The following is a 72,089-nucleotide window of genomic DNA, read 5'->3' as shown; positions in this document are numbered from 1 at the left end:
TAAGCATGTTTTCCCATGAGTACGTACACAACTTAAGTAATTCTCCTGTGCCCTTTTTTGTCAGACCCATACAGAATTTGTTAATAGTGCCTGATTTCCTTTTAGGCATTTCTGTTATATGATTCTTTACATCTTTTTTTATATGTAGCTTCCATTCCAACTAACTGACACTGCTGTGATGTCTTATAGGCTTTTATTGTGAAATCAAAATTAAACGCTAAAAAAAAGGAATGCTAACTTCTGACAGTTCAGATGCTTAAGAGCCTTTCGGCACATGCCCATGTCAAAATATTTCTCTAATAATGTGTTATGATTTATCTTTTCTGACATAGTGTTTCTTCTGCATGCCATTGAACATATTGGTTTTCAACTACTTACTAAGAGACAGATTATCAAGAGGATTCAGCACCCCCTTGCAAAAAGGTAATGGTTTTCAAGACCTTACAAACTTACCTTTGCAGTGCTTTAGTCCAGATTTTCAAATAAATCTGCCACCCAATTCCAAGTGAGTAAAAATCTGGGTACCTTATCTGTTGCCCAAGTGGGAGATGGGTATTTCTGAAAGTCTAATAATGTGCACCTTTTTCCTTGACATCAGGCTCCTAAAATACGATGTGTAGTCCTGAATGAAAGTTAACTTACAATGTTCAATTAAACTCAGTCAAAATAATCCTGGATTCCATAAAAAAGATTTGTTCCCATACATGGATGGACTAAGCCTGTATTACATCTGAGTGATTTCTGATACAGAAGTTAATAGTGCTAACCTTTCACCAGACATGGCAAATGAGTCTATTGTGTAAACTCCAACTCTGGCAACACACCTGAGCCTGACCTTTAAAACTCCTACCCTTTCAGCTGTGGCTCCTTCTCAGTGTTACCATCAATCTCACTATTTGCCTTTCTAAATTTCATCATCTGTCCTCACTGCAAATGTTTTTGGTTGGGGCGGGGAGGGGGATGGGAATTGAAAGTTGAGCTGGTTGGGGATTAAAGAGTATCTCAACTAGAGATACTCCTGATCATTGTAGGGAACAATAGCACCAACAGCATCAAGCTACATTCCTTTCTTTGCCTACAAAGAAAACTACTTGCTGCATCTGATATCTAAGGACTTCGCTGTACTGTTTTTAGGTCATATACCTTGGATAATCTTTCAAGGCATGAGATATGCGTAGACAATTCAGCATATTAAGATTTTTTCTTTCTAATGTTTTAGAATCTCAAAGCAGATTCTAGATGGTCTAAATGTGGGAACTGTGACCTTTTCATTTGTAAAGCACATGGAGGAAAATATCGATATGCTCAATTCTGATGTTAAAGTGAAAATTTTGCAATTCTGCTTGCTTAGCTGTTTTCTCTTCCCCTCTCTATCTTCTGTCAGTGATGACATTAAATGCAAATTAAAGAACATGTCTGAGTTTTGAAGCACACTGATATAAAGGAAAACCTTTTAAACGAGAATGTACTGCGCTGTCAACCCTTCCTCCTCTTCCATCATGTTTAAGGACAGCTAATTTCAAACTGTCTCAATCTGTAGTCTCTAAACAATAATTTTCTCAGGAGAACAGTGGTATAATGATATTCATTATTGTGGTGGTATTGGTTAAATAGATTTCTGTCTTATTCATCAGAAATTTGCAAATTGGAGGACAGCACCAGATATTTATAGCTTCATAAACATTATTTCACTTCCTGATCTCTCTCACTGCTGAGTCTGATCTTTTATTTTGCTTATCACCTTCCACCTGTGCTCTGGGTACCTATAAAAAAGGACATTCAGCTCCCAAACTTAGTTTCATATGTCAATTAACCACACTTTTTGATTTGGCCAAAACACCATGCACTGCCATTCTGAAGTGAACCATGAGGAGCTGAATAAATGCAATTTGGAACAGGATTTTAGTTGTGCTGAGTTCATCCACCTGTACTTACACAGCCACCTCTAAAGTCTCCAAAAGCAAATGATCAATTGGCAGAAAAATGTCAAGCTTTTATGACAGCGTAAACAGGAATATTGAGAAGGAATCATTGATGCTGTCATTCATGTATCTGCAAATGCATTCCCTTCCTAATTTTACTCATACACAGCTGCATGTTCTCCCTAATTAATGAATTGCCCTCAGGTTACTCACTCAGACACATCTAATCTATCTCTGTCCAAAATGACTAAACTCTGTCCTGCATTAAAGATGTAATAGGCCACAAATTACTTTCTTGGTCTTTCCAACTAGAAAATCACTGCTTACTGAATGGCATTCTCTCCGTGTGGCATTCAGGGTGATTTCATCACCTCAGGGCTGAAGCTTTCAGTAGAAGTGAAGAAGATCTACTGCTAAAAAGTTTCTCAGTTCAGATTCCAGTTCAACATAAGAAATGTTCACTTCAGGTTTAAGCTTATAGTAATGCCATGAATGCAATAAAACGTGTAAGTATGCAGTTCTTTCATCTTTAAAGCATTTTAACCTGAGAACAGTTTCCAACGTAAGTTATGTGACTAGGATGAAGGTTCAACACATTGTTACAGAAGGGTATTTTTTGCCAGACTGCAGTAGTGTGTGTAATTAGAATATAAAGTGAGATATGGATCAGTATATGTCATCTTTAATACCAGCTGACCTTCACTGCAGTTGTAAAAATAAGGATATATGCAATTTTCATGTGAACTATTCCATTTTTTCTTACATAGCTTGATATTGTTTCTTCCTTAAGGCCTCTGAGAAGATTTACCAGCTCTGAGGTAAAAAAATCACTTCATGCTCTTCTGTCAGCTATGAAATAAAACGTCAACAGTACTCTATAGGCTGAGGAACTGGAAATTATAATGCTGAATGTGAATTCCCCACAGGAGTGCAAGCAGCAGGAATGCTTGTTTATCAAAATTGAAGGGGAAAAAATGTCTATACAATCCAACCTCTGTTGCAGGTGTGAACACCTCAAGCACAGTAGTTAGCACCACAGAAATATCCCTGGTTAGCTGGCAGGCACAAATTTGGCCAGAGACATTGGACTTGCATTTAACAGACAACATTCCCTGCGATCTCCAGCTGGAATTTGCCAATGATCCCAAGCCTTAGTAAACCCCCAAATTATAAAAAATAAAAGAGAAAGAAAAATCCCAGCCCAGTTGTATACCGCAAAGTAGCATGCTGAAAGAGACAGAACAGCAGACTGGGAAACGTGGAGTTTATCTCCTACTTTAAGACCAATTTTGTGCTATAATCACAGGAAAAGCAATCCCTCCTGTGCCTACAGTTTCTCGTTTGTGCCTGTCTTCTCTGTTTCATTGTGAAGCCTGTGGATGAGAGCTGTTTCCAACAGGTGCGTACAGTGCCCAGCATAATACACTGCCTGTACTAGCTGGTACATTGTGATTTGATGATAATAAGAATAAAAAGTGAGGGGAACATTGGGAAACTCTCTGTCAGTGTAATAAGCCAATATTGGAAGAACATTTCTTGTTCTTCATTTATTTTAGAGTAATGCAAGGTAGAAATGTGAATGAAACAAACCCATCACCTATTTAGAATGCTTAAAGGCTTTTGCTGATTTCAGAAGATAACTTTCAAGCATTCTTTGATCAAATCCTGTGTGCAAGATAAAACTAGAACTTCTTAAAAAATAGATTAGAAGATAATGTGTTCTGGTGAACGGTACTTCAAGAATATGTGGATTTTTTGCATTGGAAATAATGCTGAAAATCGCCTATTTGAGAGAAACAGATGTGATACTGCAGTGGTTTTCTGAGTTCTGAACTACTTTCCTGCTCCTTTTGTAAAAGGTGCCTTGAAAATCATAAACTCCACAGCTGGCATGCTGGTAGCCTTGTTTTGTCACCCCTCCTGATTGGCAGTTCTGAACAGTTGGTTCTGTAGGCCTTACTGTATACTGTCTACCACCATATATTTCTGCTTTTCTAATCATGTTTGGATTTCTGAGGAATAACTACAGTGTAAAGGATTTTGGACCTCAAGCAGTCACCCACAATAAGGACAGTGCAATCAACCCCCTGGGAAGATAATACAGGAAAGCTTGACTGCTGGTGCGGCTGGGTTTGTTTTCCAGGGCTCTGCACAGGGTGGGGCCTGGAAGGTGGATATTTTCCGTTTTGTTTCTTTTTCTAGTGATTAAAGAGGCCAGCTTAGTCATGTCCTTATTTTAGACTTTTCCACACAATCCGCAGTTAATGTTCTTCAAATACAGAATGTTCCATATGGCTCCTCTTCAAAGGTTAGTATGTTGCAGTCCTTGTATAGTTCTTTAGTATGGCACCAGTTGAAGGGGTTTTGCTTATTTCTTGGACGCATTGTTTTAATCCTAAAAAAAAAAAAACACCTAACCCAAACCTAATCAAAACCAAACCCCCCAAAACCCCAACCCAAACCCCACCAGAGTTGAACTTTATATTAAGCATTTTGCATTTTTCATAGCTATGTCTTAATGAAAGGATATTCCCCAGGGATTGCCTCTAAATTCATGATACTAGGTCAAAACAATAAAGCCATTTTGGGATCCATTACTGCGTAATATTGCAAAGTAACTGTTACTGACAAGTGTCAGTGGTGGCTGTCAACCTGAGCTCCAGTGTTTTTACAGGATTAGTTCTGAACATCCGAAGTGTCATTTTAACTCTCTGTTCAGCCAGGCTGGCTACTCTCTGCTTGCCAAGGTATTGATGAGAGCTGTGGATTGCCCTCTTGGTAAAGATTAAAATCTCTTTGCAAAGCAACAGCTGACCCATGGTTTTATCACTTTCATGATTATTTCTGGAAGCAGGATATTTTGGAGCAGGATGATTAATTTTTAGCTATTAACATCTTTGATGCTTCCTATTGAATGAACAAATAAAAACCTTTTAAAACACAAAATAAGCTGGTTGTTGGTACTATTCCAAAACAGTGGGTTCTTCCTACTGTAATACCACATGATTCTTTCTCAGCAGTACCAGCACTAAGAACTTCTAGTTTATTCTTTCTTACCTGCATGCTGCAGTAACCAGAGCTGTAAGTAATCTCCAAAATATGGAAAACTGGTAATTTATAAACTAATTGGTTTGACTTGCAAATTTCTGTGATGAAATTGCTTGATAGGAAGCATTTATACAAGTTTTACAGTAATGAGATTATCAGAATGCGAGCCAAGGGAGAACTTTCAGGAGACAGAGCTCTGACTGCCTACCCCTTTTCAAGAAAAATTACTTCTCTAACTGCCAAGAAAGAGGTGAAAGTAGTGGCCCATCCATATGTTTTCCCAGAGACAGCAATGGTAGCACTGTACTTGAAGTATATGAGACAGGCACATTGCTCTCTGTGAGGCAACTTGCCTCTTAATATCATCAGAAGTGGAGGAAAATCTGTTACACAAATCAGCTTTGTATCTCTTATCATCCAGTGCCAGGATGCTGACACATGGGGATGAAGGCTAAAGAAGAGGAGGAAGAAAATACAGCAGAGAACACTAACCACTTGGAGATGTGACCTGGGCCATGGGCATCATGCATTAATGGGACTCATATTCCTCTCAGTATCTCTGTTAATTTTTCCCTACAGCAAATTTAGATTATTACTGAGGCAAAGATCCACACATTTGAATATCCATTTTGTGAAGAATATGTTTACAGATTGTTTTAAAAATTGTTATGGGAATTAATCTCATGATATATTAAATAAAACATTTCTCTGAAGCCTCAGAGAAGTCTGGAAAACTAGAAAAAAAAGGGGGAAAAAAAGGAGTGTCTTCAGGAGTTTGAAGGCTCAAGTAATTTTAAAGGCAATTGTTGTCAATGTTGCTTTTGTGTTGACAGAATCCTTTTAAAAGGTTTTGTGGTGCGAAAAGTTCCTTTTAGTGGGTTTTCATAATGCACTGGGAGAGAACACGAAAATGTTTTTCTCGCCATGGCCAGCCATGGAGCTCACTTAGAACACCATGTACCAAACCCGAGAGGCGATTTTCCATGCGGCTTGCGGGTAGAACCGGCGGGATCGGCACTTGTGCCTGCCCCCGCTCACCTTGGAGACCGCTTACTTCTTCCTAGCGCTCCTCAGGATGACTCAGGCCCCTTAATGTGCCTGAAGGAGATACTCCGAGCGAGGGGTCACACCCGCCCGATAGTGATAGATTGACGTCCCCGCGGCTTGCGGGAGGCAAAGTGGTTTTATTCGAAGAGCCTGCCTGTGGAGGAGGAGGAGGGGGATGGCATCCCCTGTGCCAGCTGCAGCGCAGCAGCCACAAGGTGGCATGGTGGCTTTGTGCTCTCTCTGCAGAACGAAGCAGCATCTGGCAGCGTTCTCGTCCCTCCTCTGCTCATCTCTCCCGGCTCACAGAGCTGTTCAGGGTGTCTCTGAGGATTGTTATGTGCAAAAGCCAGGGCTGCTATGTCCCTGGGGCTGCTATTCCTCAGTTTGGTTACATAAAGACTGGCCAGGGTGTATGCCTACTCCTGCACAAATGCTTCCTTCCTGTTGTCATTCAGTCAGTGGTGTCTGAAGATGCCTCACAACCTCTGTAAAACATCAAGCCCTTGGCTATGTTAGGCAGAGCCTGGTGTCTGCTAGGGTGAGCATACCCTTTGTGCCCACAGCACTCATGTAGCTGCATCAGGTCTCACAGAATGGGGACATGAGAGCCCAAGTGAGCAGCAGATGTTCCCAGATCAGCTCTTCTACTATTGCTGCTCTCCACCTAGTCTGTAACATATCTAACAGACGGCAAAATGAGAAAATCACTGACACAGAAGGTTGCAACAGTCTTCTGCACTGACACCTTGGTGATGCTACGGTGGGAGTAAAACTGTTTTTGCCTCTCACAGATAAACCCCTCCTTGGTTTATACCTCAGTTGTATATGATGCATCTGTGACGTTTAGCAGGTTATGGCTGGTTGGGGGTGGACAAGACAGGATGGGATGGGATAGGACAGATAGATGCATCTTGTACTGCTGTAGCTTTTGCCAAAGCAAAAACAAGTGTTGAAGATATGACGGAAAGAGAGGGAATCTGGGTTACAAAAGGCTTTTTGTCGCAAGGCCTCTTTGAAATACATCTGTATGAATTTTACTGTTTCCTGTGCAGTACTGCTTCATTCACAGTCAGTGTTTTCCTAAAAAACCTACTTTCAGGTGCTTTGTAGAAATGATGATTAGGAGGTTTTGTTGGAGGTACAGTTTCTGCTGGTCGCCTTGAAAGAGTAGTTCAAAGCTCTTACCCCTAGAAAGTTTTCCTTGTACCCCTGCCTGAACATTTCACTTAGAAAACAACCTGAAGGTATAAGATAATGTGAAATAAAGAGTTCCTACACCTGGTACTATGCAGCTGCCATTAACAGCCCAGTCCCAAGGAAGGCAAACATTTAACACTCTCGTTCCTTGTATTTACATATTTAAAAGTTGCTGCATTTCTAAACAGGACTTGAGGCCATGTAAGGATATTAGTGACATCTAGTAGTTCATTGGGAGTTACAGGTATACAGCACTCTGCAAAAGTAAGACAGTAGCTGTGAGTTAAAGCAACAGTAAGTGCTTTGTTCACAGATCTGTGGAATTAGAGCCATACCTGGCTTTACTCCACTGCTCCTTCCACAAAAACATCTGAAAAGAGAAACCTGCAACCCCCTTGCCTTTTCTCCATTTCTTACTCGTTCAAAAAAATTGAGTTTAATATCTCTGTGACCTTTCAGTTTTATATCACCTAACTGGAGCACAGAAGCTATTTTCTTCTTCAATATGAGCTTTCCTTTCATTGCAGGCTCATTTAGGCTTAGGACTAACAGAGCGCAGTGCAGAATACTACAAGGATTAGTAGTATATATATATATATACACATATGCAGCTCTGTTTCCATATATATATATGCAGCTCTGTTTCCAGTTAACCATTCCTAAATTTTATGACCATGAATCATGCATTCTGGGGTGTTTTGTCTCCTGTCATGTGGTGTCTATAGAAATGGGGAGGAATGATCCTGAGAAAGTATTTAATATAAAAGTATTTAATATAGGTTCAACAATGTTAACTATATGTATAACCTTTACTATAGGTTTAACTAACTACCAAATGAAGACTTTGAAAACAGGAGGAATCTTTGGGCATTATGCTCCACATCCTAAGAGCAAATTTATGCTTTTAGCCTGTGGATCAACGCTTTGGAACTTCTGTCATCTTTCTAATACTCTCCAGTGACTGTGCTGACACTACCTGATGTTGTGTTCCAGAACAGCAGTGCACACTATTGTTCATTAAGAAAAAAATGTGAAGAAAACTCGTGATTCAGCTCTCCTTACTGCCTCTTCTTCCCCCACAAAAATCAAGGAAGGACACCAATTATACTGAGTGTAATGACTAGCAGTATTGTTAACTAATCAACACTGGAAGATGGGGAAAGATTTCTTTTGAAGGACAGCTTTTCCTTGGTTGCAAAGTCCCCTTTGATTACCTTGCTCTCTGAGGATGAGTAATGTGCTTTTAATTATTTTTAGTTTAGTTCAAGGTTGTTAATCATCTTCAAACTAACAACAACTGCAGGAATTCACTAGAGTTTCATGTCATTCACTGTACATTTTCTTCTTTGGAGGCATAGTTTTCTTTGCAATTTATGTGATGCTGATTTCTACAGGCACTGTTGGAGGCCGTCACCCAACAATTACTGTTTTGGGGAGAATGACACTGGAATTTCTTCAACTAAAATCACTTTTCATAGGGACTAAATACTACAGTCCCCTGAATCCATGACAGAGCGCATCAGCAGGTATTTACTTTATAGCTTAACGGCATTAAGTGTTTGGAGACGCGTGAGGTGTTACTCCTGAGAAGTAAACCTTCACCACTGGCAAAAAAAATGGAGTCGGATTAACAAAAGTGATTGTCTGACCCCACTAAAGTCATTAGGATCTTTGCCTTTGACATCAGTAGGGTGAGATATTTATTTTAGAGCTATTCTGGTTCTTACCTATGTGCTCCCGAGGGACTCACCGGATTTGCTGTGTTTCATACTGTAAATGTAATACATTAACAAGTACATGACTTATAAGAGAATTGTGAGATTAGTAGTAATGCTTTTGGATGAAAATTATTATGTAATTGAAGCATATTTTATAGATATGAAGAACCTACAATAAGTACAGGCATATCATCATCAGACCACATGCAGCTCATCTTTCATCTAGAAAAAAAGGTAACTTTTGTTTTCTAGATCTATGGCATGGGTTTTTTAGCATAATTTTCTCAGTACTGAACAAATATTTGCCCCTTTCACAAACAGAATTCTATGCCCATATACCCAGTATCTACCTTGTAGTTCAGGCTCTGGGATAATTACATAAAGATATTCTACATTAGGAGTTGGAGGAATGAAACAGGATATGTGGACGTGAACAGTACATCAGAAGCAATCCCTGGCTCAGAACAGATCTTGTAGAATTGATCTGAGGAGATAAGGTCAGGAGATATATTCAAACCAGAGTTTTTCACTTTCCATAGAAGTTTGAATAAATAATGCTCTTGACAATAGCTTTCTTTTGCATGTGATTAAATTACTTTTTCCCCCACGGGGTAAGTGACAGATAAAAAGGTATCTCACTTTGGCATCCTTATTAAAAATAAAAAAACCCAAACCCAAAAGACAAACCATCTTTAATTGCTAGCATTAGATAATAAGATGTTACTTCTGTAATTTCTTGCTCATACTTCTTGCCTATTGTGTTTCAGAGCAAATTCCTGTCACCCTCCGATTTTAAATCAGAGAAGCTAAATAAGTTCATTATCCAGTGGTAAAACATTAATTTCAGATAGTTAAATAAAAGGAATATATACATTCTGAAACAATCTCAACTGTTGCTGAGACTTAGAATATTTTGTTGCAGAGTAAAATATGTGCTCACCAACAGGGAAGGGCTTGTTGAGAATGTGGTACTCCAGGGCAGCCTTGGATGCAGCGATCACGAGATGGTTGAATTTGAGATCCCCAGGACAGTGAGAAGAGCGTGCAGCAAGCTCACTGCCCTGGGCTTCAAAAGAGCAGACTTTGGCCTCTTCAGGAGCCTGCTTAGTAAGGTTCCATGGGATATAGCCCTGGAGGGCCGGGGGGCCCAAGGCTGTTGGTTGATATTCAAGGATCACCTGCTACAAGCTCAGGAGCGTTACATCCCAACTAGAAGGAAGTGCAGCAGGAGGGCCAGGAGACCTCCTTGGATGGATAAGGAGCTGCTGAGGAAAATTCAAAGGAAAAAAGAGGCTTATATAAAATGGAAGCAAGAACAGGTGGCCTGGGTAGAGTACAGATATGTTGTCCGGGAAGCTAGGGACCAGGTTAGGAAGGCTAAGGCCCAGCTAGAATTAAACCTAGCCAGGGATGTTAATGATAATAGGAAGGGATTCTACAGGTACGTAGCAAACAAAAAACAGACTAGGGTAAAAATAGGCCCCGTGAGGAAGCTTTCGGGAGAACTGGCTACACAGGATTTGGAGAAGGCTGAGGTTCTGAATGACTTCTTTGCCTCGGTCTTCACTGGCAAAGGCTGTGACTGCACCACCCAGGTCTTAGAAGGTAGACACAGGGACTGTGAGAATGAAGACCTTGGGCCCACTGTAGGAGAGGATCTGGTTCGAGACTGTCTTCAAAATCTGAACGTGCACAAGTCCATGGGACCTGATGGAATCCATCCGCGGGTCCTGAAGGAGCTGGCAAATGAAGTTGCTGAGCCACTGGCCATCATACTTGAAAAATCATGGCAGTCAGGTTAAGTTCCCGGCGACTGGAAAAAGGGAAATATAACCCCCATTTTCAAGAAGGGGAAAATGGGAGACCCGGGGAATTACAGACCAGTCAGTCTCACCTCTGTGCCTGGCAAAATCTTGGAGCACATTCTCCTGGAAGGCATGCTAAGGCACATGAAAAACAACAAGGTGCTTGGAGACAGCCAGCATGGCTTCACTAAGGGGAAATCCTGCCTGACCAATTTGGTGGCCTTCTATGATGGGGCTACAGAATTGATGGACAAGGGTAAAGCAGTTGATGTCATCTACCTGGACTTGTGCAAAGCGTTTGACACTGTCCCACACGACATCCTTGTCTCTAAATTGGAGAGATATCAATTTGATGGATGGACCACTCGGTGGATAAAGAACTGGCTGGATGGCCGCACACAAAGAGTTGTGGTCAATGGCTCGATGTCTGGCTGGAGACCAGTAACGAGTGGTGTCCCTCAGGGATCGGTGTTGGGACCGGTCTTGTTTAACATCTTCGTCGCTGACATGGACAGTGGGATTGAGTGCGCCCTCAGCAAGTTTGCCGATGACACCAAGCTGTGTGGTTTGGTTGATATGCTGGAGGGAAGGGATGCCATCCAGAGGGACCTTGACACGCTTGTGAGGTGGGCTGATGCCAACCTTATGAAGTTCAACCACGACAAGTGCAAGGTCCTACACCTGGGTCGGAGCAATCCCAGGCACGGCTACAGGTTGGGCAGAGAAGAGATTCAGAGCGGCCCTGCGGAGAAGGACTTGGGGGTGCTGGTCGATGAGAAAATGAACATGAGCCAGCTTCAGTGTGCGCTCGCAGCCCAGAAAGCCAACCATATCCTGGGCTGCATCAAAAGGAGCGTGACCAGCAGGTCGAAGGAGGTGATCCTGCCCCTCTACTCTGCTCTTGTGAGACCTCACCTGGAGTATTGTGTGCAGTTCTGGTGTCCTCAACATAAAAAGGACATGGAACTGCTGGAACAAGTCCAGAGGAGGGCCACGAGGATGATCTGGGGACTGGAGCACCTCCCGTATGAAGATAGGCTGAGGAAGTTGGTGTTGTTCAGCCTGGAGAAGAGAAGGCTGCGTGGAGACCTCATAGCAGCCTTCCAGTATCTGAAGGGGGCCTATAGGGATGCTGGGGAGGGACTCTTCGTCAGGGACTGTAGTGACGGGACAAGGGGTAACGGGTTAAAACTTAAACAGGGGAAGTTTAAACTGGATATAAGGAGGAAATTCTTTCCTGTTAGGGTGGTGAGGCACTGGAATGGGTTGCCCAGGGAGGTTGTGAGTGCTCCATCCCTGGCAGTGTTCAAGGCCAGGTTGGATGAAGCCTTGTGTGAGATGGTTTAGTGTGAGGTGTCCCTGTCCATGGCAGGGGGGTTGGAACTAGATGATCTTGAGGTCCTTTCCAACCCTAACTATTCTATTCTATGTCAGACAACCACCCCAACTTATATGCAATTAACTACTTTTTCTGCAACTTTACTTTTAACTACAAAATCAATAATATATTTGCATCAGGAAGGGGAATTTCATTACAGTGAAAAATATCATATTGAAGTTTCAGGATTTTAAACATTTCTACAGACTATCATAGCTATATTATTTTGCTGTCCTGTTGACAAAGACAGGTACCTCTGGGGATTCAACACAGACTGGGGGGTGAAAAGAGAAGGTTCAGTCTTGCAATGTCCTAGTAACTTCTGGTTGTTTTGAGCTCTGTAAATTCCTATGAAATTCAAAGAGGACCAAAGACAGCAGTATTTACATAATGAGCTTAATAGACACGTACCTGGAGTTAGGAAATCACATAGGAGTTTCTGCAGACAATCTTCATTCTTAATGAGAAAGGTCAAAAAATCTAGTGCAGTTCTGTCTGAAATCAGTGAGAGTCTTTCCTGTGGCATTACAAGGGTCAGAGACCAATTTTTGACATTACAAGAGGCCATTACCAACATCCAGCCTGACCTTTGAATAAAGGAGGGCAAAGAATGGCTCGATAGCTTGGAATCTTTTAGAAAGACAGCAAGCCTGACTTTAAAGATGTTTAAGTAATGGAGATTGTAATCCAATTGTATTTAAGTGATTAATTGCCTCAGCTGTTGCAGAAATACATTTTATTAGAGGATAGAGGTGGATCAGGCCATAAGGCCACACACAAAAAATTCTTTGTGCCATCTTTAAACGTAAAAACTAAGAATTGCCCATTTCTTTTAGGCTAAGTATGCCCAAGTACTTTATTGAAGTTAAATGGATAAAAAAATGTTTAAAAACAGTGATGCTGCCTTATGATTGGAGACTTTGGCCCTTAAACATCCTCCAGTGTGTCATGTATGCAGTTAGATATTAATTTCATGCTGCTTGTGGCATGTTTCAGAGCCCGGGAAGCCCAGAAACTGACAGTTAAAGGCAATCAGGTGCTAAAATAGCCCCTGGTCTCACAAAGCCAGAGAAGTGGCTGTCAGTGCGCGCTGCTGATGCAGCTGATGCAACCCGTGACCTCTCTGGGGACAGCCACTGTCCAAATGTCCCCGTGCTTTCTGCGAGCCCAGTTATGGCCGCAGCCAAAAAAGAGTGTGCTGGTTCCTGGCTCTGGTGTCTGGCTCACAGCCCTCATGTCTGCTGTCCAGTCAACTCCTGGCACAGAGGCCAGCAAACTCAGAACCCTGGTCTCATCCCACATGCTTTGTGTTTCTGGAGCTATGCCTCTGGCCAAGCAGGGCCGCTCCTGCCCTGCAGAGGGATGTGGGAGCTCTCACCGTTGCTCACTGTGCACAAAATGAGGAACTAAGCTGTACGAAGGGCTCCCACGCTCAGTGCCATTTTGGCTGTGGCCAGCATGGACTACAGCCCCACAAGGCAGACACTGCACTGCAGGGTGCACGAGCCACTGAGGACAGGCTTATGTCTTTTTTCCTGAATGAGACAGAATTCGTTATTCTCTCATCACAATATGCGGACCTGATTGATGTTTACTGTGCTCTGTGTAACCTGTCTCTGTTGTCTTTAGCGTGGCTAATTGGAACTATTGAGCTCCGGCAGGCTGGGATTCACCCCTGTTGGGATGGTCCTCACCTGCCCACCCTGGCCTGCTTCTGCACAGCCTTGCCCCCGTCAGACTGAATTAAGCAGCGCTGTCAGGAGCCAGGGACCCTTCAACAGTTTTCCAGCACAAGCGACACAAAATTAGTGTTTGGTAATAGGCTGCACACTGTTTTGTAATAAGAAAATATGGATGATTCTATTTATTCCCTCTTGCTCCTGTGATGATAAGAAATGTTCTAATTCATTATTAATTTGTTCCAACTATTTCTGGTAAATCTAAACTATGAATAACTTTAGCTCTGCCATTAGTGATACCTCAGAACTACAGATGGATTTTAGTTTTGGAGACAGGCATGTGGCAGCCCCACTGTTTCTAAAAGTGTACCCCAAATCCTTTTACATTTGGGTACAAAACCAGTACTTGCCATTCATACTGGGTTACAGCTGTGTCTAAAGCCACCTGGAACACAAAGATATTGTGGTCATTTTGTGTCCAGTATTAATTACTATAGCTTGGCAGCACTCTGTGAAACTTTGCATGTTCAATCTGCTTAAGGATTTACCCTTCCCTGAGCACAAGACCAAATGGAAGTGAGAGTGGGAATAGACCTAGATCTGCTGCCAGTGCTAAAGTCTTTTATTCTCCCCTGTGGACTAGCAAGATCTTTAGTGGCATTTTGTAGCTTGCTGGCTTTAGTGTAGAAAAGGCCTTTGTAATATTAAATCTTCAAAAGGTGATTTTTTTTGTTGTTGTTTGCCTTTCATAATTTAGGAAACTTATAATTTTCATATAAATGATCAATCGAAGAGCCATTGTCATAAAACATCAAGGATTTTCTTTTGTTTTCTTGCAGAATATGAATTTGCGTTGGTGAAAGACGGGAGATTATTAATGTATCTATTGATCAGCCAAGGAAATTATCTGTCACATGCATAGCGTGGTGGTACCTCCTTGTGGAACTGAGTTCACTGTTTCGTCTTTCATTCCTCTAGAAGTGCTTTTCTTGCCTTTGTGTTCGGATGTGAATGACTCTTCCTTTGCTTTTGTGTTGTCGTAGTCATCTGGCTTCATTTACTGAAGAGGAGGAGGAGGACGCCCACCATGTAAGACTGAATACCAAGCTTCCATGTTGGCAATCCACTGACCTTGTCTCTCACCGTGAGCGCTAAGCTGGATGACTGCACTCCTCGTGCTCCTACACTGCTGTCTTGGGAAACACTGTCCTGCCTCCTCACTTCAGAACATAAAAGAAACAAAAAATCCCAGCCCTTTTCCTCAGAGTGCATATACTTGAGAATGTTTTCTAGTTGTTTGCATGGAAATATAATTGAGGCGATAAAAGGAAGCAAAGAATTATCTGTGATATCCTTTGAGACTTTACTAACATCTGGTGGTCACCTGTGAAGACACTGGCAAGGGCCCCATCCACCAGGCAAGGCTTGTCTCTCTCATGTCTTGAGAGAGCTGTCCCTGGCTGTTGCTCTCTATTTTTCCCATGGTTTGTACCTGCTGCACAGAAGGTCCCTGGGTAAGCAGCCTGTCTGCATTACAGCTTTGCTGCTTTGGTCTGTGATAGACGTGAGGAAGCACACAGATGTATGTGCTTTCCAGAGCGTGCCTAAACATTTTGCTGCTTTTACTTAGAGAAGGCTCAAGAGGGGATGGTTTAATAAAATTAAAACCAACTCTGAATGAAATGCTTCAGCGCTCTCTCTCCCTCAGTTGATTGCTGCCTAGCCTCGGTGAGGAAAGCGGGGCTTTCCCACCTCTGTCACGGCTGCCACGTATCAGCTGGAAGTGCTGAGATGTCCGCCAAGCCCTGGCTTCGCCTGCTTGAGCTTTAATAACTTCTGTTCTTCTGCCAGGCAATCCTTTAATTATCCATTATCAGATGACCATAACTACACCAGTGACTTCATGGATGAGTACATCTCTGCTCTGACAAGTCCATCCTTCCCAGGAGCTAGTTTTCAGGGAGGAGGAAGCTGGAAAGCCAAGAAAAGATGAAGCCTGGTATTATGCTCATAAAGCTGATGCAGGCATGTACTCATCGGCAGACTGGTCTGCGGTGGGTTTCCCAAGGCAATGCAGCAAGAAAGGAGGCTTGGGGAGAGACAGTAATAAGACACGATAAACCCATAGTGTGTGTGTTAGAGAGACAGTTGGGTTGGCAGGATTGTCTGCTTTTGAGAAAGAACAATTCATCCTTTTCTATGTTGGCAGAAAAATACGTGTCTTTTCATGATAAAGTTATGTATTCTTTGTCCAACAATTTTCCAGGTTCCTTTTAAAATACATGGCTAAAGTGGGACATACTGAGAAAATAGGAATATAGTGGCTGGGCATCCAACAAGTGTGCAGGAGGGTATCATCTGGCTTTATGGACCAATAGAGTTCCTGACAGTTTGATAGATTACTCGGGGTATTTTTTTTATTAAATAGACATAAATAGGGAAAAAAGAAAAAAAGAGGAAAAGAAAAGAGAAAAAGGAGTTTTCTGAGGCGTGGTAAAGAAAAGATACCCATCATGGGACATGATGAAATATGTTCCTTGAAATTAAGCTGATGGCAATATGTTTTAGAGCAGTCAGTCCTGATCAGGTTTAAAAAGTCTTAGTGGACGTAAGCTCCTCTAGAAATGCCCATAGAATTGCAATGTTCTAGTTAATAAAATAGATATTTAAAATATCATAGTCAGGTAAATTAAAAAGTCTAACTTAAGCCGGTAGGAGAAAGATGAAGGAAATTCTGCCAGTGAAAAAAAACTACTTTTCTTTAGGTGCCACCTTAGGAGTTTGCCTTAGAGGGAAATATTATAAACCTTAAATCCCTCTCAGCCTTGAAATGACAGAGTTATCTGGAAATTTACTTGTACACCGCAACCAGATTTAAACCTTCACTTATTCAGCCTAAATCACAATCGAGTCACATGTACATTCGCATTGTGCACGCACACCTGTGAAGTAGATGGAGATGCCCTGAGAATTTTGTTGGTATGAATCATGTGTGTGTTACTCACCCTACATGAGAGCGTAGAAGCTGTGCTTTTTGCAAACCATCCTAAACATTGCTCCTGCGTCCGCAGCAGTACATGGGTGGCACTGGAGGTCTGGCTTATGGCAGCTGTATCGGTGTGCTGCTGCTGATGCACAGTATTTCAGGCATGCTGGTACTTTCGTATGTGGGGGATCTGGGGAGGGAGGAGAGGAAATGAAGCGATGTAAACAAAAAGTAGCTGAAAGGACCTTTACGAAAGTGGAAACAGCCACAGGCTTAAAACGTATTGCCCCTGATTCCAGTCTCTTTGGCTTTCATAGCCGGGGCCGGGAGACCTAAGGGGACCCGCGGGGGCTGTCCCGTGCTACCTCCACCCTCACAACCCGAGGGACCGGGGCACCCCCGGCCCTCCCGACGGCCGCAGGCGCGCTGCTGCCCGCGCGGTGGCGCCCTCCGCTCACGGACCGTCCGCGCCGGCTCAGCCCCGCAGCTCCCCGCTCTCCGCGACCAGGTTCTGAGCGGGGAGTGCGCCAGCGCCCGTCGATGGGGAAGCCCACGGTTCGGGTGTCCCCTTCCCCAGTCCATTCTCCTCCCGGGGACCCCTCCCGTTCCTGTATGGGACAGCGGAGTCCCTATTGCTGCGTGCCCCCTCCCGCCCCGGCATTTCGTCGATGGCCATTTCACCGGACCAAATTCATTCACGTTAAATTTCCTTTATGTCCGGAAAAAAGATTTTGAAACCTTAAATGACCATAATAGGAATGTAATTGTATGGTGTGTTTTTTGTTGTTGTTGTTTTTGAGAAATCGATTCGGGCTCGAATAACTCATCCAAGCGTGTAACACCGAATGCATTCAAATAGGAAACAGGAGAACTATATTATTGCTGCTTCCTGAACTCTCTGCTTATGATCCCAATAATTAAAATGTGCAGCAATGGCAGCCTGTGTTTCTTTGGGTAATTCTCGGAAATGAAGGGCTGATTTTCGGCCGCTGAGGGAGGAGAGCGCGGAGACGAGCGCAATCCCAGCGGATGGCAGCCCGCCGGTGGTCCGCGCCCGGCGCTCCGTGCCAGCAGCATCACTTGGGGGAAAATAATCACGGCGGCGGGGAAGTCCCCAGAGAAGGGATTTCCCTCACAGTCCCTCCTGCAAATCAACTTTTTTTTTTCCTTTTCCTTTTCTTTTTTACCACCCCCCGCCACATCCGTCCCCGTCCCCTCCCGCTCTTCCAAGCGCTGTGATGGGCACCTCTATCTCATTACAAGGAGGGTCAGGGCAAGGGAAAGGGGGGAAACCTCCCCCATCGCCATAGAGAGCCGCAACGGCCCCGCGTGGGACCCTCCCATGGGGCGACCTTGGGGACCGTCCCCCACGCCCCTTTGCTGCACCGGCACACGCGGAGCGGTTACGGCGCTGCTGGTTTGCCCCGCGGGAGGGGGGGCCTTGCGTAATGAGAACAATACCAAGATTCCTTCAAAAGAAAGAAAACCAAAAGGCAATAAAAAGAAGTAAGAAGAGGGGGTTCGAGCAAAAAAAAAAGGCACTCCTATTCCCAAATCTCAGCGGCAGTAGGGGTTCCGCGCCGGGGCCGCTCCGCCTGCGCGCTCACAGCGGCGGGCAGCTCCGCGGGGGCCTGAGCCCAGCAGCTGGGCCCCGGGAGGAGTGAGCCGGCTCCTCGTCTCCCCGCGGAGGTAAGCCGCGGGGGAAGCCCACCAGGTCCGGGGACCCCCAGCCCACCCCAAACGGCCCTCCTCCGCCTCCCTGGTCCCTTCCCACGTCAGGTAAAAGTTGACAGTGGCGATCATCCATTTAGGTTTGTGGGATAGGCAGTGGGGTTTTGCAGGTGTTGCTGTTTGCGTGTTAGGTTTGGGTTTCTTTTTTCCTTTTCCTATTTGTTTTTTTTTTTTTGTTCTTGGGGGGGGGGGGGGAGTGGGGGGTGGGGTATGAGTTGGTGTTTATGAGAAGCTTTATGACTCCTGATAAGCTCATCTTTGAGGACGACACAGAACTGTGTTCCTTGAGGAATTGGGGTGGTGACGTCTTTTCTGATACCCGATTATTACGTGACTGGGGGAGAAAAAAAAAAAAAGGCATTTGATTCATGAATAAAAATCCGGACACCACCACGGGGGCAACAAACAATATTGCCCGTCCTCTAAGGTAACAAGCAGGCGAATGTTTACGAAGAGGGCTCTTGCTGAAGCGGGGTGTTTGCAAAGATTTTGTTGCTAATTGCGTATCAGACGGAAGGCTGCGGAAGGCTGGTCAAGTTTGGAGCCACCGAGCAGGAAGAGAAGAAGAGGAGAAGGCTGAAGGCGCTCAGTGAGGAGAGAGAGCCGGGGAAGAGCGCACCGCCCGCAGCCAGCCCGCCGCTCCCGGCTCCGTTCCCTCTTTTCCCTGCGCTCCCTTCGCAGGCGACATCTCCCTCCATCCCTCTCTCCCCTTCCCTTGCAGGCTCCACTCCAGATCTGTGCTGCTACCTGCAAACTTTTTCCCATTTCTATATTTTTCTCTCTCTTTTTTTTTTTTTTTCCCCTCTCTTTTTCTTTTCGGAGTGGATTCCCCTAAAACCAGCAAACAACTCACTGCTGCCTTCGCATCTTCTTCATCCCGCGGGTCCTTCGCCCATCGGAAAGGCGATGCCACGAGGGTTTTAACTCTTTTTTTGGCCGCAACTTGGGAGACACCTGAATTTTCCCCCACCCCCATTTGGGGTCTTTTTTCTTTTTTTAAAAGCCTTCCCCCCCCCTCCCCCCCCCCCTTAAAGACCTGCCCTTTTTGTTTTCGCAGCCAAACGCTCTTAGTGCCGGGTGTTTAGAGTTTCATGGTAAGGACACAAGGCGGCTTGCCGGGCCTTCCAACAGTGGTCCCGGGGCGGGCGGGCTTGCGGGCATCGACGGGGCAGGCATCGGCAGCAGCGCTCTGCGCCGGGCACCGCGCTGCCCAGGGCTCCTTCCCCCACAGGCTGCGCTGCCCCTCTTCCCCGCACGCTGGCCGGGGGCTCGGTGGATCGTGGGGTGGTGTTTTTTCCTCCTTTTTCCTTTTTTTTTTCTTTTTTTTTTTTTTTTGACGGCGGTTTTCCTTTCCCTCCCGCACAGAGTGGCAATGTGTAGCAAAGCGCTCCTAGCACTCCTGATCTATGGCATAATAATGCACTGCAGCGTCTACTGCTCACCTGCAGCCGGACTTCAGTACCCAGCTCTCAGGTAGGTCTGTCCCCCGCCCGGGATCTCAGCCAGGACACCTTCACCCACCCCCCACTGCCCTGGCTTTGCTACGGGCTTTGCTGTGGGCAGAGGGTTCTTAGCGGGGAGGAAAGTGTAAGGGGATGAGGAGTCACCAAACGGACCCCCCTCCACGTCGGCCGTGTGCCCACCCCCTGCTCCCCGGGATAGAAACCGCTGCGAGGGTAGGTCATGGAGGAGGGTCCCCTCCGGCTGCAGCGCCGGCTTTCCCCGCCCGCCCCCTGTCCCGCACAGGCCCCGGACGCTTTCGGCTGCCGGGGGTGAAGGGCGAGCACCGCAGGCCCGGACGGGGGGAGCGGGGCAGGAGGGGTGGGTGCGCCGTTGGCTGTGAGCTTGTGAAAGCTGCCCTGGTTCGTGTGGGAGCTGACAGGGATTCAGCCTGTTCCCGTGTTTACCTGTCTGTGTACGACCTCCTTACTCAAAAAGTGAGGGAAGGCGCCTGGCGCAAGGTTGTTCTGTTTTCTGTGTCGGTTCGGAGCTGTCTTGCTGGGCTCCTGCGCTGGCCCTTTCCACCCTGCAGCCGGGGGGGGGGGAGGGTTGGCCCCCAGTGTGTTTGAGGCAGAAGTAGGGAACCCCTTGGGCCGTCGGCAAGGGCGCGTTTCCAGTGCCGGGCCGTGGCTGAGGGCAAGGGCAGCCCGTCCGGGGCGGCCGCTGGCAGCCTGCTCCCGAGCTGCTTGCCGCTTGTTCGAGAGACCGGTGCTGCTTGACGTGGGGAGTTTGGGACTGGGTGCTGTTGTCCCGCCCCACGGACGCGGGCTCAATTCCGGGGTGCCCAGGGGGGTCACCGCTGTGCGGCTCAGCTGTGAGCGGGGGGCGCTGCTGGGAGCGCCAAGCTGTCAGAGGATGCTGTGCTTTTGGGGGCTTCGAGGTGTCCTTGTACGAACCGGCAGCCCGTCGGGGCTGGCTGAGAGCAGCCCCTTTCCTTTCTCCGGCAGAGGGGCTGGGGGGAATGGGCTCCGTGGTCTGCGGGGCCATTAGCCGGCAGCAACCCGGCTCTCTTCATTCAAGCGCCTGAATTAGCAGGAGCGAAACACTTTAGCGGCATCTATTATTAATACCTCCGCTAAAGCTCACAGACAAAAATAGCTGCCTGTAACATACAATGACCTACATCGTACTGCAGAGAGGGAGGCAGAGAGCGGGGGGTGGGGATAGGGAGGTGGGGGGAGAACAAAACTGGAGAGATCTCAAAGGGCAGAGGCACCATTCAACGAAAGACAACGACAAGTGAATCCTCCCCCCTGGCCCGGCGGGCGCTTGCGGGGAGGAGCGGGGCCCGGCCCCCGGCCCCAGCCCCGGGGGCTGCCGCTCACCGCCCCGGCTCCGCGGGGAGGCTGCTCGGCTCCCGCCCAGCCCCTGGCACACAGACGCGTGTGTGTATGGGTGCGGCAGGGTGCGTGCGCGACGCTCGGGAAGCACCAGCCGCAGCTGCGGTGGAAAGAGGCTGATTCTCGGCCCGGGGGGGGTCGGGGATGGGGGGGATGTTTGGGGCTTTTCTCGGAGCGCGGCTGACGGCGGTGTGTTCCCTCCCCAGTGGTCCTGCCCCGCAGAGGCGGCGGAGGGCGGGGATGGGGGCCGGGCGGGCGCAGGGAGGGGTCGGGGCAGTCGGACGGGGCTCCCGGGGCGCCCGGGTAGGTTCCGCGGAAGGGTGGCCACCGAGGCACCGGGAGCGGAGCGCCCCGCGGAGCCCGGCTGACTCCTTCCCCTTGGTGCTCTCGTTGCCAGGCTGGAGGATGAAGTCTACGACGAGGATGGGAACACCCTGCAGGACTTCGCGTATGATCACGAGCCCCTCGGTATAGCGAATCCGTCCTCCATGATCGGCGAGATGTACACCTTGTATTACCCACCGGAAAAGAGGTGACTGCAACTCGCGGGGTGCCAGGCGTGAATTTTGAGGCGGGAGTAAAACGGGTCTGACCGATCGGGGAGGCGGAAATTATACTCAAATAGCCAACAGCAATAGCACCCTCCCTAACACTCACAAAAAAATATCCTGAACCCAATCCACCCTGCCTAGGTCCCGATGCCCAGTTTAAAGCCTGAAAAAGGAAAAGCCGCCTTACCTCCAGCAGCCCGGGGGAGGGAGCGGGGCGGCAGCCGCGCCGGAGACGGCTAGCGATGCTCCAGCAGAAGGAGCAGAAATCCCCGGCCGGGCCAGAGTCGACCAAGTGCAGTGAAAAGGGCTCTGGGTGGGGAAGAGGGTCCCCAAGAAAACGCGGAGCTGCCACCCGCCCTCCCCTCGCCGGTTGGGAGAGACGGTCACAGCCACCGCCCCGGCTTCTGCACCCCGCAGCGGCCACTCCCGGGCCTCGCCGCTCATCCGCGGGCTCTTTCCTCCGCACAGGCACGCCGATGGGATCTTCAACAAAGCCTACAGGAAACTCCTGGGGCAGCTCTCCGCCAGGAAATATCTGCACTCCCTGATGGCTAAGCGGGTCGGGTAAGGGCTTCTGCTCGTTCTTTCCCGCGGTGGGCGGTGGTGCTGCTGCCGCGGAGGCGCGGAAAAGGCCGCGGCTGGAGGGAACAAAGCTGTCGGGCTGGGGCTGGGAATGTGCTGCGGCGGCTGCGGGGCTGGGGGACTCAGGCTTCCCAAACCTCAGCATCCCCCGGACCCGCGGCGGGCGCAGCGGGAGCCTGGCTGTCAGCGCAGGCGTTCGCGGATGTTGCTTTGGTTTAGCACGCTCGAGCATATATATATGTCTGCATGCATTTATATATATGTCTCTGTAGTTCTTTGCAACCATCTGATTTAAGATTATAAATTGGGCAGCTTCCCCGGTTTGCTGGGGGGGACAGTCTGTCGGAAGCGATGCCCGAGGGCTCGGCAGACGCGGGGGGGGCCCGGGCCGGGCTGCAGACCCGCGCAGCCCCCGGAGGCGGGCGGGGCTCCCCGGGGCCGACAGGGCAGGGGCGAGCCCGGTGCCACCCGCCGCCCTTTGGCAGAAGGTAACATGTTCATAAAGCCCCGGGGGAAAGCCCAGCTTTCCCTGCCTTCATGAATAATTCATGGCAGGGGGATATTGTCTTGCCACTTGTGCGCACGGCATCGGGAGATGGGTTTCGGCGCGGCCTTTGTCTCCCAGCGCATCTTCCGCGCAGCGTGTTGCGGCGGGGCCGCGCAGGGCCGGGGGGAGGCGCGGAGAGGTGCGGAGCGGCCCCGGCTGATGCAGCTGTGCTTCTCGGTGCTTGCAGCGGTGCCAGCGGCGGCCCGGGGGACGAGACGGAACCGCTGACCAAGCGACACATAGACGGCATCTTCACGGACAGCTACAGCCGCTACCGGAAACAAATGGCTGTCAAGAAATACTTAGCAGCCGTCCTGGGGAAAAGGTATAAACAAAGAGTTAAAAACAAAGGACGCCGAGTAGCGTATTTGTAGCGATGAGTAACCAGCCACTCCTGTGTATACAAAGTCCTAAGAGAGAGAGAGAGAGAGAGAGAGAGAGAGAAAGAGAGAGAGACCCAACAACAACAAAAAAATCTAAACAAAAACAAAAGTAATTTCCAAACTGACTGAACAATCACCGCTCCTGTGTTACCTAAACATGTATTTATGTATGAAGTAAAGCCATTAAATGAATATTTTGATAATAATATTGTTTTTCTTTTGTACAAAAGCACTAGAGAAACGCACAGTTCTACTTTGTGGACCAATCATTAAGTTATATATAATATATAAATATATATATATAAATACTACTAAGAATACTAAAGAACAATTCTTCATATAAAGCCTGCACAAAAACAAAAATTCGCCTGAGCTGTTTATGTTTTTATAGAAAATAAATAGGAAAAAAAAAAAAGGACAATCATTGTTTTGAATATTACTCCTATTTTTGTAACGGAAATTAAAAGGATAGTATTTTTATCCACGACAGGGTCGAAGACATTAATTTTCACCATTTGCTACTGTACATAGAGAAGGATGCCCTGCTCCCAGGGGATTATGAGGAAAATGATTTGGGAAAATTGGCGAAGCAGATTCTTCCCCCGGTGAGTCCCAAGGCAGGCTCCTTTGCCACTAGCCTCTCTAGAGAGGCAGCTTCCCCTTTCCTCTAGATTTCGATATTTATTTTTTCTCCTCCCGCTATCTTTGATTACAGTTTGATTCTGTATTAGTGTCTCCTCAAACTGAGCTTAGAAGATAATTCTCTTGTGAAAAACAACAGCTCGATCCAAATTGTTCATTTTAGTTGCCTATTGGAGGGAGAAATAGTTAAAAACGAAAACAAAACCAAAATAGCAAAAAATATATTCAAAACAAAACAAAAAGTAAGCCAAAGCCAACCCCCACCCCCTAGATCCCGAACCAGCAGCAAAGATAGTTAAGTACTAAGCCCCGTGCACTGCTCTTCTGGCTGGCTGGGCAGAGTTGCAGAATAAAGCGAAAGCGGAGATAGGACCCGTGTGGAAAGAGCGGGGAAGTGAGCGGCGGCGGCCCCCGGCGTCCCCCGAGGCACCCGGGGCCGGCTCTGGTACCGACGTCAGTACCAGAGCCGGTGCCGCAGGGTGTAGGGAAGACGAGGCAACCCCACCTCCGATCCGCTACCCAACTGCCCCGAGCAGCTCGGTACTGGACCTGGATGCAAAGTACAGTGTGTTACTCTCCAGTGCTGTCCATGCTTTTCATCATGTATAACAAGCAGGGTTCTTGCCTTTGCAGTTTTTTTTCTGTCGGACTTGCTCTTTTCTTTGACTGTTTTATCTTGTAGACCCTCCTGCCTCTCATCCTCTCTTCGTACTTTTCCGAGCTCTGTTTAACCCACCCGAGTAACCTTTCGGGTTATGTTCATTTGGGGAACAAAAAGAAAAAAAAAAAAGATAAAAAAAAAAAAAAAAGATTGTGAACGCTCTCTCACTCCTTTGTTCTGTTTTATGCAAGCTCTTGTTGTACAAGTTTAGGAACCCCTGTTGTAGCTACCACTAAAGACTTATGCACTACTATGAAAGTTTTTGTTCCTTGTTTATTGAGTTTGGAGGTAAAATGTATTTTTCTACATTCTGGCTTATTGCTTAGTAAAATTTATTTCATAAAACAAACTTTTGTCATAAAAGAATGTGTAGTGTTCACCTGTGGTCGGTTTCTAACGAGATAAACCATTTCCACCTCATCTCTCTATGTACGGACTCCTATCTTACCTTCCGCCGGGGGCTGGCCCCATCCCTCAGCTCGGGCAGGGGTCGAAGGAGGACGCGGAGGCTCTCGCCTCCCCCCGGCTCACCACACCAACCTTTCAGGAGTCTTTCCAAAGACACAAAGCGAGCCCCGCATTCAAGACGCCGGAAAGCAGTCCCTCACCCCCCCAAACCAAATAAGTCGCGGGTAAAAACCCTCCTTCCCCGGCCGGGGAGGAGGGAAGCGGGCAGACCCCGGCGGGGCGGCCAGGCGCTGCCGGCACTGTTTATCCGCACTGCCCGCAGTGCCGACACCGTTTACCCGGGCTGCCCGGCCCTCCGAGGCTCGCCCGCGTTGCCCGCAGTGCCGGCAGCGCCTGCCCGTGCTGCCCCGGCAGCTCCCCTGCCCGCCCTGCCCGCACCGGCGCGGGCTCCCGAGGCGGAGGAACGCGGGGGGGGAGGGAACAGTTTGCAGCTTTCGTGCCTTCTCTTCACCTTGTAAATCGCCACGAGTTCACAGATGGCTATTTAGTGGCCCTACGATGCTGCAACACATCGGCTTGCGTTTTAGTCGTACTTCTCTGTTCTGTGGCAATGGGCAGAGTTCGCTGTGTTTGTGTCGGCTGTGGTATAATTGACATAGGGCTCTCTTGACGTTTTATTTATGACCTTATCAGTTAGAGTTCAGTGGCTAGTCGCAAGCATTATGAAATGATCACTTAGGTTATTATCCTTTGTATGACTTGTCTATTTTCAGAAACGCCAACAGCCTTACCAAAATCTGAGCAGATTTCAGATACAGTCATAGTAGGTAGATGTTAGTCTTGGAGAACTTATTTTGTGTGCAAATGAATATAAAAAGAACTTAAACAAAGTATTATTACACACATGATATCTATAACTAGGACTTTGATAACTGTTATACGAAGTGTGTAAAGTTTGTATTAATAAATTTTTGTAAACAATGCAATTTCGTCTAATGTTTGGGGGAGAGAAATCTAGAACCTAACAGTGAAAGCTGCATTTCATTCAATATTTTTTTTCCAATTAGTTCATGTTCAACTTCTCATGCTTTTCATATATTTTTATTAAGTCTCCACATTTTATCATCAGATAACCTCTGACACTTTGGCTGGTGGTTACTGCTCTGTTCGAGTAAACTAAACAGAAGTAAAAAGCCTGGTTACACACTCACCAGCTCAATAATACTCTCTAAAATATGCGAGCTGAACCAGTCTGTGCCTATCGCCCATCCCTCTAACAATTCCTGTGCTTAGAAGCCGTTTATTTTAAGCGGAATCGGCATGTTTGATCAGATCTTCACCTAATCCTCTTTTAATGAACATTCTGCATGTGATAATGTACTTCCCATAGTCACCCGGCTTGGGCATCTTTCTTTGGATTAAAAAAGATCTTGGGCTGTCCTACAACATGGTCCTGAAGCACCAGAAAAAGTTACTTAAGCTTTGTAGGGTGATATGTGGCTACAACGAAAAAGCACAGACAGGATGGTTTGTTGGCACCATCAAAGCAGAGGTTGGGATATCCGAACTTTAATCTTCACTATAGTTTAGCAATAGCTGTTTATGCTTATTATTTTTATTGTAGCTCAGGGACTTTACCCAAGCATATTGGAAAGTTACAGCAATTTATTTTAAACTAAACCCTATTTCCTTCTAAGATCATAAAATTCAAAACCAAAGCACAGGAATTAAATGACCATTTCCTAGCAATTTATTTTTCAAAACTCTTAAGTCCAGGATTTAAGACAGACTGGCCATATCCCCTCTGCCAAGAACTCACCTCCTCGTCTAGTTTCAATGACAGTGTTTTACTGACTAATTGGAAAACACTGAGAGAACTTAAAAGGCTGGTGATATCAGAAGTATGGGTCAGGAGTTGGTGGAAAGCAAGATTAAATTTCTGATTAAGTGCAGATTGGGTCAGAGAACAATGTAAAAGAGGTAACTATTGAGGGAGGGGGAGAGGGCAGTGATTTCTAAGACTTTCATAAGAAAATCAAGTCACTGCTTCTCAAAGGCAGCATACAGTGAAAAACTGCTGTTGGGTTTACTTAGTAATTATGCAGTGCTCATACATATAATCACACTGCATTTCCTTCTCATCTAAACTGAAAATGTGCTTAGAAGATCCAAGCTGAAGACCTTCATGGTATTGGTATCTAGGGACTGAAACTTGGGACTGGTCCACCTGAAAAATAAGGTCCTCTCCATCAAATCCTAGCACTTGTTGAAAATGTGCAGGAGATGGAAATTCTGCTGGAAATGATGTAGAGATGGTCCTAGCCTTACACTACTGAAATTCCTCTTTACTGAATCAAGTATGATTTAATGAAGAAACTCAGTTCTATTCCTAGTGATTTAAACAGCCATCTGAAATGATACACTTGGAAAATGTGCGATGTTGAGTCTTATAGCATGAGTTTTGTGGGGATTGCTGATATTCCGTATCCTGCTATCCAACTAGCAGCAGAAATGGAGAAAGCCAGCTGAGGAAATGAGAACGACTAAACAAGACATGATTTTTGGAACCTTGCATTGTAAGAACATCCTGACATTCAGCCAAAGTGACAAACTCCCTTTAGTTAGTAAAGGAGGCTGAACAGAGCAGGACATACTGCTCCAGATTCCAGCCCTCAGGAACATAGTGCGACACCACATCTGTCACAGAGGTCATCAAAACCCAAAGTGCTTGAAAAAAACCTGTTTCTGCAGAGCCCTGGTGTAAACCTGGCTACGGGCAGCATCTGCCTCTCACAGGATTTGCTTCTGAGGGTGCTGACCTCCTCTCCATTTGCTTCCAGAGCCTTTCAGCCTTCGTCTTCTTCAAAAAATAACAATTAAAACACTGTATATGTTTCACCTAGAGTTAAGAAAATAGAAAATCAGGAGGAAGTTTGATCTTTGGGGGGCTTGTTACTTGGTACTTTCGCAGCTTGGTTTCAAATTCTAGGATAAATCACTTAGTCTTTCTCCAGGAAAAACCTTCAGGGAGAGCACATCCCTGAGAATTTTAAGGACCTCATGCTTAGCCTCTAGAAGTACATGTCCTCTTAACTGCACTCATAGATTTTTAAGACCCAAGGGTACTCTTATGATTGTCTATGCTATCTTGTATAATGCAGGGCATAGGATTTCATGGAGTCCTTCATTTAGCATTTAATATCTGAGTGAGCTATTCTGTATGACAGCAGTATTGATTGCAAGACTTGCAGGAATGGCAAATTTGCTGGATAAGTCATTCCAAATGTAGCAGTTTAGCATTCTGTTCCTTGTTTCAGTTTGTCTCATTTTTGAGTCCCACAGATTTGTAGTCTGCTGAAGAATCTCTAATGCCTGTAGATTTTTCTCTCCATGTAGGTAGTCTTAGGCAGAGATTTACTCTCCTCTCTACCTTGTCTTTGAGGTAGCAAGTTTGATCTTCAGGTGCTTACCGTGAGGGAGGTTTTCCACAGATGGTATTATTTCTGAAACATTTGTATTTATTAACACCTCGCTGAAGTGTTGAAACTCGACATGGTTACAGGACCTGGCAGTGACCACCTCAAGCATGCGGCAAAAAGTAGTAACTTTCCTCTTCTTCCCCAGGTGCTGCTCATTGCTAGCAAGGATTGCATTTGCTCTCCTGGCCATTTCCTTATGCTGGGAGATCACGATCTGTTCACAATCCTCTCCCACACCTAGCTTCTTTTCCAGATGGTTACTTTGCATGCACAGAAGCCATGGCCCTTAAGTGACACTATTGCTGTTGATTCGTATTTTGTACTACTTTGTGTTAAGTTGTATTAAAGCACTTCTTTGAGAGACTTTACCTTACTATCTTCTGTTCTAGGAGGCATTCAATTTTTTCTCATAACCACCATGCTTTGTCATCTCAGCTGTCTCCTGGCACCCATTACTGCCACCTTTAGAAAGTGTAGACACATTCCACCAATGCCAACTGTGTATCTGTGTATTGTGTGTGATACATGAGCCCAGTCCAGCTCTGGTGCAGATCTGTTTATTTATGTCAGAGAAGGACTGAGCCCAGTCCAAGTGCAAATCCTGGGACAAGAGCAAGTCAGAGTGACTTGTAGCAAGCTGCTGTCAGATCTCCTTCTTTTGCACTTGTGTTCCTAGAGGTAATCCCCTCCTGGCATAGCTGAGGTCCCATTCGCTGTAAACCCATGTGGCACATCTGGAAGCGCTTCTGCTAAAAGAGACCATGGCTCAGTTACTTACCTGGAATACACAGATAAGTAGTACATGATGCATCTATGGTAATGTGGTTGAACTGCTGAGGCAGAGTAAGTGCAAAACAACGCATCTTTTGCAATAATTGGTTAATTGGCTGTCAGTGGGATTTATCCAAGCCTAAAAATGTGATTTAGTTTTGAACATGGATAATTGAGGACCAGAAATATGCCCGTTTACAAACAGTGGAGTTTTATACAAGAGCGTTTGTTTTACAATTTCAGTAATGAAATATCTAAGATAGATAGATATACTGATCTCTGAAACAGTATTATTTCTTTATGCGGATCACAGAGAGAAGATCTCTTTCTCTTCAGGCTCTGAGATGAGTTTCAGCTATTCCATTTCAAAAAGAACCTCATGGTGATTTATGGTAGTATGAAGTAGAGAAGTTGGACAGAACAATGACAGTCCCTTCTGGTTCTTCTGTAGTGCTCCCCAGCACCTCAGTATCAGAAGATGAGGACCTGCACAGGCATAACTGCATGGGAAAGCATACAGCATGAACAAATGCCTCCAAGCTGACATCCCCGGTATGGAAATGTGAACTGGAGAAAGGAGAGTAACATTGAGAATTAACAGTTTTATGAGAAAGGGAATTTTCATTGCCATCTTCCACAGATCATTCAAAACAGTCATCCAGGTTGGGGCCTGTGTTTCTCATTTGCTGGGTCAAGCACTTGAGAATGAAGGGCCCGCCGATTTCAGACAGGACTCAAAGGAGAGAGACACTTACACAAAAATTATCTTTTTCTTCTCTGTTACACATTTCTGAAAGTCTTGTGTTCTGTCCTCTAACGGCTCATATCAGAAAGGTTGGTCAGCCTCATAACCTGACCAGTTTCTGCAGGGTTAATATGCTTCTCTGGTACTGTATACCCAATGTGGTATGTATATTTATAGGTGGAGAGGGCAGACTGGGAAAACAGTTGCCCAGGCTAAAGGGTTTAGCATTCAAGATCTGACAACAGATCTAAATATATATTCATTTTGGACAGATTAGATTAGACTCAGCCTATGGCTGATCTCTGTTTTGACATATACCTCCATGGTGAGAAGAATGGTTACTTTTGAGTGGTAGAGTTATGAATAAATGACTGTCTTTCCCTCAGGAATGAAGATTAGTGCCACAAGAAATCAGCTATTATGTATGTTATCTGCCGAACGTGTACTCTCTCAGCTCCCACCGCTTGGATGGGATTGAAACTTCCCTGACAGTTCAACAGAATGAAGAGTGTTTGGGCGGTGTGGGAATCAGGCTGCTCTGAAAATGGTTAAACTTTTAATCAGTTGTGAGCTCTTATGTCACCAGCAAAATAACAATATATGTAAATTAAATCGTAAAAATAGCACAAAGAGATCTTTCTCTCCATTGCTATGTATATATATGCATATGTGTATGTATACACACATATTTCAAAATCAGACAAAAACGATAGCACATTACAGTTCCAATATTTATGTATCAGCCATAGCTAAACTTAGACACAACATCTAATTTACACTGACGTCTTTCTTTAACAAGTTTTGTGAAAGGAATGATTTAAGTTCAAGGAAGTGCACTGAGTCATCTGCTCGGTGGGCCAGTGGCTGAGCTAAGTTTAGAATCAAGGGGAAGTTTAGATCTTCTGGCTCCGAGTTTCTCCCTTTACATCTCTGCTTTTCTCAGACATTCTCAGTGCTCCAAAAAAACCCCAACTTTCTTCATGATTTCTTTTCTTTTCATTTTTACGTACCCCTAGTTCTCTGGTCTTGTACGGTAAATCAGCAAATTTATAATGAGCTGATCCAAGTTTACCTGATGACCTTGCAAATACCACCTGGTGACACCTCTGTTTAAAGATTAAAAAGGATGAATGAAAAATGTGAGGCCTGTTCAGGTGATGCATGAGCAAACAGGTGGTCCCCAGTTGCAAGGAAACAAACCGGACAAAGCTGAGCAAGGCCTGTCCAACCCAGCCCAACCTCTGTTGCAACCTGCCTGCTATAAAACTACCTGTAACCATTCTCTTCAGCTCTCTTTTCTCCCAAGGCTTTCTGTGGGTCAATAAGTTTCCTGCCAGACCAAGGGGTACCATAGCCTGTGTGAGATACAGCTCTTTCCATCTCCGAGAGGTGCCTCTGAAAACAAACTCACAGCTAGAATGAGAGAAGAGCAGTGCACTTGCTCCATTAAGTGGCCATGCCATTCCCAGCACGTTACAAACCCATCTCTTCTGTGACAGACCTGGAATGCTTTTCTTGTGCCATGTGAGTGAGAGCCTTGCATGTTCCTCTCCACTCTCTGCATCTGTCCCCAGCACAGACTGACAGATAGATATTACAAGGCACAGCCCATCTCTGATACAAATCTAATTATTAATCTGCTTTTGCACATCTTCTATAAATTTGATCTATTTTTCATCTGGGCCATTAAATACACAAAAAAACCAAGGAAGACTATGCTTGTTTAATGATTTCTGTTTTCCCTAGCTGGTTTGGTGCATTGCTGTGTTTTGCATCAGGGAAGAGTCATGACACAGCTAAGAGGTGATTAAACTGGGGACTTTGCATAGCACACTGTATGCAGACAGGTGGAACATTTATACGGAAAGGAAGCGTTTTCTCATTGTGTTTGACTTTGCTATAATAAAATGCAGTTATGTTTTGTAACAGTTTCATTTTACTCTAGTTATACTGCAATGACAGCCTTATTACACCACTGTTTATGATTTTTGCTAAGCTTAGTCATTGTTTAATCTTATAAACAGAGAGCCAACTTCATGCCTGATAGTTGTTGCAGCTCACACTCCTGAGCCCTAACCAGCTGGAAGCACCATGGTACAGGGGCGTAAAATCTACTAGATAACCTGGTATTATCAGTCCTACCAGGGGAACCTTATACTGTTGTTATTGTCCAGCAGAGATGGGTACTCTGAAAAATACTGAAATCTATTGACATCTATTAATAATCAATTATCAGCACCCAAAAGGAGTGCAACTGCAGTTACACTTTACTCAGCCTTGTTTTGCCAGTAATGATGCTGGTAATGTCAACAGAGGCACAAGAAGGAAAATGCCACTCAATATGAGTGAGCTTCATCACAATCTGACCTTGTCTTATTACAGATGACTTTTTCAGCATATACAGTCTTTTCATATTCTTGATCACTGGTTCCTAAAGGGTGGGCTTCAGAGTCAGAAAATCACAATACTTCCCTGTAACTTCACAGTGAGCAGCTGTCACTCTTTTAAGATAAATGCCACCTTTTATAAACTGCAGATACTCTTCACTTTTCTCCACTTTCCTTCTCTCTCTGCTGTGACCTAGTCTGAGTCATTCTCTGCAAGGGAAATGTTTCTTCCTGTGGGCATACATTATGACTGGGGTTGCGTACTGATAAAAAGGGTATAACGTATCCTCTGACTCTGCAGCAAAGTGCTTCTGCCTGGAATTAGGATGCTTTGGTAACACAGTGAAGACACAAACCAGCGGGAGTTTGTTAGATTTCCCTGCTGTAAGTAGATGCCAGGTAGATAAAATAGCTTTTAAATGGCAAGAAATGCCTTGCCCCTGCACCTGCGTGTTTACCAGGTGGGCACAATGTGAAGAATGTGAGGCAGGAGCAGAGGGTGTCTGAAGGCTCTGCTGTAACCACTGTGCAGAGACCTTGAGAAGACACCAAAGGGGAACTTAGTTCGTCCACATTTAAATTATGAGAAATAGGAACTGACTACTTTCCTGCTAAGTTCTAATGGCAAGATCTTGGAGCATCCATATGGACCAGGCCAAAGGCTAGCCCAGCAGCCTGTTTGTGGTGGTCACCAACAGTTTACGAAAAATCTGCTAATTAAGCAAGTTAATTAAGCAAGTGTGTGGTTGGGCCATCTTTGCCGAAATGAGCAACTGGCCATCAGTAAATTAAAGACTTGCTACTCTGCAGCTTGCCTTTAAATGACGGTTTAACAGACAAGGTGGACCTATATTGATTTGGTGTCTCCCCTTTTAAGCCCATTTTCATTTTTAACTTAATTTTAGCAATGAATTTCCTATTTTAATTATGCACTATATGCTCTTGTTATTTGATAAATTATGTTGTTACATGCATAGCTACTACTGAAGACTCCGAGTATCTATAGTCAGAGTACCATTTCTTGTATATTCATAGGCAGGATAAGTACTGGCTGTTGCTGGAAGTTATGGAAAAATCGCAGCTCATTAAAATCCCCCAAATCTTACCCGAGCTATTCTTTCCTGTCTGTTCTTCCTGTCTTGTTTTCTTGTTTACAGTTTAGAGCTTTTAAAAAGTTCTTCTTATGACTTACAAGTTATTTCACTTTGTATTTATACCCAGTGCAGCTACTTTTTATACAACAGGCGCATTCTGACTTCTGTTTCTCTTACAATGTCTCTAGAACAAGCATCATGAGAAAGCACTGTACCATAACTTCATTAGGCTTTCCATACTGCTCCAAAGCCTGTGTTGGAAATTTAGGAGTAAATTTTTGCAAGTAAACCACAAGTAAATCCAGCAGTGTTTCGGTGTCCTTTTGTGATACAAAGCCACATATTTGCATACCAGCTTCAGCTGTTTCAGCAACTTGCCTAGCACCTTGCAGGGATTACACTGAAACACTAAAGAAATCACATAATTTTCCACTCAAACCACCCGAGACTTTGTTTTTTCGAATTGCATTTGAATTGCTTATACTTCTTCATATGTATACACACCCAGATGTAGAGAAACTATAGTATAACTTCCTGAGCAAGAAGAAATACTGCTAAAATACCTGCCAACATTCAGAACAGCAAAAGAACGTCATATTCCTTTGAAGCTCACTGAGAACTGCTGCTGGTGCTTGCTGCATTTCGTGGCTGAAACCCTTTCAAGTACAGAATTCCCTCTGGCTTTCGATGACTTTCTGCATGCGGAGCAATCAGCCCAGGCTCATTGCTGTAGGAATATGAAAGGGGTAGGAAAACGCTGCTGCCTTTCTCCAACCACTTGGAATTAAGATGCTCCACATCACAGTAAAAGACATAAGCCAGCAGGAGTTTGTTAGAGTCTGGCTGCATGAATCAGAAAAAAATCTGGTGAGCTGAAGATGTCCAGATGGGTTTATAAAGATAAAAATAACAGGCTGTGTCCTTCCCCCCATGATAAGAAATAATTCTATGTTGGTGATGCCTCCATAACATACCTGTTCTGCCACTGGGGCACGTTCCACGTCAGAGTCTCTAGTGATCACAAGCAAAGGTGAGCAGGACTCTGTGAATTCAGCAGGAGCTCTATTCTGTAGCTCAATGAGGGAAATAATATTACAGATTAAGAAGATACGTCCAGGAAAGTGGACTCAACCCAACCAGCAAAATCTCTTGGTACCAGCATGCAGGCAACACAGCCAGGGAAAACTTTGGGTAATGGTTTGGACTGGCAATGAGCCATCTTTCAGCACTGAGGTCCATTTTGATGGGGATGCTCACAAATCAAATTGTTTTGTGTTGATTATCCATCCATGGATCTGGCATAAGTACTTTGTTGAGTACCTCATACCAGAGCTCATGAGAAAAAAACTGGCTACAGAGTGGACTTCCTTCTGTAACAAGTGTATAATCCTGGGTAGAAAAGAAGGTTGAATTTGTATCAGATGAATCAAAAGTCCCATATACACTGATGATAGATTGGGTGCTGGGGTTTTGTTGCTTTTCCAAGTCAACATATTGTTTTTTTAAGGAGCTGTGGAGCATTTCCTCAAGAGAAAATTGGGAATTATGAGTTCCAGTTCTGCTGGAAATAGTGGTAGGAATGACTGTGAGTTCCAAACCAGGTGCCTTTCTCCAGTGCCCACAGTTACTTGCACCCTGCCACCAGCCTCACAGAAACTGGGCCCTTGACTCTCCTCACCTACAGTAAAGTTTTTCAGCAAATGTTTTGCCAAGCCCTCAGTTTTGCATAGTTTAATCTTCATGGTCAGTGGAAGAGAGCAGGGAGCTCACAAGGGTTTCCCTGCTGTGCTGCTGCCCACTGGGGTCTGCGAGCCACATGCAAGTGCAGCAGATGCTTACTTGCATTCAGTACTTTAGTGAGGGCATTGATGTAGAATGGTATTGAACACAAATGCTATTCTGTTTAATGAAGTCATGAGAGGGAAACCTGTAAACATTCTTGATGTATCATTGCTGCAGGGGTGGCCCAATGCCTTTGCCAGTGATATAGAGGGAGGGTGAGTCCCTTTGGTAAGCTGTGCTCTGCTCACTGGAAAAACAAATGTAACCAGACTTAGCCTTAAATTTCAGGTTATGCTCTACATAAAGCTAATGCAGAACACACTGGTATTGATTATTCTAACTCTGTACAGGCTGTGCAGATCCTGTTTTAGATCTTGATTGTTTTGGCTTAATAAGTATAAATGACACAGGTTTGCTCTTGCACATTAAGCTTGCCACTACTTATCTTTTCAAAATCTATCTGCCTAACCAACAGCCTTTCCTGTTGATTTGGTGTCTTTCCAAATGTCTTTCCACCTCTGGAAGATAAGGGTATGAAGGAGTATTAGGCTTCTCTTCCACCAGACCTTACTAATTAATTTCTTCCCCCAGATTTTGGATTTGGAATACACTAGAAGACTCTCACTTTTGGGTAAAAGTTGGCGTTAAAAGTATGCATCAAGTTACTGCTGTCAACAAGCAACTTGTCTCTTTGATCTAAGTGAAAGCAGGGACAAGCTGCTGGGCAGCTGTCGCTCCTGGATCATTGTTGTGATAAATTTGCTTTGTAAGTCAGTGAAAGGTGTATCCTAAGGTTTGATGCTGAGGGCTGGAGCCACTGGGAGTAAGAGACGGCTTGGTGCCTGGGACAGCACTGTATTCGTGTACCTCCCACTCAGCAGTACGGATGTTTGAAGTTCTCTGGTGTCTCTGTCCCAGTAATATACATCAGTTTTCTGTAGTCAGACATCCACTTGATTGCCTGAAGTTTTGACATAGCCAAACATTTGTCTGTTTGGCAGGATCCACAAACCAGATGTTACCTCAAGTACTTACCGTTCACAGTGTCATCTGCTAGGCATGCTTAGGAAAGATGTCACCCAGCAGTACACAGCATCAGGCAGAAGCCAGTGACTGAGGTTCAAGAAATGGAGGTCACATCCAAGTGCTCCCCATTTTGCATGTTTGACCACTTGCTTTCGCAAGAGAAAGTCAGTGATCTTTAATTACCTGCTGTCCTTGAAGGAGCAGAAGATCAGAATGTCACTCTGCTGTGTTTGAACTGCAAGTTAACTTTTCTCCCATGTTATGTCTTCATTCAAAGGATATTCGTGATGTTGTAAAGTCATATTACACTCTACTACATATTACACTAAGTTGAAGGAAAGAGTCTTCTTTAACTGCAGGATTTGGAAAAAAATAGAAAAAAGAAAGAAAAGTAAGAATTCCAATCTTTTACAGCTGATGCCTGCTGTTAAAAATGAAAGAACTTTGGGATAAAGCTGAAAAAAGTTGTTTATTTTGATATTGTTACAACTGTGCTTCAGTTCTTCAGAAGTGCTTTCTGTAACTATTTTAGAAGTCATTTTATTCTAAAACTTGCAGTAGTAAGCAACTGTAGTTCCACCATGCTATTGGCTGTGCTACTGCTGGTCCCTAATCCTATGTAGGTAAATATATTGCAATTAAGATGCATAGAGCTATCAACTTAATTTTTCAGGGTTTGTCTTTAGAAACATGAGCTTGTTTTATAGGTGCACAGATTCATCAGGTCTTTGGATTACCTCTGAGCATTGCAGATTTAACCTTCCTTTTTGTTTGCTAATCAATTGTGTTTATATTTTCTATTTTTAAACATTTAATTCTTCACCTATTTGGAAATGTGTCAACAGGCAAAAATATACTTAAGCATTTCAATGACCAGCGGTGCTGCTGAATATCACCAGGTATATCTGTCACTATTCAAGAATGAAGGTTTATACTTCCTTATTTCATGAACATACCTATCAGCAGTTTATGTGTATTCAATACGCATGCACACGCATATATCTCTAACTCTATCTGACCTTATGTATACTTTTATAGAAGTAAATATAATTTTGTTTCAATAAAGAAACATGCAGACACTTCAGATTTCACCAATATTTGTTATCTTCCCTGCAAAACAGGAAGAAAACCAGTTATTTTTCTGCATGTTTTCAATTTCTAGAGCTCATGTCCATCTACAATGGAAATGTAAATTAATACAAAAAGATGTAAAAAAAGATGGAGAAAAATCTCATAATTTTGAGATTGTTCAGGAAGCATCAGTTCTGCAGTCCTTTCAAATATGACTTGCTCTACAGCTTTACGTTGCAAGATTGTATCTTGGCTAGATGAGCTTAATACTTCTTTGTATGATAAATAAATAGATGAAATTCTTTAAAGTGAGTGTAAACATAAATTAGAGCTTTTTTGTGGCCTTCTTGCACAGCCTGATAAGTATAAAGGGATTTTCATCTGAACAAGAGTGAGCACATTATGGTATTGCTGGGAGAGAGAAGCACATGAGGTTGCTGCTTGTCCTTCATATTTGCAAGCTTGCCAGTTTGGACATGCCTGACTCTGGCATATGCATACATGTGCACACACACACAAATGTATCTTCTCCCAGGCACACCTCTGATGACAGAGAATTGAAACCCTGACGAGCACTGCCAAAAAGCTCCAGCAGTATTTGGTAGAGCTCCATTAGAAGGCTGCATGAGGACCTAATAGCAGCCTTCCAGTACCTGAATGGGGGCTATAGGGATGCTGGGGAAGGACTCTTCGTCAGGGACTGTAGTGACAGGACGAGGGGGAACGGGTTAAAACTTAAACAGGGGAAGTTTAAACTGGATATAAGGAGGAAATTCTTTCCTGTTAGGGTGGTGAGGCACTGGAATCAGTTGCCCAGGGAGGTTGTGAGTGCTCCATCCCTGGCGGTGTTCAAGGCCAGGTTGGATGAAGCCTTGTGTGGGATGGTTTAGTGTGAGGTGTCCCTGTCCATGGCAGGGGGTTTGGAACTAGCTGATCTTGAGGTCCTTTCCAACCCTAACTATTCTATGATTCTATGATTCTATGATTCTATGATTCTATGATAGCATGTATAGAGCATGATAATGTTAACAAGTGCTCTGGGCCACCGTAATAGGGAAACACTGTTCAGAAATATTAAACTGTAGGAAGTTCTGTTATTACTATTCTAGAAAGCATGCTTACAAAATCAGAATATTTTATACCAATGTATTATTTTTATTATTTATTTATTACTTGTATTGCCATAGCAACGAGGAGCTCAGTCGCAGATAAAACCCCCACTCTGCCAGGAACAGCACAAACAAGAAATATAGCGCTCATATTCACATTAATAAAGTGTTCTTAATTTTAAAAGGTCTCTGAGGTCACGATACAACTGCAGACAACAAATGTAAAGCCAGTTCCAGTATAAACAGATGAATAAAATGGCAATTAGGCCCTCAGTGATAACTTGGCTGTCCACTGAAACTTATCAGCAGACCTTGAACCATGCCCTTAATGAAATAAATTCAAGCTCTATCAAGCCAAGAAGGCAGGGCCAGCCAAGGACCTCACACTGCAGCACCCCCGCATTTACTGGGTGGATGGTTAGTGGGAACATCTCCATTGATCCAGATGAGCATGACCTCCTTGTGAGAGGAAAGCTGTGCAGCATTATTTGGTACAGATTTCAGGCTTTAATGAACCTGGGATCTGGAAATGTTCATTTCCCCATTATCTTTCCATTGACCTGAGAGAAACTTTGTATTTTTTTAGAAGAAAAGTTGTCAACCCACTATAAGAAACTATCAACCTGTGAATCCCATGGGGAGGAATGACTGAAAGGACCACCATTGCACAAAACAATGACCTTCTTAAATTCTGCTCCATTTCAGACAATATCGATTCCTAGCATGGTATTGAGCTGTGTAATACGAATGCTATTTTACATTCCTGAAATGCTAGCTCTGTTAATGCCTTGAAATCTTCCTTCTTTTTTTATTGCCTGAAAACTGATTAACTCCTTCCCTTCCTCCAGTATCTCTTTATTTTAGTTTTCCATTTGTATTTTTGTTCTTTTGTTTTCAGCCTTTTATCCTGCAGTAAGTTACCATCACAACTTGCTGCCTGAGTGAAGAAGCGATTTATTTTGTCATTTTAATACAGGGAGTTTGCATGATGCATGTAGTTTTGTATGATTTCAAAATAGATGCAGCACAACATGTATGTGCTAATTAAACACACCATATTAATAATGTAGCAGCATGTGGTGTTCATAACTCTGGCAGCCATAGGAAGAGTCCCAAGGGAGGCATATTTCTTCAGACTCAATTGCTGTAAGGATCTTTGCACGGAGGCCCTCTGTTTTTTTTCCCGAAGGCACTGTGCTTGTGGGGGTTGTGTTCTTGTCTAACAGTCTAACATCCACAGTGCACTGCCCCTGCCCCTTTTCTCTCCACACTAAATTGCTGATAAATCTTCCTGGTCGCCTGTAAAGTAGAAGACAGTACTAAACCCATAGTGTTTCGACACAGCAAGACCTTAGAAAACAGAAGTGCCTGCAATACTGTTGCAGAAGGGGGATTCAGCTGGTGTGAAGTCCTGCTGTTGGCAAGCCGTTTCACTCATCACCAGAGAGAAACAGGAAGGCAGGGGGCTTATCTCATCCATCCAGCATGAGCAGCAGTGCTTGGAGCCTGTCTTTGTTCATGGGAACAACTGGCAGAGCTGCAGCCTGAACCTGTTTCTAGGTGCAAACAGGTACAAACCTGCTAAAGGCACCTTTTGAAGCTGGTGAGGGGCCTAAGCTTTCTCTGAAGGCATAGTCAGGAAGATTTGCTTGTTTTCTCTTTTTTCACAGCTATGGACTTATAATCAACTTAATTTGACTTTCTTATTGGAAACAGGGCTTACAAGCATGGATTGGGCTCTTCTGCTTGAAAAGCATGGGCCTTTGGATACCATAAGAACAACCCCGGTTTTTGTCCATTCTGTTTTATATTCAAAATATATATACCAGAAAGAAATAAAGTGAATGAAAAAACATCACAAGTGAAGGAGGGCAAACCTTTGAGGTTTGTTCAGTCTCTATTTGGATGAAGTGATTCTGTGTATAAAGCTTTTTAAGCCAAATACCCAGACAGTCTGTTAATGGGCAAACCAATGGGAAACCAATTCAGATTTGATGCTTTTTTCAAGGTCAGATTTTCAAGGTCAAATGATGGTATTTGGCTCTCGTAATATCTGCATGCATCTACAGATTAGGTATCTGAAGTTTCAAATACTGTCACTTCTTGCTATGAAAGCTTCACATGCAGCCTAGAGGTTGTGGGGAAGGTGCTCTTAAAATGGGATCTTAAAATGTCCCCAGATGTGCAGCAGAGACTGAAGTCCAGGCAGGTGAATAGCACTGATGTGAATAAGGAGGGATGAATGACTGGACAGGCTGCATTCATTGCACAGTTCGGCTCTAATGGAGTGGGATGCACAGAGTCTCTTTTCTTTCAGTTACCTCACGTATCCATGCCTCCTATTTAGGAGGACAGTTCAAAAGGATGACTTTGATGCTAACATGCTAACTGCTTTGGAGATTACTTTTTGTAAGACCCTTTTTATTGTAGGCATTGACTTAACTGTGCCTCTGAAAAAAGATTTGCCTGCTAGCTGTACCTAGCTGTTATGTTTGAGTATTTGGAGACTGTTTTCATACTCTGATACCTGAGATCTCTGCTATAGATCAACACATGCTTGCATTTCAGTCATTTACATCTTCAGCTTTTTAGGGGTACTTCTGATGGATATTTTATGACTGGGCACAGACCAAGGCTGCCAACATCAGACCAGTCGCTCCTTGTCTCTGGCTCCCAGACTCTGTCTTCACTGTACAGTACCACCTGCTGAGGGGCTGATTGAGCAGTGAGGCCTCTTCCCACTTTATCTTGCATGAATTAAACTTTCTTTTGCTCCCCAGGCTACAAATGAGTAAATTTCCTTCCTTATCAGCAAAGATAGGATAAAGCGGCTCTGTTGGCACTTGGGTACACCCCGTTGGCTTCATACAAGGGATGTTAATTCACCTCTTCTCTGTTTTTTGCCCTGAATGACTGTTCCTGCCAAGTGTGCTGTGGGAATGGGTGTTAAATGTTACTGTCACTTATAGTATATGAAAGATGATAAACACTGTGGAGACAAGCTGTGAAGAATGAAGACAAGAAGCTGATGTTTGGTGTGAATGAAGAGGGGGAAGGCTGTGAAAAGTAAAATCACATGCTCAGAGCAAAAGGCTAGGAAAGTTTTCTTCACTGTAATGTTATGAATGGAAATAGGTAGCAATGTTATATTTGACAAATTTGTAGATTATGTTAGTCAAGACAGGAGATGGTGAGAGCCTGGAGGAGTGTTTTAGGTTACGAATGAGAGTAAAATTTTGTAGCTTATAACTGTAATGTAAAAAGAAGGAGTAGGAATCAAGCGGGGATTCAGCTAAAGGCTATGCCAAGGCTATGGACCTGAGGAGCTGGAGAAGAGGCAGGATGGTGGTATTTCCACAGTGGCAGAGAAAAGGGAATGTCTCCCTTTGTCAAAGATGAAGAGCACTACTCTAACCATGCCACTCTTAAGCAGATGGCTGAAACATGGAGCATATACTTTATTTATTTTGCAGATGAAATTATCTGGAATTCAATTATCAGTATAATTATCTGTAAATGAGTTATCTGGAGATAACATGAAAAGAAACAGAGACAGAGCCCAGGTGTAGAAGGCTTTTGTAGAAAACTAGAGGGAAGAATGAAGAAAATCCATCCTTTGAAACATATGCTGAAAGTGCAGTTAGAGGGAGAAGAGAATCGAGACATAGATGAGTCAAAGTCCATGGACAGTAACTTTCCAAGAGGAAGAGTCTTGCAGGCAGGTAGGAAAGGGCGGCAAAGTGTGTTAGTTCTGGCTTTTGGAGGAAGGATTCATAAGGGACTTTGGTGAAAATGTGGTTTCTTCACTGGAGGGCAAAGGAAAGATGTTACAAAAAAGAGTGCTTAAGACTGAACTTGATTGGAAGAGCTCCAGAATACACTTGCAGGAAAAAAATGTGGATGGGATGGCTTGTAGAGAGGAAAGTGGAGTCAAAGAGGGTCTATTTTTAAAAAGATGATATCATGAGGTGAAGAATCCTGAGGAAATTGAGAAGGAGGAATAATAAAGAAGTGGAAGAGTGACCACTGGATTAAAAGACAAGCTTGGAAGAAACTAATGCGATGCATGTCTGCTTAGAATTAATATTGTGGATTATATGTCCTGCATATCCTGCAGAAGAAGAAAAAGTCTTGGAAGGAGTATTGAAAAACCTGACAATTTAAACTAAAAATAAGTTGTTGAAATTATGCGCAGCAGGAGAACCGTATGGTTGGGAAGGGTGAAACAGAGAAGGAAAAGACATCTGAAGGAGCGAATCGAAGGTGGTGGTAAGGTGTCAGCTCTGTAATCATGGGATTCAGTTAAAGTATAGAGGACTTTTTTTTTTTGCCTAGGTGGATTGAAACTAGATGATATTAAGGTTCTTTCCAACTGTAAGTATTCTATGATCCTAAAAGGAAGAGAAGGGAATGAATTTGGAGGGTGTTGCCCAGGCTAGGCAGAGGAGAAACAGGAAACGGGAGGTGGGGGTGTGCTGTGACTGAGGGAAACAGACCTTCCAATGGGAAAGGGGGAAAAATGAAATGTAAGTAGGGACAGGCAAGGTCTGGAGAACTTCATGAGCATGTGATAAGGGAATAAAAAAAAAAGGGGGAGCAGGAGACACTGAAGAGATGGAGAAATTATTATGCTTGTGATCTGGGCATGGGAACAAGGTAAACTAAAGAGATAGATGATTGGTGCTCATTTGTCAAGACAGCGTGAGGAATTTTCAAAGCAGGCTGGCATATGCAATGGAAAACCAAAGCTGATCTATGGCAAAAGGTATTAGGTGTACTATCAAGATAGTACTTGAAGATACAGAGCATAGGTGAAGAAAGATATTGTATGATTCTTTGAAAGCTGGGAAGAGAGGAGGAGAGAGACAAGAGTCTAAAATTGTTAGAAACAGTGAAAAAGGTTGTAATTTGTAACTCTTGTAATTGGGATAGAGGAGTTTTTTTTTTTTGGTTTTTTTTTTTTTCTTCTTTACAATAAAGTTGCACCTTCTGATACTTTGGATAATGCTGTTGCCCTTATAATCATAGAGTCACAGAATGGTTTGGGTTGGATGGGACCTTAAAGTTCATCCAGTTCAAATCCCCACCACAGGCAGAAACACCTTCCACTAGACCAGGTTGCTCAAAGCCCCATCCAACCTGGCCTTGAACACTGCCAGGGACGGGGCAGCCACAGCTTCTCTGGGCAATCTGTGACAGTGCCTCACCACCCTCTTAGAGAAGAATTTCTTCCTAATGTCTAATCTAAATCTACCTTTGATAAAAATGGTTTGCTTTTTAATGTTAGGCTTAATGATACTCATTAGTTTTTTATGTTTCCTTCCAAAATTCAAATTGTTCATACATAATACATAAAAGTGATTTTCTGTGGCAGACCCATTAACATTCTCCCCAGAATGCCATCTCCTTAGTGCAGAGCCTGTGATATACTAATTTATATCTAGAAGCTCCTTAGAATTTAAAAATATTAAGCTTACTCAATGATACTTAAATCATTAGTCAATGGCTAAGAAATAATGAAGTGTTTCCTAGATCAATAGGTACCGTAAATTAATAGGAAAACATGTACTGAAGGAATGTCTAAATGCCAGAGTAATGATGATGAAGGTCAACACTGAACTAGGTATCTCTCTTATTTTCTCTTATTTTAATTTGTAGAGCTGCATGTAGAAGATAAAGAACAAATGTGTAGCACCTCAGACACACATACATGTGTGTTTATATATATCAAATATAGCAAATATACCTATATATTTGAATAAATAGACGTATATATTTGGAAGTAGGAGCTACATGGTTTCCCAGCAGGTTAGGTTGCTGTTAGGTTGCTGTTAGGTTCCCAACCAGTTAGGTTGCTGTGATCCTGGAAAACTCTGAAGCACATTCTTATTCTGAATTTACCGGTCTGCTGATGTAGCTGAGGTCAACAAATTACTTGCTAAGCCAGACACTTTACGTATAACAAGTGTCACTGTCATTTCCCAATTAAAAAGGTTATTTTTCTCCATTAAAACCACAAGATTTTACTTCCATTGAAACGGATTCCCTTAGTCATCTAATGTGTTCTTGTAATCTAGTGATTTCACTCCAAAACCGGTTTTCAATTATGTTAGAGGATCAAGTGTCTTACTTTGGTGTTTACTCTTCTATATTTTTCATGGACAGTTGCTAAGACTTCTTGTGAATGTGATCTTTATTTAGGAAAGATTGCTTGATAATGTTATATCACCACAACTGAGAAATAAATCTCATGTATAGTACTGCTAGCCCTTTCTTCATATGCAGAAAGCTGGGTAAACTGGATTGATTGTAGATGAGAATTCAAAGCTCAGTGTCAGGTCTGTGAGCTGTGATGTCTCTTTTTCTGCTTTTCAGTGCTGTTCCTACTCAAACGATCCTTAATATCTTTTTATCTTAGGGAATGTCAGCAGAAGCACACAGAGATGGAGTTACTGTAGATTAGAGAGTTAACACTTGTCAGTTGAACTGCATTTTCACACCTCATGGAAGCATTTAGTCCTCCCCACCACTGAATTAGAATGCATTAACAACTAATTGTATTCAACTGTTGTGTTTTGTTTTGTGCTTGACACAGGTGAGGGGGAATCTCAGAGATAGTTTCTGCAGGTCATCTGACAAGGCTAGCCAGCAGCTGGTGGTAAACTGGTCTCTTGCAGCCATGTGTAACACAACAGCCATAGTCATGCCGCTGCCGGGTCTCTCTTTTCCTGGGTTTAGTACTCCTTGTCCAGCAATGGAGGCGCGCCAAGACCATGATCAGACCTGTTACTTTTGGTAGTCCCTCATTGTGCCTTGCTTTAAAACTCTTGCAGCTGTTAAAAGATCAAATAAGTAACTATCTCTACCAGTCATCTTCTTGTTTATACCTAAAAATAATGCCCTTATTTACCATGTAGGAAAGATTTGTCCTTACAGGTGATCAGGGTTGGGAAGCTATTTTCAGAGGTGCAAAAAGTTGACGAACTTGGGCTGGGCTGAGCAAATGGCTACATCTAGTGGTGCTAGGGCAGGCTCCAGGCCACAGGTACGTGATGGTCTATGTTATTGCTGCGACAGCCCATGCGCAGCACACTTGTGAGCCACATTTAATAACAGCTTGCAGCCAACTCATGGAATGATTCAGGAGCTAGCAACTCCCAAAAAGCAATCTGGCCTCTTGGAGGCTAGGAGAGTTTAATGGTATGGACAGGGCTAGTCCGTGCCTGTAGGTCTCAGTGCCAGAGTCCAGACCAATTAATTTAATTAACTAATGTGAAGAAGCCTTACAACGTTATACATTACATGATTCAGGAAAATCTAAAGAGGACTTAAGTGGTCTGTTGGTTGCTCACCAGTGAAAAGGTGAGCTGAGTCAGTCGGTGGTGGAGGTAGGGACAGTGCTTTTCACAAAGGCAGCTATATTAGGGCAGATGTAATTTCTTGAATCTTCCTTTCTTTTATGTTCAAACATTTGTTCTAGAGATGAATCATCATCCTTACTGAGCTTCATACAAGCTATAAACTTCTTCATTTTACAGTTCCTGCAGTAAGAAAATATTAAATAAATAGGCTTGTGGGTAAAATATAACAACAGATTAATGCCATTTTTCTATTTATTTCCTATGGCTAGCTATCTCTAGGAAACAAGCTAAGGGAAGAGGAGGGTCTGCAATTCCCAATGTGATATTTTACAGACTTATTAGTTTATAAAAACACTTTCATCCTTCCTAAATGATGGTTATAACTGTTAGAAGTTTGCATTGCCTTTGTTTATTTATTTATTTGTTTAGTTTTAAATCTTAATGAACTCTTAAGAAGTGCTTGAGGGACAGGTGAATTGACCTGAATTTTCTCCTCAAACTTGGACAAACCCTTAATGGGGCCTTAAAACATTCAGTTTATATTTATTTTTTCTGTTGTCTGAATAGGTTGGAAGAACGGAACTTCTTCGGCTTTAGCATGGCCAATACCATCACTGCATATTGATCAGTGGCCTCACGGTACGAAAAAGACCCTCAAGCAGACCTGCAGCAAAATGGCCATCTGTCTACTTACAGGGGAAAAAGAATTTCTAAAATACAAAGGGACAGGTTGTTCTAACAGCTCTGATACAATTATTGCCTGTTATATGTTGACTAGAGAGTACAGTCTTGAGTATTACATCCAAACACAAATCTGTACATCTGCACACACACAAATAGATCTCAGGCTTAAGAAATGAACAGAGTAATAATTCACCTTGTGATGAAGATATTTGAAAACTACTTTGGTTTTGGGGGCTTCTATCTGTGAAGTTCAAAATAGAGATTTTCATTCATAAAACAGGAACTCATCAGGACCTCTGGAGATGTCTCAGTCTGGACAAAACATTAAAACTCCCAAACCTCTTGAGAACCTGAGCCTTGTCATTTTTCCAGCCTATAAAGCTTGTTGGTTTTATACTCTTGCACATACTGCATCATAAGAGAGCTCAGATACAGCTGTGTTGCAGTCCATATCTGAGGGCTACTAGTGAAAGGGATGCATCTGTGTCTGGACTCACCTTGGTTCTGCACCTTTGCTGTCCCACCAATACCAATGAGACCAATACCACTAATGGTAATGAGGCTGCTCCTGATTTGTAGCTCTAAAGCAATTGCAAACATTGCTTCCTCCTGGTAGCAAAATTTCAAACCTCTTTTACTAACACTCAGGACAGCATATTTGAAATTCTTGCCTGCTTTGTGTCAAAGTTGCATCTGCTAGGAGAGCTTTATCTATGAAAAAGTGAATGGGGTTTCAGATAACCTTTGTGACAGACTCTTAAACTGTATGTAGGTTCACAGTGTTAGGAGGCTGTGAGGTAAATTTAGATAAGTGTGGACTAAATATAAATATACTTCTCACTTCCCTGAGCAGTTGATGTGAAGGGGTTAGACTCCTGCCAGAAATACGAGCATTAAGTCCCTGCTCTGCACTGAGTTTCTGTGGAGGCTGGGGTAAATCACTGAGACATCCAGACTCAAAGCTTGTGGGATGGGACCCCTAACCTTCACTTTCCATTTCTAACATAGAGTAATAATATTCCAGTACTGAACAGGGACAGTTCAAGGGATTCTGAATCAGTTTGATGGCTAGAAAGGTTTTAGCCACAGTACCAGTAAGATAAAAGTCCAGCAGTTACCCTAGCATGCAAGTTTCAGTGGCATGACCTTTGCTCCAATACATGCCTATTCTGTCAGCTGCTTAAAAGATAAGAATGTATTTATTTAGACATTTGGAGTTCAACAGGGTTACAAACACTAAAGTAACAGGAAAAATTAATAATTATGGAACTAACAGTTTTTGAAGGTCAGTCTATGGAGGCCTTGGATGAAAGGTGTTTTATGCTCCTCCGGCATATAGCATAAAGGTGAAGGCTTTATATCAGCAGAGTAAAGCACCACCTCTTTATTTCTTTAGCCTTTCTGAGGAATATAGAGGAATGAGGAATTCTTCATGAAAACTGATGCTGCAGTTTGGTTCACAGGGTCTGCTGACTGAGCTGACAGTGTTCATTTAAACCCTCAGTCAGGTGATGCTTTTAAGCCCACATGAAACCCACATCTGTTCAGGAAAGCATTGAATCACATACCCACAGACTAATATCATGTAAGTGCTGTTGACTTCAGCGGGACCTGAGTGTCTGTGGTTGTACCCTTCTTAAACAGGGAGGTTAGTCAGAGTAGGACCTGAAGGCTGATTTTCCCTGAAGATGACAAAAGTATGTAACATTTATTGGTACGGGAACAAACTCTGAGTTTGGTTGGCTCTTATAATGTTTCATCAAATAATGTGCTTTGTTGCATTTGTGCATTTGCAAAGATTTTCTAATAAGTCTTTAGTTATTAAAGCCTATTTGGGGAGTATTTTTCTGCATTAACTAGATTTCATTTGATTAAATTCAGTAGCTAAAGGTATATAAGAATTTCAGTGCTGCTATTTAAATTATCTAGGGAAGGAACTTTTCTGCGGTGTTGATTAAAAGATGGCTTAAACAAGTAACTATACTTTTCCTTTTATATTATTATTATTTTTTTTTTTTAATTTACAAGCCAGGAAGAAACCAAACAAACATCCCAACATATTCATAATAGAATGCGACACAGGGAGCAACTTGTTCAGAACCGAAAGGCAAATAAGACTTCGTATGTCTGTCCGAAGAAACTGCAATAACACAAAATCATTTTCTTTGATGTTAGCTTTGGAAATGAAGTACAGAAAAAGAAAAGACCCCTCCTTCCCCAGATATCTGGGGAGATGTCTGCAAGGCTTTTCCCCAGTTTTAACCCAGGCGCTCACGTCAGCACATTTGTGTTTTAGGAAAGGTGAGGATTCAAAGTTGAGTCTGGGTGTTTCTGAGTTTTAATGAGAGTGAATACTTCATTCAGCTGACAAACCTGAGTATAGGCTTCCAGGCTATTTTTCATCCTCTGCTACCCTTGCTATAACGAAAGAAAATAGCTCTGGTTTGGCTTTTTGTGCAGGTAACAGGAAAAGCAACAGAGAAGCCTTAAGAGCCTCTCTCGGGGGTTAAAGCTTTCAGCACACCTATAAAACACAGCGTGGCTGTTCCCTGTAAATACGGATATAGAGACTGAAAACACAGAGTAGCATCGTTCTGTGCTCCAGCCATCCCTGCAGGCTCTGGCTTAGCAAGCTGTTCCCCTCATGGTGGTCCCAGAGTTGTGGGGCATGGGTGTTCTGCAGCTATACGCCCAGGGTAGGGCTCCCCACCACCTCCTGGCCCCACAGGAGCTGCTCTGTAAGGACCAGGCATGGGGTTAGAAGATGGTCAGGGCCTCAGGAGGTCTGCAGAGATGGGAGCAGTGTGGTCCCCAGGTGCTGAGAAAGGGATGGGCAGGAGCACAGGAGGTGGGATGCACCCATCTGAGGTTGCCTTGCTTGAGCTAAAACAAGCGTAGGCAAAAGGAGCAAGCACTTGGTCATGGTTTTATTTAGCAATATTGATACAGACATAGAGACTCTGGGACATCCCAATCTACAGCTAATTATTTCTTGCTGCTCCTCTGGCAAGCAACAAACTAGTTTCTGGTTTCTTTTGTCTTTGCAGCTTATTTAACCACATCAGCTCCTAAATATGCTCCTAAATATGTTGCTAGTTTGGCTATGGCCTTTGAGGTGAATTGTAGATCACAGATGTACGCTCCACTGCAAGACAAAACAAACCTAATTTTGTGCCTCAGGTGGCAAAGCTGCCAGTGCACAACATCACTGAATATTACAACCTCTATTATGGACTGCGAGCATTGAAAGGGCAGCTTGAGCATGGAAAGTGGGAATGTGCTGCCAACTCCCTCCACTGGCCATCTTGAAAGATAGGGAAATGTTAAAACAGGAAAACTGCTAAAAGGTGAAGATAAGAAGGTTACCCTCCTGGCAAAATGTGAGAGGGTTTCTACTGCTAGTTCAGCAACAGTTGTAGATTGCTTACAGATTGCTCAGGAGAGATAAACTGTGTTTAAGGATAACTTTGATTATCTGTAGCCGGTCTGAAGAAGCATAGGATGTGTCATTGGGATAACACAGACAAGAAGATATTAAGCCCAGGCTTTAAACTACACAGCTACATATTATTATTACAGTGAAATATAAACAACATTATAGTAAGATGAATAGTTAAGCAAGGGTAAAACAACCTACAGGCATGGTCAGTGCAAAAAGATCCTGTGGACAGTGGTCTTAAAACTGTGCTGGGAGTTCGTCTTTTAAGAGAAATATCCAGTGCTAGGATGAAAATCAATGGGCTGCAGCTCCACAAGTTAAGAGTGTGTGCACAGTTTTACCTTTTGCAATTTCTTGTCATGTCTCCATCTCTCCAGTCTTTGTTGGTATAAAACCAGACAGTGACCAGTCTTTTTTTAGTTGGATGTTGGGTGATACACATCTACATGTCCACACCCAGGAGAGCTCACCCACAAGGCTTAGCTTAGTTGCCTGTTGCAGGTATATTTTTTCAGTTGCTGCCAATGAATTTCAATGAATGTTTCACATCTCACATGACAGAAATGATTTATTACCCACATATTCTTATGTAAATTAAAAGATACAAGAGCTAGATCACTGCTCAGGGGTAAACTACCCTGAACTCTTCATGCAGGAGCCGGTTTTGATTCATGTGGAAAGATTTTAGGAGATGAGAAGCTGACTGCTGGGCATCATTTTATGGTGAAAGAGTGGTAAATGCCTCCTCACTTTGCCTAGTGTGGCTGCTTTACTCAGAGTCTTGCAGTGCCAGAACTTCGGCTAATATAAATCAGAGAGTATTGATTTATCATTGCTGAGGATTTTGCCCTGTGCCTCCTCACTTGCCAAATGCTCAGTAGTTGAGTGACTGTTTTTCACAGGGCACCATTGTTTGGCTCAAATGCTTGGGCACAGAAAAATGACAGAACTGCAACATTTTAAAACTCACTCTTTATATTTAATGAAACTGCAAAGAGTGCACATATAGGCTGAACTAAATCTTTCATGGTGGGAGTCCTAGCTCCTGCTCTGTGTGCTGAATTTTCATAACCCACCTGTCACAAAGATTATGGCAGCTGTCATGGTGGACGTCCTTCATAATTTCTAGACCAGGAGATCAGTTTTAAGATGGATTGAAGCATTCAATAAAATACAAATGGCACCTTTTGTGCCTTCCAAACTCAACCAAACTGTTTTGTGATCCGGTAGTAAGAATTCTATCCTTGCTGCCTAAAGGAATTGAAATTCTACTATGCAAAACCCCATACTTACAAAGTTGGACTTTATGACTCTGAATATGTGGATAAAAATGAGTTAGCTGGATCAAACCCTCCTCACAGCTAAAACACGATGTTGTTGCCTTACTTTAGGTGTAGAATTGCTTGTTAATTTCTTACTGAGGATTGTTTGTGCAGGAAGAATGAGTGGGAGAGCTCTAACTTACATGTCCCTAAATCTGTCCTAGAGTGATTTGGAGAGGGCTCCAGACAGCATCTCTGCACCCAAAACTCACACAACCAAGGCACGACATTGGTCTGCAGAGACTGTCTTCTTATGAATGTTGTATGAGATAAAGGACCATAGACATTAGTACAAGGCTGTGAGTCTGACGTTTAATGTGCCCACAGGTAACATAATTAAATTATTCTATGGATTTTGGACAAGAGTATGGCAGTATTGATGTTTTTGTATTATGAGGCCTCCAATAAAAAAACAGTTGCAGCATTAGAGAGTTCAGAGTTACAGTACTAAGGGTTGTCTGCAAACTAAGTAGATCAAAAGGTCAAATGATGTGCTAAAGAAAGAGAAGTGTGAAAAAAGCAAAGCAAAGCCTCACTTTGAGAGCTTTAATATGTGCAACTATGGCTCAACTTAAACAAACAATTTTAGTTTTGTTTTAGTTAGATAGGAATGAACCATATATATACTATTCAGAAAAGGAAGCAGATCACAGCATTTCGAAACAAACAGCTGTCCAAATAGGAATTTCCTCTTTATTGCAATTTCTATTGTATCAGAGTAAAGGTCTCAGGGTGGCTGGGCAAGTCAATCATTATACACCTTGTTAGTGTGACAGCCTCAGACACCCCAAGCCCCTACTGTGCCTTCTTCATGGTGCATAAATCTATTGTGTGTCATGTCACTTAGAGTTCTGATGGCAGGCTACCAAATGGCAGAGGAAAACACATGATCAAGCCTTCATTTTCATAAATGAAATTAAAGTACACACAGGAAATATAGAACAGAAGTGTTTTCATTAGTGCTATTTCAAGGGTCCATCACTCAAAATGGAGACTTTTGCAAGCCTTACAGAACATTTGATTACATATGCAAATGAGTGAGTTTCCCAAGTATATATTATTTTCTTTTCCAATCGTGATGGCCTTTTTGTAATAATAAATCTGTGCCAAATTATTTTCCTTGGCATTACGTCTTGCACCTGGTTAGACTGACAATAACAGAGCCCTTGGGCTCTGCCAGCATTGCCTTGGTGTGCTCCTGTCCTGGGTTCAGCAGTAGCAGTCATTTTTTCTCCTTCTTAGTAGCTGGTGCAGCGCTGTGTTTTTGACTTTCGGCCTGGGAACAGCACTGATAACACTGATGTTTTTAGTTACTGCTCAAATGTTTGGTCTGACCAGGGACTTTCTGAGCCTCATGCTCTGCCAGGGAGGAGGAGAAGCCGGGAAGAAGCAGAGACAGGACACCTGACCCAAACTGACCAAAGAGATATTCCATACCACAGCACGTCATGCCCAGGATGTAACGGAGAGTTACCTGGAAGGGCTGGCTCACTGCTCAGTCAGGCTGGTTTTCGACAGGTGGGATTGTATTCTCTTCCCTTGTTATTTCCCTTATCATTATTATCATTGGTGGTAGCAGTAGTGATTTGTGTTATACCTTAGTTACTGGGCTGGTCTTATCTCAACCCGTGGGAGTTACATTCTTTCCATTCTCCTCCCTGTCTCTCCAGGAATGGGGGAGGCGGGGGGAGAAAGGGCAGGAGGGGGTAGTGGACTGCGTAGCTAACTTGATGACAGGGTTTAAACCATGACAGCTTCAAGTACTTCCTTCACAGAAGCCTCCTTGGAGGTGTACCTGTGTTAGGCATGTTTAAACACCATAATCTGTGGCCTCCAAAGTCAACAATATAACCAGAATGAGTGCCAAAATGAAGTCTGGGTGAGCTGCTGTCTTCAAGTTCAGTGTTTTCTTTACCCAATCACTTGCACTCAGGAAATACTTAAAAATAATTGACTTAATTTTGTTGTGCATTAAACACAGTGAAAACAAAAAGAAGGTTCTTAACCCTGAACTTTGTGATCTAAACTGGCATGTACACTGAGCTAGATAAACTGCCAAATTTTGGGCAAAAGAATAAGTAAACGCGTGCCCTAAAGGTAGTAAGTAGTTCCCCCTTCCTCACCTGCATCACTTTGAGATCTAAGAAATAAAACAGATAACTTTTAGAATTAGATTTTGTGACTAGACTTGGAGGAAAATGAATCTGGTACTGTGTAGTAGAAAAAGTTCTCTAGTAATAACTAGATTAAGCTGGATCTTACCAGCATTATCCCTCTCTATTTCCACTGTTGTATTCCCTTCTAAACTTGAAACATCTGTTTGTTTTATTTCATTGAGCCTAGGGGGTCCCATGACTGAAATCATGCCTAACTTGGGAAACCTAGTCCTGAAAGAGGGTTCCCTGCAACACTGCTGAAAATAAGAGGGAAAGAAAACATCTAAATGAATGAAATGGTGTGTGGTATTCAGTCTGCTGAATCTGAGTACTGAACTTGTTTTGAAATGTCAGGTGCATGGTAAGAAAGTCCTGGAGCAAGTGACAAGTTTCCTGTCTTGTCTGCAGCAAGAATTCATGTGAAGGTCTCCAAGGGAAGCTCCCATCTGAATAATGTAGATGTTAACCATCTTCACAAAGTTTTATCTCATTACAGGCATTTTTCCCCTTTGCTGCAGATCAGCCCTAGAAAAGAATATTATAAAAGCAACTGGGACAAGCACAGATGCATATCTGAGCGTTCAGGCTTTGTGCTAAATGATGTGTGACCATTAAAAAATGCCCTCTTCTGAGGCTCCAGCAGTACAATGGTAAAGTCAACACTACCTTATGGGACTTTTGAAGTTACCTGGAAGACATTCACATCCTGCTGCTGTCTAGCAGGCGTGCAGAGCTTAATTCTTTTAAATGTCTTGGGGAAAATCTCAGCTGTCATTCTCACTTGAGAGAGAAAGTAAAAATTCTCAAAGGCACAGTGAAAGCATAAATGAAAGTTGCTGGTGCTGTGGTTTTATGTGTACATTCTGACAGGTAAGCCAGTCTGGAGAAAAAAATGGCTTTTCATTAATTAAAATTCTACACAGATAAAAGCATTTCCCCTCCATGTTGTTTTCTCCTAACAGTCCCATTAGAAGTGGGAGCTCCAGCAGATAGCACAACGATTTTGAGTCCAAATTTCATGGCAAGATTGGACATTAGAATGGTTTTTTTCAGCATGAAAAAAAAAAAGAAAGAGTTAGCTAGACCTTTCAAGGGCTGGAGCAGTGGATATAGATGGTAGAGTGTCTTGCTGAATGCTTACTCTGGTCAGACAAACATTTTCTGCTGCAGCTTGCTTTATGCCATGAACATTGATCTGAGTAGTTATTACGAATAATTTATTTCTAGTCAGTAGTTGCTTTCTTCTAACCTAAACCATTCAATGGCAAACAGGTAATGGTCCAGACCTCCAGGAGATACAACCTCCTGTAACACTGCTGTATTGATTATACTGAGTGTTACTCATCTAAACCAGCTGACTCAGTTTCTTATCACAGCTTGAGCACAGCACACTTCAAAAAGCTACAGATGTGATATGATAAAAGTCCTGAAACTACTAATACTTCTCCTTTACTAGAGGAAAAAACTCTATATTGCCTATTTTCACCATTCACTTTACTCTGTGGTTCTCAACACTGCACAATCATTTGCAGAATTAAGCTTTTGATGGCAAAAATCCCAAGAGTAAGCTGTCAAAACCTGCTTTCTCCTCTTTGTGATTCTACTTTCAGCTCCTGATCACAGCTCTCAGGAAGCCATGGAAGGGCATTCATTACGGTCAGCAGCTCTGAGATTGAGCTCTCAGGTACTCATGATGGAGTTCTTCCTTCTCACATTCCCCTCAGTCTCTCCCTTCTTCAGTCTAAATGAGGCCTGGATTTCTATGAAGTTAAATTCTTAAAAAAATATAATCACACCATAATTAAACAGTCACATGGAAAAGAACCTCTTTCTTCAATTTATTTCAAAGGCTGAAAGTGAATTCTCCTCACTCAACCCTGGTTACGTCTTTTGCTCTTTTTTACAACCAGCAGAATGTAAAAGAAGCAAATGGATAAAGTGACCTCCAAATTAGTTAGTATTGGTGAATCTAAACGTTTTCTGGGAATCTGCTGCTGTGACTACAGTTTTGTTTCTTACATAGAAAAGTGGGCCTCAGATATGACCTCAGAAACAATATAAAGCAACACTGCGCAACTTCATTATTCACTATGTCTCAGGAGGATGGCGTAATTATCTATCTCAAGAAAATGAACAGCAGATGGTACCCTGCAGATTTGCATGTTTGCACCACTTATTAGTTTATAGAATTAAGAAAGCAGATTTTAAGATTTTAAAAAATATTTTCCCTAGAAGTGATAATGAAGTGGTTTTTCTATCATATTGTTATGCATAGATTTCTGTATGTGATTGTAGTGCAAAGGTCCCCTTCTGAGTTGTCAGTTCATTTTTCAATATTTGACAGCAATAGTTACTCATTCACATGTAAAGATCTAATTCTCTCTCTGACGACTGTAGTTCGTATTTAGTTCTTATATAATCAAGAAAGAATCACGAAAATATAAATTCATACTTTATGCGTTTAACTACTTCATATCACCAGCCATGCAAAAGATTCTTTAGTAAAGTACTTATTTTAACTGTGCTGTATTCTTTTTACATTTTTAGAAAGAGTCAGGTTATGAGAGCTACTTCAGGAACGCTGGAGTTGCTGACAGAAGATCCCAAAAGAGGGAGTTTGAGTTTTCAGCTATTTATTCTTGCCTCTATTTCTGTTTTTCTGGACATGTGATTTTCCCATACACAATTTGAAAGTCTATTTCTGGTGGACTATACTGATGCATTTGATCCCATTTTGCTTGAGAAGAGATACTAGAATTTGTTCTAGTGTGGACATGTGTATTCTTAAGATAGAAAAAAATTATCTGTGAAAGATGAGATTGACAGCTCTGGGAAGTGAAGGCTTGTACTCATCCATTCAACCGAACACTAGCTATATAGAATTTGTGCCAGGTTGGTCCTTGACTTCTCTGAGGAGCAGCCCAACAGTGGTTGAGAGGACGTGGAAATCTGTCTGGAAGGAAATGACTTGTGGCAGTTTGACCAGCAGAACACAGTTTTGGTGTTACTGCACGCCTGAGCTTCTCTGGACAAGCAGGGGCTGGGGGCTTGTATTTCATTATAGATCCGAAGGTATCATCACTGAATCTTTTAAAAATTCTCCTCCTCACCACACCATGACACATGAAGGTGCTTAAGCCTCACATATGGAGGAATGCTGAATTCTTAAGCATTGTGAATTAAGACATAAATTCTATATATCTATTTAAAGAGATTATCGGTCCTCCAGAACTTACTTTTGAACAAATCTATTGACTTAGATAAAGCACTGCTGACCAAAAAAGAAATTGACATTGGTATTTTTTTGTTCTGTAGAGTTTTCTTTAAAGCAAAAGAAAACGTCAACTTTGGAACATTAAGGCACTCCAGCCATAGTTTAGTTGCTATAAATACGAAATTATACTATAGACTTAATTTCGGTTAGGTCAGTAGTGGCAGGAAACTATCAACACTTCTGTTCTCAAAGTAATCAGTGATAATTTACAGCTAGGGAGAGCAATCAATACGTGGGAACTGCCCTCATTTTGGGTAAATTGAAATCTTTGACCTGGCAAGGACTGATGCCTTGCTTTAAACTAGACTAGAATTTCCTGCTTTAGAAGAGGTTGTCCAAACTATTGCATTAATTTACCTAAATGTAATAAGTATATGGACATATCAATGTCTGGCAAACATATACTGGGAAAGACTTCACTTTTTTCCTACCTATTTTTAAATTACCTGCCTGAACAACTTACATGTATAGTATTTGTATGCTACAGATATTATGCCACCCAAGATAATGGCATCCTGGACATCTTGCATCACATAAACACCAGGTGATAGGAACAGCCACAAATTGAAAACCTTCCCTGAAAAGCCTTGGGTGTCAAATCACTTATACTTTTCCCATGTTTGTCTGGATTGGTTGGTCTTGGATTGGTTGTCTGGATATGTAGCTCTGACTGAACGTTTAAAGAAAATTCAAGGGATCGTGGACTTAAAGCTGTAAGTTCTTTCTACTCATTAGAAAAGCTTTGCAATTTCATAGAATCATAGAATAGTTAGGGTTGGAAAGGACCTCAAGATCAGCTAGTTCCACCCCCCCCCCGCCATGGGCAGGGACACCTCACACTAAACCATCCCACACAAGGCTTCATCCAACCTGGCCTTGAACACTGCCAGGGATGGAGCATTCACAACCTCCCTGGGCAACCGATTCCAGTGCCTTACCACCCTAACAGGAAAGAATTTCCTCCTTATATCCAATCTAAACTTCCCCTGTTTAAGTTTTAACCCGTTACCCCTTGTCCTGTCACTACAGTCCCTGATGAAGAGTCCCTCCTCAGCATCCCTATAGACCCCCTTCAGGTACTGGAAGGCTGCTATGAGGTCTCCACCCAGCCTTCTCTTCTCCAGGCTGAACAGCCCCAACTTCCTCAGCCTGTCTTCATACGGGAGGTGCTCCAGTCCCCTGATCATCCTTGTGCCCTCCTCTGGACTTGTTCCAGCAGTTCCATGTCCTTTTTATGTTGAGGACACCAGAACTGCACACAATACTCCAGGTGAGGTCTCACAAGAGCAGAGTAGAGGGGCAGGATCACCTCCTTCGACCTGCTGGTCACACTCCTTTTGATGCAGCCCAGGATACGGTTGGCTTTCTGGGCTGCAAGTGCAGACTTCCGGCTCATGTTCATTTTCTCATTGACCAGCACCCCCAAGTCCTTCTCTGCAGGGCTGCTCTGAATCTCTTCTCTGCCCAATCTGTAGCTGTGCCTGGGATTGCTCTGACCCAGGTGTAGGACCTTGCACTTGGCATGGCTGAACTTCATAAGGTTGGCATGAGCCCACCTCACAAGCATGTCAAGGTCCCTCTGGATGGCATTCCTTCCCTCCAGCATATCAACCAAACCACACAGCTTGGTGTCATCGGCAAACTTGCTGAGGGCACACTCAATCCCACTGTTCAAGGTAAGCTTTCAAATTCAGGCATTTCTGTCTCTCTCTCAACATATATGTCATAGTAATCCTCACTGCAAATATCACAAGGAGGCATTTCATGATAACTTATTCGATATCCTCTAAACATATTTGAACAGAAAATTTGTACTCCAATAATTTCAAAATTTTGTACAGAACGTCCTACGCTTCCAAAGATCATTTTGTTGAACAAAATACGTAATCACCCCTTGGCTTGTCCAGCCCATCAGCTGCACCCAGGAGCCGGCAGCATGAGGCAGCCCAAAACACATGGTGGCCCCATCCCTCACCAGTGTGCCTTGGTGACACAGCCCTTCAGAGATGGAGACAGGCTCCCCACAGATGTCTCATGATGGTTTGCACTTATCAATGATTGGGGTTCATCAAGTCACACTTGCAAACCAGAGAAGAGGCTTTGCACTGATATGTTCTACAGCTGTGGAAAGGTTTATACTCAGCCCGTCTCGGTTTCTATCATTTCTGCTACTCTTTTCTTTCTTTTATTTTTTTTTTTTTTCTACTTGGAACATTATTTGTAATGGCATTGGATTTTAATATAGGAAATGTATCCTAAACTGACAGAGCAATTCCTTGACCATCTGTATTAGTGAAACAGTATTTTGAGGGCCTCCATTTTCGGCTTGAAGTCCCCTAATTTTAGGTGTTTTCAGTTCTCCAGAGCTCTAGAGATCCTTTTTATTTTCTTTTTTTTTTGTTTTGTTTTGTTTCATTTGTACTGGAAAGAATCACGGCCTCCCAGAAAAACAACTTATATAGCTTGTCATGCACTTAGTCCCTGTAGGTAGGTTCTCGCTGTGTCAGGGTCTCTGGCTTAATAATAATCCTGCAATTCTATTCTATAAATTTTCTGGCTTGATAGCGGCTTTGCTGATTAATGTTGTCAGAATGAGATGTGCTGAAAAACACCTTCTGATGCATTACATGAAAGGCTCAATCTAACAGATGTCCAAGATCAGTTTATTGTCATGTTCTTTTACCAGGAAAAGTCAAGACTTTGGGCTAAATCAATGGTGCAATTTGTTTAATGTGAAGTTTGATTTTGCTGGAGTCAGACCTCACTGGTCTTTTTCTTTCTCTAAGGCATGCTAATAAGTTTCTTTTTAAGTTTCTGTTTTCCCTTTTTTTTACCTCCTAGATTTGCTTCTCCTGCTGTGAGTGAGTTATTTGAAGGATATTTATTCATAAAGTAGGTTCTTTCTTGTCTGGACAGAATGAAAATATCTTGTGGATTCTTCTGACTGTTTCAGAAGTATTTTGATCCTAACGCTTTATGTACAACAAAAGTCTCACAACTACTGAGCAGGTGCATTTGCTTTGATGAAACTTCTAAATTTTGTGTTATGAAATATGGAAATGCTCTGGCATCCAGGTGGAAAATATAAAGATACTTGGATTTAATATGCAAGAATTAAATCTGCAAAACCAACATTACATCCTTGCAGAAAATTGAGCTTTATCTGGAAACATCACATTCAAAGGATCAGGTTTTGAACATGGATAAAAGGGATGTCTATAATAATTTGTATCGAGTTCCTGGTTATTAAGAAATAACATATACAATTACATATTCTGGAATGAAACCCACAACACTATTTTTCTTTTTGTAAGTGCTGCCTGGTTATCCCTGTGCTATTTACAACCAGTTGGAAAGGGGTCTTCATTCTCTGCAATGTTTTACATTGTGTGGTGTAGGTGCTGGCAGCAGTGGGGCTGCAGGGATAGCTTCTGCGAGGAGAGGCTGCGCTGGCTCCAAACTGCCCACCACAGGGCACAGCCCGGCCCCTCAGCAAAATACTGGCACCTTGGGGCCATTTTTTTGTCACTGTTTCTCATTACCGAAACCTGTTTTAGCTGGCAATAGATGAAATTAATCCTCCCCAAGACAAGACGGTTTTGTTCATGATGGCAACAGGTAAATCAGCCACTTTATTTTGACCCACAAGCCTTTTAATCTCATTTTTTTCCCACTGTTACTTTTGAGGAGGGAGAGTGAGTGGGCAGCTGGGTGGGTGTTTGGATCTATGGATGCTTCCTCTTTGTGTCTAGCTATCATTCTAAGAAGTACTTGCCATTTAAATACATGCAGGAATAGAAAGCAGAAGGAAGACTTAAAAAAGGAAAGTCTTGTCTCCAAATGGGGAAAGGAATATTTCCAAGCTGCCTAGGAGCAAAGGTCTCCTATGTGGGACAGAAATCCACCCACTATTTACTGCAATAACAATGTAACTGTAAAGGTAGTCATTGATGATACATAGGTCAAATGCATCTCTGAGGTATATGTGTTTTAATGAGGGAAGCCTACTATCCCCAGCACTCAGCTCCATGGGGACCCTGTGCCAGTTCCCCAGTGGCAGAGCTAGTTGGTGTTGCTGTTTGGCAAAGCCTTGCAGTCAGTCTCTGACTGGATGCTCACTATGTGAACACCATGGGCATCTGGCGCATCCATGAGAATTTGTATTCCATGGGCTTGAGCAGATGTGAGGCTTTGCCCTTTACTACAGCTGAGGTTTGTGGGAACAGAAAGTCATTCTTTCCTCAGCATTACATCACTACCTGCATGAGGCAGTAAGTTCACATTTCTGTGTCCTTAGTGTTTTGAGGAGTGTTTTACAGATCTCTCTCTCCTGCAGCTCATGGTTTCTTCCCAAACTGAATAGTCCCTGCCAGCTGCAGTACTCACACAGGATCGCCCTGCTACAAAAATACTCAGTTTTTCCACATACCTTTTGGAGTCTCATTGGCTCCCCTTAGACATTATGGTAGTATGAGCTAATATTAAGACCATAATTTCTTTCCTCTCTTTCCAAACTTTTCCCCTCAATCTTGAAATTTGGGATTTGTTGTTACCTCAGGTCGTTGGCTGGAACAACCTTAAACCCTGATGGGGCACCTCACCGATGGGCAGAATGAGGGCAAATTGTACCTCACCTGACCAAAGTTTCATGTACCCCAATGCTTTTTCCTGACCTCCTCAGCTCTCACTGGTTATGTTTAATTCATCAAGAAGCTATGGAAGTGGTTCTGTGGTGGGAAATGGTGCTGAGTGCCAGCTGTCCACATCATGTGTTTTTCAGGGATTTTTCTTTTGACTAGCTCGCCTGGTCCTGTGGTCTGAATGCCCATTTGTGGCTGGAGCACATCAGATGTCCTCCTGGAGGGTGTCTCTGAGGTACCTCATCTCAGAGGAATGTTGTTCATGTGCTCTGCTGCTGCATCACTGTGTGGAGAGCAGTGATCTTTGAACAATTCCTGGCTTGAACTAAAACTCTGATGCAAATGCACCGTAGCCGGTACACTAACAACTCCTCTAAGTTGTCGTAATGAGCTTTTGGGTTTGCTGTGTATGAGCTATGACTCAGTGATGTTTTTATTTTGTGTGTCCTACTTTTACTTTTCTGATACTCATTTTCACAGGCTAGAAGGATGTATCTATTTTCTTCTCAGAGACAATGCAGGCTGTAAAGGAAAGCACATGCTATCGCAATTTTTGTTCCCTTTTCAAAGCCTGAAAATAGTTGTGATCTTGTTCTGTGTGGAGGAAACAAAAAGTGTTCAACAACCAAACAGAGTTTAGGAAGACATTTTGTAAGAAGTACTTTGTTGCCCTGGCAAAGGTACCTTATGGAAGGCATCTCTTTCCAAATATTTAATATGATCTGGCCATTTCAAGTATTGTCACAGGTTAATAATAAAGTTTCTAGTAGGGCAGTACGTAGGGAAAAGATGGGAATTATCTACCATTCTATGGATTCATTTGTTAAAAAGAGATCTTTCTGTAGATCATAGTATCATTTCCAAATCGACATTCCTCTTTAGAGATTTCACTCCTTTTGAATAATTTTCCATGTTTAAAAATCGGCCTTTCCCCTTCCCTCCTTAAAAACATTCTTTGGTTTTGTTTCTTATGTCCTGGATGTACTGCTGTAAACTGCAAACCATCTAGCACGTCTCAAAGTAAGGTCGGCAGCATCTTTGTCAGCACCGTGGAGCTGTGTCATCCATCAGTAAATCTAACAGTAAGGAAAGTTTGCAGGACTCAGATGCTTCTCTTCAGCCTGCTGTGCTGGGCATCTGTCACATGGCCCATTAATGGCAAGATGTTGACACTCTGTCATTTTTCACGAAGTTGTAAGTGAGCTATGAGCCAAAAGCAGATAAAAAGACAAATTAACTCATGCAGCATGTAGCACGCTGCCCATCATCAGCCTTCCCTGCCTAGACAGAGGCAAGACTGGAGCATTAATTCAAAAAAGTACTCATTATTATTCAAATTTCTCAACGCAACAGTTTTGAAGTGCGGTTGCACAATATTTGTGCAATGTTGTGTTAAGAGAAGTGCTTATCACAGACCTGAGACCTCAATTTGGAAAAATAATGGTGTTGTACGTTTGATTAATGCTCTTCTCTGATACTGATCAACGGCAGTGCAGTAGGAGAAGCGTGGGCTTCCTCAATCTGCCAGCATGAAGGTCTTTCAAGCTTGCCAAGAAAACTGCTATTGTTTGTGCCCAGGCCCTAGTCTCGCAAGCTGTTCTGTGCGGGTGGACCTAAGTGCTTTGCAGAGTCCTGGTGACTTTGTTGACTATGGCAAAATGGAGAATTCCACAGCAGGAGCACAATAAATCCCCCATTGCTTGGAAAATGGGCTTCAGATCCCTCCGAAGAACAGCTCAGCCCACTTGCATGCATGTGGAGTTATTGCTACAGGGACCGGGTTTGATGCTCTTTTAAAAATGGTATGTCTGTAGAGCTAGAATATGCATTTTATACATGTTTACATTGTAAGCTGAAACTCAAGGAGGGATGTGATGGAAGGATGAATTTCTTAGCAGATTCTGACAAGTCAGAATCACACAATATGTGTGTCCTGCTTGATAGGCAAAGCTTAAATTGGCAAGATGAGTAGAGCTCAATATGTCTTCTGTACCATCACTATTTCTATAAGCAGAGTAAACTGCCTTTGTGTCTGAGGAGCCTGTGCCATGGGTCAGGATCCTTGCATACAACTTAGCACATGGACACAGAATGGAGAATTAAGTGCTGCACTGAATCTGGCTTTTGGTTTGGTAAAACTAATACGGCCAAGAAAGATGGAAACAGTTTGACTCTGTCATCTGGCATTTGGGTATGTTGGTGAGCTGAAGCCTGGGTAAACATGGGCATCCCCAGGCTTTGAACAGCCTGGCAGGCTCACGGCTGGTGTGAAGCCTCACTGGTCCCTGGTACCTCACTTCCTATGAGGCAGTGTTTAGACTGGACAAAAACCGGGGGGTTAGAGGCACAGCCACTTCCATCTCTTGGTGTGTATCTCTTCTGTTTTCCCAGGGTCAGGAAGAAACCATTTGGACAGAAAATCAGATGAAGCACCCAAGGCTTTGAGCAGGCTGGTCTAGTGGAAGGTGTCCCTGCCACCAGGGAGCAGGGGGGTTGGAACTGAATGATCTTTAAAGTCTCTTTCAACTCAAACCATTCTGTGATTCTGTGATCAAGCCCTGTTGTCCAAAGTCTGTTTCTGTTAAAGCTTTATAGAGCTTTCAGGAGAAAAACAAACCAACTTGCTGAATACCAGGCTTTAGAGGGGTTATTTTTTTTTTCCCATTCTAAAGTAGATTGGGTACTTAATTTTTTTCTTTATTAATATTACCAAATATAATAAATTAATGATTCTTCTAAATAGACACTGTAAATAGTGAATGGAAGGTAATGGCCAGGTTTGCTCCAAACTGGTTTAAACAGGTTAAAAGCTAAGATTTGATAATGGATGTATTCCCAGAACTGAGGAAAAGAGCAGGTGGAGGAATACTGTGCTGCAAACATGTACATTTCTCAGCTTTATTTGCCAACCAATTATTACAATAAAGTGTGGAAAACTGTAATTGTTACAAATATACTACAAAGAACTGTAAAAGCAACTTGCTTTTATTTCCTCAAGCCATAACTGAAAAGATATATATTAAAACGTGGCTTAGCGTCCATCTACAGAGTTCTAAAATGAATTCTATCTGGATTTTTAAAATGTGTTTGATATATTTCCCATTTGTATTAATCAGATTCAGTTATTTAGAACTAAATCTTTAAGTTCTGTTAATATAAACTTACTAGTCCCATGCTGCAAGTTAAGTTTTTATTTTACATCTATATATGCTTTCTTTTTAATGCCAAAAGTTTCTCTTTAGTCTAATGGCTATAATGAAAGCTTTTACTGCTAAATTAAAACAAAATCAGTTAATGGGTACCCAGTGCCTTGTTCTAGTTAAAATGTACATCAATTTGCAATGACCACTGCTTTGGGATTGTAGCATGTGTTTTATCTTAGGCGAAGTGTAGTGAGCAGTGTGAAATTTAGCCTTAAAAGTGCCAAATCTGCTCTTCTGTAAATATATTTATAAATTATTTCGCTTGCTAATAACCTTACTACACTTTAACAAGTCACATTGAAATTTTCCATGGTAGGTGATTGCTTCAGATGGATTTTTTACAATGTTATTGAAAATGGTTCAGGCATTCAGAGAATGAGATGAAGTGAAAGATGGATGATACAAATTTTTTAAAATGTTGTCCTTTATGATGTGAAACAGCAGTAGATTTTTCCAAAGGAATGCACCTTTGTGCATTTTAGTGACTTTTACTATTTCCACCACTATCCGCCCACCTATGAATAAAAACTTTAGAAGAGAGCAGACTTAATTTTAAATGTGTTATTTTAAAATTAAAGATAAAGCTGATTTCCAGACCTTTGAGTGTTTCTGAATTCCTAATTCTTCTTATGATAATATTTTGTGTGAAACTGAAGTGCGGGTGGGATTTTGTATGATACATGTAAACAGTCACAGGGATGAATGCACCTTTCTAGCTTGGTATCACTTGCTGAGGGAACAGGTTTGAGCCCCTTTATTGTCAACCGGTTTTAAAAAGACAGTGAAATACGTTGCCACTAATACCCATCAGCACTTTTTGCAAGTAAAATATTGTACTTTTAGGAACTCTTGGTTTTTTTTTTTGGTAGGAAATATGGATGGATAGCTTCTCTGTTATGTGCTGAAGCCTGTCAGTGTGTAAAATAACTGTCCACAAGTGATGGCTGCTCTTTCTAACATTTGGTGAAGAATAGTTGATGAAATTTGTGTCCTCCATGGGAACATCATTTTTAGGCAAAGAAGGTAGAAGGTATTGTGCACCTCTGCACACTCAAAGGGGTCTCTGATGCAGCCCCACGACTCTACAGTGCGGAGTGAGTCCTCTGTGTTTAATGCCTAGGGTCTCCTAAGCAAGCTTTTGAGAAGCAGAGGAGCAGCTGCAGGAGAAAGCAATAAAAGTGCAAAGGTTCTGGACCTGATCTTATCACTCCTGCCTTCAAACCTGCAGTTAACCAAGTTATATTCTTCCAGCCAACTTAGGAGGCGTTGGCTTCAGAAGACCTTGCACCTCCCCAAGTCCCACCAGATCTTCTAGCTTCTACTGTGATGACCACCTTGTTCAGCTGAGCTGTCTAGTGTCTTTACCTAACCCTATATTCGGCTCTGGTCTGTACTTGGATTGGATGCATTTGTCAAAAGCTGAAGCTTATATTTATAGAGAAATCATTTCCAAATGTATAAATTAGCTCAAATAAGGATTTGAATTCAAGCACTTACCTGCACTCTCTGCAGGAGTTTGTTATGGAGCTGACTCTTTAGAGACTTTTGATGGGAAATATACCAAGCTGATTGTTCACACTTGAATTTATGGAAATACATGAGCATGTAGGTACATTTGTAATCTGTAGTCATATCTCCCATAAAAAAGTTGTTGGCATGTATGCTATAAACTCTAAAGAGACTCTGTTCAAATGCAGTAAAACGATCTTTTTCACTTGGACCTTGAGAAAATATTTGTATCAGATAACAAATTATTCTCTGCTAACAAACACATCCATCTGAATAATTTATTTAAATCTGGGAAATTAGGCATATTTCTCTGAGTAAATTATATATGAGCTATTGTATTCATTAGTCTATCAATTATGTGGCTGGCTGACGAACTATCTGACAATGTGTTAGATGATTGTTGTCCATCAGTGGACCAATACATTATTTACAATATGGTTTGGGGTTTTTTTTCATTATTTAGCCATAATGTTTAAAAAATATGTTGTTTAGTGAAGTCACAGGACAATTTATGCTAAATGACATTTGAATGATTGTGTTGTGATGTCAAGATTGCTTTGCACAGCAATACTGCTGCAAAAATAGCCTCCTTACATGCTTGGTCTGCATATTTTTTTGTTGCCCTTTTCCTCTTCAGTTCATAAGACACACTTCCATTTCTGTATACACTTCTGTGTATTTCCATGTGAAAACAGGAGAGTATGGCACCACTTGAGAAAAACAGACAAACCACTGAAGGTCTCAAGGTGTTATGCATACATCCACAACATGCATATGTTATGTGCATGTTTTATGCTCATTTGCTCTTTTTTTTTTTTTTATTGAAAGAAAATCAACTGTTAATTAAAACTGAACCTAAGAAGTCTCTACCCTGAACCAAATTAAATCTGCCAGATATCTTGGGATAGCCTTTTGATTTATCATGGATATCGGATTTTGACTCCTCTGACAGTTCAGAAGGAGAAAGCGACAGACACTGTCAAAAGAAGATAACACTTTTTTCATTTTTGAAGCTTTATGAAGTGTAATAACATTTTTGTCTTTTCATTATACACATGAGGCAGAGCAAGACTCAGTCTATTGCCTGAATGCCTGTTGGCATTCGCCTCTGCTCCTAGCAATTAGTAACTCCCTTCCTGGTGCCCTTTTCTCAAAGGAGAAAGCCATTCAAGACAGCCATTTATCAGGTTGTGATAACTTCCCCTCTTCACAGTGCCAGTATGGCTCTGAGGCAGGGAGGCAGAGGGGCTGCTCTGGATCCAGCCTATGCTAAGGGATGAAGACAAGGGACGTCTCCTCAGGGAAAGTCTCTTTCTGCCCTGAGAGAAAGGGGCACTATAGAGGGGTGAAATCACTGGGTCTGTCCTCAGGAAGGGAACTTGCCTACCAAGAGGTGTTGGAGAAAACGTTATCAGCATGTGCAGAAGCTGTTCACACATACTGCTGCCCAGCAAATGCCACAGTACATGCTCCACAAAATATACAGCATTTCCTCAGTTTTGATGGACTCACCAGGTAAGACTTCCCAGGGGAGGACGACAGTCCATTAAAATGCATCCTGCTGACACAGGGCTGGGCTGTCTTTTCTCCTTGTCAGCGGAACAGCAGTCAGAGGATAAGATGTTTCTGTAAGACTCCCATTTGCAGACGCTGCTGCCCCTTCTGGTGATGAAGACCACAGGAAGCTTGGGTGTGGTGGTGTCCCCAGCTTGGCTGCCCCCAGCACTGTGCTGCACTATGCAGGAAGAAATGCATGGGGTTAATTCCCCCACCTTGGCCCTAGCCCGGAGGAGCATTGGAGGTCCATAAGGGAGTGCTGCATCTCATGGAGTGACAGGGAACATCAAGGCAGATGGACAGCCACTGACAGTGTGGTCAGGATCAGAGGAAAGGAGGGAAGTATATACAGGAAGTGGAAGAAGATTCTGAGGTAGGCATAGATTACATTAGTAGCTTGTATTTCTTGAGCCCTGTTTGGTGAAATAACTATAAAATTACTTGCATTCCTAAGTATCAAGTTAACTGGGCAAGTTCCTGTTCTGAGACTGTCTTCTGCCGTCTGCAGCTATTTTCTGCACAGGAGAAGAACCAGAAGAGTTCTGGTTTATATTTGCAAATAAAGCTTGTAATTCTAAGGTCTAGCTGTAGATAAATCCTCATCACTTCATGTCTGTACAGTAGGTGTCACAGTACTTTCCTGCCTCACACTGCGGCAGGAAAATCCCATTCCCTAAGAGATGCTAAAGCATACTAAAAATTGCTCAGGATTGCTTGTTCATGGTTATACTTCTGTCCAGGTATTGTTGTTCAAATTACTGCTACATTCTGCTCAAAGAATTATTGGGTTGTGAGGCAGTTCCTATAAAAAGTAAAAATCCTAGAAATGTGAAGTTAATGAGGTTGGAAGGCACCTCTGGAGGTTGTCCCAGCCCCCTGATCTAAGGAGGGTCAATGAGAGCAAGGCCATGTCCAGCCAAATTTTGAGACTCCACAACCTCTCTGGGCCATCTTTTGAGTGTCCAACCCCCTTCACAACTAAAAAGTGTTTTTCTCATGTTTAAATAGAATTTCCTCCACTGAGATTTGTGCCTAGTGCCTCTTGTTCTGTCACTAGACATTACCAATAGGAGTCTACCTCTGCCTTCTTTACCCCTCCATTAGGTATTCACATGGATAAGACCTCCTCTGCCCAAGCCTTCTCCAGTCTGAACATTCCCAGCTCTTTCAGCCACATATGTTCAGCTCTTTAATTACATTCACAGTCCTCCACTGGACTCTCTCCAGTGAATACACCTCTCTTTCATTCTGGGGAGCACAGAACTGGACATAGCACTCCAGATGTGACCTCACCAGTGCTGAGTAGAGGGGAAGGATCTTGTCCTTACACCTGCTGCCAATATTTTGTCTAATCTAGATGAGGATATCATTAACCTTCATTGCAGCAGGGGCACATTGCCGGCTTATGCTCTCTTTGCTGTCCACCAGGACTCTCAGGTCCTTCTCCACAAAGCTGTTTTCCATGTGTTTGGTCACCAGCATGGGTTGTTGCCTGGGCTTATTTCTGCCCCTGCGGTAGGACCTGGCATTTCAAATCATCACCCCCAAGTGAAGGAGTCCCTGGCATGCCTGACCATTGCTTTCACACAGAGCGCTGTGCACAGCCTTGACTGAGCTCACTAATTTGGTACACAAGACTATGGGCAGCATGAAAATAATCCACCTCTTTTTAGGCTCCAACAACTGATTATGTAATTTTATCCTTTCTTCTGCCTGTACTTGGCCCTGGGGAGTCTAGAGAGCCTGTCGCAAGCTGCCACTGGTGGGTGGATCTGCGTGGAGGAAACTTTCCTCCCATTGCCTGGTAGCTGGAGAGCTTTGGGCGGCCCTACTACTCTCAGGGAGCCCCGCTTGAGAATGAAAGACATTTCATTGCCCTGCTGCTCTGAAACAAATCCTTATGGTCCAATATTTCACAAATTGCTCCTTCTCACTATAGACTTATATCTATTGATTTAAATTCGCATGGATGGCTCACCATCCCCTAAGCTATTTTACTGGATTTTTCCCCAGAGGTGATTAAATAAGAATTTACCTCCACCTTCATTTAAGATTGAGAAAGCATTCAACTTGCTCTAAGCTCTGAGAGGTAAGAGATTAAAAATCAGTGCCAAGGTCTGTGAGGCTGGTTCAGGAGACAAGATTGTTGACAGAAACTGCCCTCAAGATTCGGAAATTACACAGCTAGGGCTTTTCAGGAACTCTTTGCACAAGCTTGTTTTCAGGAGGAACAAGATTAATTTACAAACAGGTATTTCTTATCCTTTAAGACTCTGTCCTGGAGCTGTTTAGGTTCTTCTTATCTTGTGGCTCCCAAGCCCTGGGGCACCCATCCATTCTCAGCCCTCCCTCGGGCAGACTCCACTGTAATTCTGCTCTGCAATCTCTATCCTGGTGCTCAACCTTGCAAACTCCAGTTTCCTACAAGTCCCTGGGAAACTGTTAACTTTCAGCAGCAATTTTCAGTAAATCCAACCATGGCTGGCTACCAGTTTATGCTTTTCCCTCTGGAAGCCAAGCCAGGGAGACTGGCAGTTTACCATCACAAAGCTCTTGCCAAATTCATGGTGTTTCTGACTTTGTTCGCAGTGATAATAGGAAATTGGATTGTGTAGCTGAGGAGGTCCGTTTGAGTGCTACATTCCAGATGAAATCTGCTAGAATCTGTTCCAAGCATCTTCTGGTATTCCCATAGTTGTTCATCTGCTCATATTGGGATTATGACTTCATTTTGAGTAACTGTCGTGGAAGGCTGCCAGTCATTTCAGGATAGCTTATGGCAGTCACTCAAATGGTTTACAATTACCCCTAGGTAAGTCTGTAAATTTGAAAACAATAACAGCTCCATTCTCAAATGTAACATCTTTTCAACTCACTGTAAGTAAGACCTCCAACTGGGTCAATGACAAGCACAGAAAGGGGTATACATTTTCTAACTGCTGTTGTTTCATGGAACTGATGGCTAACACACAGTTCTAAAATGAATTTGTATGACTTTTTTTTTTAAAGAAGTGAGCTATTAGAATTCCCTATTTAACTTTTGATCTTTTTATTTTTCCATTTAGCTTCATTAGCCTTTTCTTAGTGAAAAATATTGATTCTAGATTTGCAAAGAAGGCCAAATAGTAGCAACTTATTTTTATCCTTTGCTCAAATACAGCAGGACAGGAATGAATCACAAATCATTTAGTCACTTATTAACACAAGTTTGGGATGTAAAATTGTGCATTCAGTTTTGCTGATTCATTTACAAAGATCATTAAAACCAGCCCATTTCCTAATAAGCTCCAAGGCTGCACAGATGTACAGACTAAGGTCCCTCACGGCTGGATGCCCTTCTTCTCCATCAGTAGCATGAGAAGAAGAACCACCATCTGAATGACTGATCCACTCTCACCCACCGTCCCAGGTGTCCCATTTAAGCCCAAGCCTTTGTGCTTGGTTGTTGCATAAACTACCCTGTATAGAATCATAGAATAGAATCATAGAATAGTTAGGGTTGGAAAGGACCTCAAGATCAGCTAGTTCCACCCCCCCCGCCATGGGCAGGGACACCTCACACTAAACCATCCCACACAAGGCTTCATCCAACCTGGCCTTGAACACTGCCAGGGATGGAGCACTCACAACCCCCCTGGGCAACCAATTCCAGTGCCTCACCACCCTAACAGGAAAGAATTTCCTCCTTATATCCAATCTAAACCTCCCCTGTTTAAGTTTTAACCCGTTACCCCTTGTCCTGTCACTACAGTCCCTGACGAAGAGTCCCTCCCCAGCATCCCTATAGGCCCCCTTCAGATACTGGAAGGCTGCTATGAGGTCTCCACGCAGCCTTCTCTTCTCCAGGCTGAACAGCCCCAACTTCCTCAGCCTATCTTCATACGGGAGGTGCTCCAGTCCCCTGATCATCCTCGTGGCCCTCCTCTGGACTTGTTCCAACAGTTCCGTGTCCTTTTTATGTTGAGGACACCAGAACTGCACATGGTGTGCCTGGCCTTGTTGATTTGACTTTCTTGCTTGCCGTTGGACATGTCCTTATGACAGGGGATTTGCCCAGTGGCAACTGGTGGCTGGACCAGCATCTGCCCCTGGACCTACTCTGTTTGCCTTCTTTTGGGACTGTGTCCTTGCTGGAGAGGCCCTTGTCCTGCCCTGTCACCAGTGGCTCCTGTCTGGCTTCCCCTCAGGAGCAGCTGCTGCTCCCTGACCTCCAACGCATGGCGATTTTGTCACACATCCATCAGCTCTTGCGGTGTGACCAGGCCTTGCCTGTTGAAATTCTGTTTCTATGGCAGTGTAATTATCTTTGCTGTCCTCTGTGTGTCTTTTCTGGGTTGGCTACATCTTCTTAAAGA

At 43.2% G+C, this 72,089-nt stretch overlaps 1 protein-coding gene across 5 annotated transcripts; it reads left to right on the top strand.

Annotated features, from left to right (window-relative positions):
- The first annotated feature begins 19,022 nt into the window (after positions 1-19,022).
- ADCYAP1 (adenylate cyclase activating polypeptide 1) lies at positions 19,023-46,778 on the top strand. Of its 5 annotated transcripts, none has more exons than XM_065668083.1 (7): positions 19,028-19,605; positions 19,877-19,984; positions 21,749-21,883; positions 22,371-22,466; positions 23,219-23,356; positions 23,905-24,019; positions 25,196-25,409. In XM_065668083.1, exons 2-7 carry the CDS (start codon positions 19,884-19,886, stop codon positions 25,340-25,342), a joined length of 732 nt encoding a protein of 243 aa, XP_065524155.1. In that variant the 5' UTR covers positions 19,028-19,605; positions 19,877-19,883; the 3' UTR covers positions 25,343-25,409. The 5 variants fall into 5 exon arrangements, with proteins under 5 accessions (XP_065524153.1, XP_065524155.1, XP_065524156.1 ...); XM_065668084.1 differs by lacking the exon at positions 25,196-25,409 and adding an exon at positions 46,518-46,778 and having other exon boundaries at positions 19,031-19,605; XM_065668081.1 differs by lacking the exon at positions 23,905-24,019 and having other exon boundaries at positions 19,023-19,605; positions 25,196-26,111.
- Positions 46,779-72,089: the final 25,311 nt, after the last annotated feature.

Source organism: Lathamus discolor, chromosome 2, assembly GCF_037157495.1.
Source record: "Lathamus discolor isolate bLatDis1 chromosome 2, bLatDis1.hap1, whole genome shotgun sequence".
Lineage (NCBI taxonomy): Eukaryota > Metazoa > Chordata > Aves > Psittaciformes > Psittacidae > Lathamus > Lathamus discolor.
Note: the sequence above shows the minus strand (reverse complement) of the source record. Positions and strands in the feature narration are given on the sequence as shown.

What these genes read in the sequence shown, in the direction of transcription:
- ADCYAP1 (XM_065668081.1), top strand. Translation starts at nt 19,884, where the DNA reads ATGTGTAGCAAAGCGCTCCTAGCACTCCTGATCTATGGCATAATAATG. An exon ending in CTTCAGTACCCAGCTCTCAG is followed by an intron (nt 19,985 to 21,748) that starts GTAGGTCTGTCC and finishes TCTCGTTGCCAG; the next exon opens with GCTGGAGGATGAAGTCTACG. An exon ending in TATTACCCACCGGAAAAGAG is followed by an intron (nt 21,884 to 22,370) that starts GTGACTGCAACT and finishes TCCTCCGCACAG; the next exon opens with GCACGCCGATGGGATCTTCA.